This window comes from Lissotriton helveticus, chromosome 4_1 (genome assembly GCF_964261635.1).
Source record: "Lissotriton helveticus chromosome 4_1, aLisHel1.1, whole genome shotgun sequence".
Taxonomy (NCBI): Eukaryota; Metazoa; Chordata; class Amphibia; order Caudata; family Salamandridae; genus Lissotriton; species Lissotriton helveticus.
In genome coordinates this window covers 889,055,327-889,127,415 of record NC_136063.1, presented here as the reverse complement: position 1 = coordinate 889,127,415, position 72,089 = coordinate 889,055,327, and positions in this window count along the sequence as shown.

Here is a 72,089-nt window from a genome sequence, read left to right as displayed (position 1 = left end):
TGGTTCTCTTCCTTTCTCCACAACAGATCTCAAAGAGTTAAAGTGAATCAATCCCTTTCTAAGCCATCTATAGTCTTGATGGGGGTTCCACAAACATCAGCCCTTTCACCCATACTCTTTAATTCATTTTTGGAACCTTTAGTTAATGCCCTGACTGCAGCAAAGATTCTCTTTCACATGTACGCAGATATCACCCAACTTTATTTGATAGTCTGCTCCCCGGAAGACTTCATTTCACTCAACTCCATCTTGATGAACATCCAAAACTTGCTCTCTGAAAACTACCTCATGCTCAACATTTCCAAAACAGAATTCCTTCTCATTGCTCCCCCTAACCACAAACCCAAATATTGACCTCTGGATGCATCATCTGTCAGCCTTCAGCTGCTCCCCCCACAATATCAAGTCTGCTAAATCTCTAGGAATCACCCTTGACAGGCACGTAAACATGCAGAATATTATTAGCAATGCAAACAAGGGTGCGAAACACCAAATGAGGCTACTAAGGAATCTCAAATCATTCCTCCCACAGGAAGACTTCAAATGGGCTCTAGTATTGCCAAGGCTAGACTACGGTAGTTCCACTCTCTTCCCCATACAAAGCTCGGTTCCACTTACGGCTTCATTAATGCTGCAGCCAGATTGATTACTGGTACAAAAAGAAATGATCACATATCACCAGCCTTAAAATCCCTAAACTGGCTACCTTACAAAGCTAGAATACAACTAAAGATCACTTGCTTGACTCACAAAGCACTGCACTTCAAGACCCCATCTATCTGGCTCACAAATTAGAATTATCAGGGGGTGGCCGTCCATCTCGAAGTGCAAACTCACTGCTCCTGAAACCTCAAGTCTTCCATAAAAAAAGAAAGAGTATCAGAGTATTCCTGGGCATGGCCCGAAGATTTGGAACTCCCTTCCACTGTGAGTCTGTTGAATCCCATCCACTGCTTTCTTCAAAAAATAAGTGAAAAAAATCCTACTGTTGAAGTTCCTGCCCTAAAGTCCTTGGTTCAGCTGCCTCAATACCACCCTCCTCCTCTATGCTATGACTGTCCATTACACAATTGTACTCCTGTGATTAACAGTGTGAGCAGGCCACTGCACATTTTTCTATGTTATTTATAGAACGTCTTTCTCCCATTACCTGATTGTTGTCTTTCACATTTGTGTAATAGTGTTATCAGGCTATGAACATACTGGTACTGTGTACATTGCCTACTGCTCTCTATTATTGGATCCGTCCGGTCTTGCTTTTAAATGCACTGAATCATGCTGATATCATGCTCTCGTCTTGAACCTATTTGTAATGATTGCTCTTGTCCCACTTTTGTATCCTACCTACCCCAACTATGAAGCAATCTGAGACCCTCCTGGGTCTTGTTCGCACTATACAAAACTTTATAAATAAATACAATATATAAATAAATGGTAACCACCCCCCCTACTAGAAAACAACAGACTTAGGGGCTAATTATGATTGCGGAAGGACCGCCACCGCCAGCCCTGCGGTGGTGGTCTTTCTGTCATCTGACCGCAATTTTCCCCCAACCAAATTAGGATGACAGGGTGAATCTCACCGCGACCATGGCGGTCCAAAAGACCGTCCGCCACAAGACCGCCATAGGCAATCCTTAAGATTGCCTGACGGAGCAGTCTTCATCAGTAATATGGCGGTGGTGTCTAGCAGGCACCGTCCGCCAAATTAAGATTTTGGCTGTAAACAGCCTTTCCATGGCGGTGGAACAGCCATGAAAAGGCTGGCAGGGATTGGGTTTGGGGGCCTGTCAGGGGAGGTGAGGGTGCACTTGGGGAGTAACCATGGTACCCCCCAACATTTCACAGCACAACACAGCAGGCACCCATGGTAGCTGCCACGTAGTGCTGAGAAATTCCAGACATGTTGTTTTAGCATTGCGGCGTGTGCTGCTGTCAGCAGCACCTGCCGCAATGTTCAATGTCAAGATCCGACCGCCATGGTGGCAGTCGCATCCTGATCAGGTGTCTGGGCCCTCCGCATGCATTGTGGACAGTCCCAGTTTATACCAGGATGGTGGACGGACCTGAGTCTGTCCCCACCCTAATGACCTCCTAAGTTCTAAAAGAGGGCAGACATCGAGGGAGTTCCCTACCTACACCGCCACTTCTTGCAAGGCAGTAACCCCAGAAATATATAATACAAAATTGGTGCACCTGGGGCCACAGCCCACAATCGACAGGTAAACTCTATAGGCACCTGAAGGAAGAGAAAGCATAGTGGCGTTGGGTGGCCTACCAAGATCGCAAGCAAATAACAACCCCCCTGAAGGAAGGTCACGTCACAACAACTTCAGGATACTAGGTGTTCCTGAGCGTGTAGAGGAGGGACTCGCACCTGACCTCTTCGTCAAAGGCCTAATCATGAATCATCTACAACCAAAAAATCTATCCAATTTCTTCTCGGTTGAAAGAGCACATCGAGTCCCTGGAGGAAGATCTAAACCAGGGGCACCCCCAAGACCACTGTTGGCAAGACTCTTTAACTTCAGAGACTGAGACATTGTTTTGCAGACTGCCCTCACTGCCCTGCCAATTAAATTTGAAAATAGTGAGATAACGTTCTTTCCTGACTTCACGGGTAACGACAGAGAAAGAGGGCTGAAGTACTCAATGTTTTTCCCAGCAAAACTATGTGTTGAGTCAGAGGGAAGGACTTGGTTTTTCAATACCCCGGAATCGGTGCAGGAGTGGACGGATGGATGGAGACCGGTCAAGGGAAATGGCTGTCAAGAAAGAAGGGAGAAATCCCCCAGAAGACAAACGGGTTTTGATGTACGAACAAGGCAGAAGGAGATGGGGAAAAAGTTCCATGGTTGCAATTGATCCGCATTGGCTTTTTTCAGTAGGGGTTTTATCACAGCATGCTTCCAGGCTAATTGGACTGTGCCTGTTTCTAATGACTGATTCATGGTCTTCATTAAGATAGATGCAATAATGGGTGCAGCTGCTATAAGATAATGCAGAGTTGCTGGATCCAGGGCGAACCAGACTTCACCGTCTCTAGTAAGGTATCTAGATCCTTCTGTTTCATACTTGGGAAGTAATAGATGTCATTTTCCCACTCTATTGTGTGGTCTCCATCCGTTTTGAAACAACTATAGATATCTGTTACTTTAGAGAGGAAATATGAGGCCAGATTATTACACCGTTCCTCTGATGTTTCGGATGTACTACTGTTAGTGGGTGGATTGGTCAGGGGTTTAAAACTGTGAACAATTCCCTTGCTGAGTTCTGAACCCCACTAATTGTTTCCTCATAGAACTTGGCTTGGCTCATTTAATATTATGATGATAATTTCTGATAGCTGATTTATACTTCATTTTGAGTAGGGGATCATAATTTGTTCTCCACTCCCATTAAATTTTTTTTACAGTTTTTCTTTAACACCAATAACTGAGGGTTAAACCATCCTTCTGCTCTCGTTCTGGTTTTGGGCTTGTGGGCAATCTTAGGAGCCACTACATCTAGGGATTGTGTGATTCAGGATTCCCATTGCGAGTTACCTCCTTCAGCTGATCCTGGCATCTCTAATTTTGAACTTGCGGTGTCTGTTAAGATGTCCCCCCAAGCTCCCATGTTGATCATGTCCTAGCACCTTTTCATGTCATACCTTTAGAAATAGTGCCTCTATGCCCATTTCCAGACTTTCGTACATTGAAAGGGATGAAATGATGGTCAGACCATGGTACCAGTATGGGAGTGGCTACTGTCAGGTCAGGGTCATTAGAGATTACCACATCCAAAGTGTGTCCTTTGACATGTGTGGTTGTTACTACCAGCTGAATCAGTTGTAGGCTTTCTAGGTCTGTTAGAAGTCTTTTTACACTTGGATGGCTTGTATCTTCCATGTGAAGATTTAGGTCCCCAAGTATAGTAATGTGAGAATTCTAGCCATCACTTCGGGCAGTTCTTCTAGGAACTCCCCATATGGACCCGGTGGCTGATAGATTAAGAGGCCTGTTAGAGTGAAGGTGGGAGATAACTGTATTGAAAAAAAAACATTCACATCCTTTCACTGCCAATGGTTCTGTAGTACATTTGTACTCCATCTTTATGAGAATGGCTAATCCCCCTCCTATCTGGCCTATCCTATCCAACAAGTTGTCCCCTGTCTCCGTTGCTCTTTGCATTGACAATGAAACCGATGGCGTTGTGGATCTAGAAAGATCCAATCATAAGCGGACTCAAATGGTTAGAGGGATGGGATGATACTGTTTCCTTAAATGCAGGTGACATACTATCTGGAGTCACCTATAGCTTCCATAAGCAGAGTCATCAATATATTTACAAACTTTGGGAAATATTCTGGATACACAATAAACTGGACTAAGTCAGTTAAATATGTTTTGAGGGGAGAGTTCCCCCTCTACCCAAGGCATTTGTGCTGGGAGAGGTACGCAAAGGATTTAAATTACCTCTGCATATCTGTAACTAAGGATCCAGCGCTGCATTATGAACGTAACCTCTTGCCCCCTTTGCAGCGACTGAGGAGGGATGTGAGACACTGGAAAATCCTTCTTCTACCACTACTAGGCCAAGTCACATTATTTAAGATGATGTCCCTGCCACGTTTTTTATATATTTTGCATAATTCACCAGGTTCATTCCGGACAACCTATTTTAAAGCTATTGAAAGCAAACAAAGAGAGCTCATATAGGTGGGGAAGCCACCCCGTATAGCGACCCAAATGTTGGTAAGATGGAGGTATGATGGTGGCATGGGTCTCTCAGATATCAGAAAATATTACTGGGCAGCAGAGTTAGTAGCCATTAATCAGTGTGTGCACAGGCCCGTGGATGACCCACGATAAAGAATGGACAAGTGGCTTCTGACTGAGGGGAACTATTCCAGAGCACTTATTTCTAAACCTGCAAAACTTCGATTGACAGGCCCTACCGAACACTTAGTCCAGGTGTGGCATTCTGTTAACAAAAGCTTGGTATGGGCAGGAAAGATCACGCAAGCCACCGCTTTATGGGACACAGAAAGATTTGGAACTATGAGAAATACCAAAGGCTTTGATCGCTGGAATATGATAGAAATCTCCTGGGTTGGGGACATGTGGAAGAGAGAGACCTGGTTCCCTTCGTGCAGTTACAAAAAGAGTATGAACTGGCAAATACAGAGAGGTTTAAGTATCTGCAGATAAGACACTCTTACAGTCCGCTATCCCCAGGAGTGAAACACCCCTGGAGTCCTCTCAACTCAAAGATAGAATCCTTGAAGAATACATGCCTTAAAAAATGATTTCCATGACATATCAGAAGCTAGTTAATAACTCATTCCAACCCTCTCCAGCAACTCTGTAACCATTGGGAAAATGATATTGCAGACTTGGAGGATGATGGCTGGCAGGAGGCCCTGGCCTCCCCCACAGAAGTTGCAATCTCCTCAAGACTTAGGCTAGTGCAACTTAAAGTACTACACAAAATATACTTATCAGGCCCGGCACTAGTGAAAATCGGTTATAGTGATGATTGCGGGTACCAGAGGCAGTGTGGCCAGGAAGGAACATTCACCCATATCATCTGGGAATGTGTATACATTAGAAGATACTGGGCAGAAGTGTTCCAATGTATGGCGGAAGTGCTTGGAGTGAATATGGACCCAAACAATGGATTGTGCCTCTTAAACATTTGGGAACCCACAGACCTGAATGGTAAAGAGAAATCCTGGGTGACATTGGGAATGGCAGTAGACAAGCCCAACATTGCAAGAGCATGGCGAGCACAAGAAACACCAATGATCAAGTCTTGGAAGAAGGATATGGACTGGGGCATGTTAATGGAGAAGACAGTATATGAATCTCAGGGCTGTCCCAAAAAAATGGTGGCAAATATGGGGCAAGTGGAATGCATATAGAGGAAACATTTGTGCACCCCTCCACTTGACACATCTCCCCCACCACGATCAGTGAGTGACCAAAACAGAATAGGAGTGGTAAAGCTTATGTAGGGTGCAAGAAAGGATGTGATAAACCATGACTCAGTGTAGATGCATTGCTCGCTGTATGAAACTATGGAATACTATTTGCAATGTTTCATTGTCATTATCAATAAAAATCATTAATTAAATGGAACTAGCCAGTTGCATGAGCCTTGGAAGATCTTCCACAGCCTTGCAGGCTGTAAATCCAATGAGAAAGTATCACCTTCATACGCCTTCTTGATCACCCAGGGCTGCCTGCTCCAGGTAAATCTCTTGAGATCGAAAGCTTAATAGACCCCCTCTTCACTCTCTACAGAGCACGACCTCATCGCCACCAAGACTATGACCACTGGATGGGGAGAAAAGGAATTAATCTTAAAGGACATGCTCACTATGCCCTCTAGCTCACAGACTTAAGGAGTCTCATCGTCCATGGAATTTGACATCATGCCGAATGCCAGTGAAGCTGATGTCCCAGTTACTCATCTGTTCCTGGACGCTCTCTGTGCGTCCCTGCGGGATGACCTCCAGACCCTCAGGAAGGATATTTAAAATTGGGCTGGGCGTAGTTTGCGAAGTAGCGCTGCGCGAAGCTACGCGAAGTACACTTCGCACTACGCGAGCTACGCGTAGCACTACGCGAACTGCGTAGTAGCATGTTCGCACTGTGCAAGATGTCGTTTTCAATGATTGCACATTGTAGACAAGCATCCGGCACTGTGCAATCATTGAAAACGGCATCTTGCACAGTGCGAGCTGTAGTTTTCTGCCGCTGGAGGAGATTTTTCCTCGAGCGGCAGCTTTCTCAACGCGGACTGGTAGTTTCTCATCGCGAGTGGTCGCGAGCATACGCGACCACTTGCAATGAGAAAACAGACCTCCCCGCGTTGAGAATCTTGCAGGGAGGTTAATTTTCCATGCTCGCGATCGGCAACTTGATGTTGCTGATCGCGAACGAGGAAAAAGTCTCGCCAGGATGTCATTTTGCTTGCTCGCGGTCGCCAACTTGACGTTGAGTCCCGTGAGCAAGCAAAAAATGACTGCTGCACTATGCTACGCGTGTTCACACTGTACTACGTGCAGCTCGCGTAGTGCGAAGTTGCACAAACTTCGCAAACTACGCAAGCGTAGCGTAGTGCTTCGCCCAGGCCTATTTAAATTGACCTTAAAGAGGCTCGTCATGAAATTGATAGCTTAGGTGACAGAGTCTCTTCCCTTGAAGACCACGAAACAAATTGTGATGAGGAGATCGAGCAGTTACAGCAGGAAGTTCTCAGAGATCAACATCTAGACTTACATGCCGAAGATTTCGAAAACTAATCACGATGCAACAATATTTGCATCAAAGATATATACCTACCGGAGCTGAGGGGGTCTGAAATCTCACAGTTTGTTACTTAGCTCTTCTCTTCGATCAGAGGTTTCACCAGAGAATTTGCCATCATGCCGAATGCCAGTAAAGCTGATGTCCCGGTCACTCATCTGTTCCTGGACGCTCTCTGTGCGTCCTTGCGGGATGACCTCGAGACCCTCAGGAAGGATGTTTAAAATTGGGCTGGGCGTAGTTTGCGAAGTAGCGCTGCGCGAAGCTACGCGAAGTACACTTCGCAGTACGCGAGCTGCGCGTAGCACTACACGAACTGCGCGTAGCACTACACGATCTGCGCGTAGCACTACACGAACTGCGTAGTAGCATGTTCGCACTGTGCAAGATGCCGTTTTCAATGATTGCACAGAGCAGACAAGCATCCGGCACTGTGCAATCATTGAAAACGGCATCTTGCACAGTGTGAGCTGTAATTTTCAGCCGCTCGAGGAGATTTTTCCTCGAGCGGCAGCTTTCTCCACCCGGACTGGTAGTTTCTCATCGCGAGCGGTCGCAAGCATACGCGACCACTCGCAATGAGAAAACAGACCTCCCTGCGTTGAGAATCTTGCAGGGAGGTTTATTTTCCACACTCGCGATCGGCAACTTGATGTTGCTGATCGCGAACGAGGAAAAAGTCTCGCCAGGATGTCATTTTGCTTGCTCGCGGTCGCCAACTTGACGTTGAGTCACGTGAGCAAGCAAAAAATGACCGCTGCACTACGCTACGCGTGTTCACACTGTGCTACGTGGAGCTTGCATAGTGCGAAGTTGCATAAACTTCGCAAACTACACAAGACAACAAAACAAATTGTGATGAGGAGATCGAGCAGTTACAGCAGGAAGTTCTCAGAGATCAACATCTATACATACATGCCGAAGATTTCAAAAACCAATCACGACGCAACAATATTTGCATCAAAGGTATATACCTACCGGAGCTGAGGGGTCTGAAATCTCACAGTTTGTTACTTGGCTCTTCTCTTCGATCAGAGGTTTCACCAGAGACTGAAATCAAGCTTGACAGAATTGACAGAGTTGGCCCTCAGAGAGCTGACTCTGCGCCTCCAGCAGACATTCTAACATGTGTCCACGAGTTCCGATTACAGGAGTGCATCATTCTAGCAGAATGGGACAGACAACAAATACACTATCAGGGCTTCAAGATGACACTTTATCAAGACCCAGTTTCCTCCAACCTGCAGAAGCGCAGTGCCTTCCGCCTGGTGACCACTCACCTTTGACCTGCAGACATATAATACTCATTGGGGCATACCTTCCGGCTTGTCTTTCGTCTGAATGGTAAACTACACCAGCTTCGATCACTGGAGGAGACTTGTCAGCTTCTAGGCAATGAGAACATCCCTCTTGAACTATCCCAGACCAACCGGCATGAGAGAGGGTCTCGCAGAGAACGCAGACATAGAAGCACCAGAGCATCCCCCACAGAGCTCCACCCTGATCCAGGACCATAGCTAATGAATGCCACTCAGTTTTGTAGACCTTAACCAGGGACTCTGCTGGAGTTGCTGTGTCTTGAACCTGGCCATGATTCTTCATCTTTTTGATTCAGGTTAGTGGTTCGGGCGGTGGGTGGGGAGGCAGGGAGCTCAGACCACTACACACCTTTCCAGTATCTCTATCAGTTGGATCCTTGACCTTGGACATTGACTTTACTGGACAATGTTTTCGTGGTTGCTTAATCTATTTTTGTAGTTTCTTTTTTGGAATCCTATAGATAGCAGTCTAACTTCCCTGCTCCTCATATCCCATATCGGCTTTTCTGCACTCCACAACACAAAATGTGTGCTAAGACCCACTACTTGTTCTGAGTTTATCTTATAGTGACCTATCTCACTCAATCCTATGCAACATAATTTACAGACCCTTACACTTAATGTAAAGGACCTCAACAATCCTACCAAACGTTGGGTCATACTCTACCTTGAACACTCGGCACCCACATCTGTCATTTTCTAGAAAGTCACCAGCTTGCCAGTGAGATCTATAGGCTGCGTTCCAGAGCCTTTCCACACCAATTCTTTTCTTCCAACTCTACTCACCTGCTTGCCAGTGAGATCCATAGGCTGCGTTCCAGAGCCTTTCCACACTAATTCTTTTCTTCCAACGCTACAAAAACTGCAGGATTAGTGATCTTGCTATCTAGCTCCTTTCAAGGGAAAATTGGCCCCAAACAAGCCAAAATTAGGGGGAGGTTGCTTCCCCATTTGGTATCCATAGGTGACTATACCTTTACTTTAGGGACTATCTACACTCCTAATGAGGGTCAAGAACGCTTTACACATTATGCAATGGCTGATGTGATGGCTACTCAGGACTGTCTGGTGCTCCTGGGAAGTGACTTAAACTTGGTTTTTAATAATGACCTTGACAGATCTGTCCAACACCATGGTCAGGCTGGAGCCCCTATCTAGAAAGGTGCACTATGGTTGAAAGACATGGGTCTGAATGATATTTGGTGTGCTCTATATCCACAAACACTGGACTATATGATTTACTCTAATGCACATAAAACATACACCTGAATAGATTAATTAATTCTTAGGCTCGCCCGGCATCCATTCTTTGGTCTCGTCCTCAGAGATAGAACCCCGTTCCCTGTCTGACCATGCCGCGATGTCACTCACCTTAACCGTTCCCCTGCTGCGGCCCCCCACCCAGAACCTGGTGACTAAGAGAAACCCTCTTACATCACCCTGAAGTTGTTAAACAGATTAACTCAGCCTTAGTGGACTTCCCTGCAATCAATTACACGGCAGAGGTCTCTATCTGTACATTGTGGGAAACTCTAAAGGCAGTGATCAGGGGTGAGCTGATAGCGATCTCCACAGTGGACAATAAGCTCCTTAAGGAAAAGAGAGAGCACTTATCCCATCAAGGGCAGGAACTTGAGCACATTAATAAATACACTGGTGTGCCCTTGGAGTCTGGCAACAACTAAAGGCAGCCCATACATAATTGGCGGGTATCAATCTGGATAGAGCAGAATATGCTGCTCTCTGACTCCACCACTCTTATTATGTTGGTGGAGACAAATGTGGACACCTTCTGGCTAATAAACTACAGGTGCAGTGACAGTAAGCTGGAATTCAGGACATTTTTGAAACAGAGGGCTTGGAGCACACTGATGATTCCCACATCTCCACTACCTTTCGAGAGTTCTAAGAGGAGATGAACTTAGTACAAGACCTTCCCATTGACGGACCAGTAGAATATCTCTGATGCACCCATACACAGAATTAATGCTGGAACAGGCCTCCGAGCTAAACCATCCAATCTGGGTTCAGAAAGTCATTTTGATTATTGCTAGGCAGAAACTTCTTAAATCACCAAGCCCTGATGGCTTCCCGGCACTTTTTTTCTAAAGCCATCTGCATGGACTTAGCTCCCATTCTCACTAGACTGTTTAACGCCATTAAAGATCCAGCCTCAATTCCACCTACTATGCTTGTGGCTTCCATTATCGTTATGCCAAAGCCACGCAAGGACAAACGGTACTGCACGTCCTACAGGCCAATTTTTCTTCTGAATGTTGATTTCAAGTCTTTCACCGGCATTCTATTCGCACACTTAGACCCCCTTTTACCAGGCCGCCTCGCCCCGACCACGCAGCTTTTTTTGCCCCACCGCCTGTGTAGTGACAACACAAAGATTATTTTACATTTAATTGATGAGGCCCAACGTTCAAACTGGGATTCAATGCTCCTGGCAGTAGACGCCAAAAAGGTGTTCAATTGAGTCCATTGGCCATACTTGGTAGCCACTCTTAAATGATTTGGACCTGTTGATCGCTTTTGCTCCCGGGTTCACAGTAATTATAGCCATCCAGTCACAACTCTTTAAGTGAATGAACACTTATCCACCCTGTTCCCCATTTGCAGCTGGCACGCCCCAGGGGTGCCCTTTGTCACCTCTGCTGTTTGCCTTGTATATGGAGCCCCTAGACAAGAGAATCCATGATAACGCTGATATTAAACTATTTACGTTTGGCGTACAGGATCATACCATCAGTTTATATGTAGATGATATTTTGGTGGTCTTGGCAGAAGCACCCACTTCCCTCCCATCCTTCCTCACCATACTAGAGGCATTTTGGACAAGTGAACTGCATAAATCCCAAGCCCTCAACCTTTCCCTCACGCTGGAGACGCATAAGGTCCTTATACGTACCCGCATGATAACTTTATTCCGCCCATCGCGCCCTAGCCTCCGTCCCTGGGATCCACAAGACCAGAATTGAAGGAAGTTCTTTCTCCTACCTCTCTACCAAGACATAGAACACCCTGCCCCTCTACCTCAGGCAATCCGCGTACCTAACCCAATTCAAGAAGGACCTCAAGACCTGGCTCTTTGAATGATCCTCCACACCCAGAATGACCAGTATCCCCCCAGGCCTTGAGACCCTCAGGGATAAGTAGTTGCGCTCTATAAACCCCCGATTGATTGATTGAGCTACCTGATACAGTGGACGACATCCTCTATCCCGTAACTGGCAGTACAATTGACCTCTACGGCCCGACGACTGATTCCCTTAATATTAAGATCCTTTGCTAACAGGGTAAAATGGACTTAAATAGTTGGAAACCCTATCGCCTCTCCTGGCTTGGCCGAGTGGTCGCTCTAAAAATGTCAATACTATCTAAAATATTATTTCTCTTTCATGTCTTACCTGTGGAACCATCTGATGGAACCATCTGGGCCTGACAGGGTGAGCTAAACTGCTTTGTGTGGGCCAATGATCGACCCTGTATGCGGAATGACAGGTGTTATATACCCAGTCATCCAGGCCATTGACTTTTCATGGACAGGGCGGTGGCTGGACAGCATCTTTGAAAGATCCCCTTTCTACAGTGACATGAATTACCCAAAAGCATTTATCTCTCTGTCATCACTAAAACTTCATTAGCCGTCTGGGATCGAGTAGCTGAACAATACGTCTTGACATTATTCCCATCACCCTTGATGCCACTGGTCGGTAACGCGAACTTTAGCCCAGGACTGAACACCGATTTTCAGCATTGGCACTGAGCTTGTTGCCGATTTGCAGGCCATTTGTTTGACAGGAGGGCTCCACTCTCTTTTGAACAACTCTGTTCCTATCGCACACTGCGGGAAATAGAGCAGCCGCATTATCTTCAGATTCTTCACTGGTTGATGCATCCCTCAGTTTGCCCTGGGGCATAACGCTTCCTTACCCCCTTTAATGAATGGCTGGTTACCAAAACATCAGACAAATGCCTTATCACTGAACTCTACAGCCTCCTGCACTCCACGAACATACAAGCCAAATCAATGAGTCAGAAGCGGTGTGAACTAGAACTTGGTCGCTCTTTAACTCAGAAAGAATGGGGAGCTATATACTATTGTGCACCACACATGGCACGCAATATGGCCAGCATTGAAACAGCCACCAAATAAGCCATATATTGGTACCTTAAACCTGTTTGCCTACACAGAGGAAACCCCATTTGTAAACATGAGTTCTGGCAGGGGTATGGTTGCACTGGCACTCTTTTACATTTAATCTTATCATAACATAATCTGGTGGTTAAATGAAAAAAGAGGACAACAATATTTCCACAATTAGTCATATATAGAAGAGCGAGAGGCGACCCCCGTGAGGAGAAGTGGGATTTCCATCAACTGCCAAGGGAGGCCAGTGTCATCATTTGGATATCCTGCCACCACCTCTCTTGATAATCGCAAACAAGAAAGAGGTGTAGAAAAAGAATTACAAAAGATAACCCATGTGGTCACTAGATGCAACAGATAAGATATATGTATGGTTCATTGATGGAAAATATATGTGCAGTGCAAAGTGAGTGAACTTTAAAAGGAATTTGGAAGAAAAAACTCCTTTTATTCTAACATCTCTTTCAATCCCATTAAAAACATGTGAAAGCGGATTTTAACAAATAGGCCACTTCTCAGGTGATGGTCAACTAGTTTCAGCCTCTTGAGACGCTCGCCCAGGCTTTCTTCAGCGATACAAAAGAGAATGATGGACGGAGCGTTTGAACAAATCAAACATTCACCCCCAGTCAACTGATCTGGGTTTAATCCATCACCATTCTTTAGTTCACTCAGCCACCCCAGTTCCGACATGGCTATATGCAAATCAGTCTGACCCTGTGCCTTATGGGAACAGTCCAGCCCGAACTGCCAAGCCATGTCTTCCCTGGACCGGAAACAAGCATCCTGGGACCGGTTTCGGATTCATGATCCTCATCAGCCAGGCTATCTTGAATCCAGTGGCCAAGTGAACAAGGGACTCACGTCTGAGCATACCCTGCCAATCTTAGGGCGAACAAAGCGATACAAAAGAGAATGATGGACGGAGCGTTTGAACAAATCAAACATTCACCCCCAGTCAACTGATCTGGGTTTAATCCATCACCATTCTTTAGTTCACTCAGCCACCCCAGTTCAGACATGGCTATATGCAAATCAGTCTGACCCTGTGCCTTATGGGAACAGTCCAGCCCGAACTGCCAAGCCATGTCTTCCCTGGACCGGAAACAAGCATCCTGGGACCGGTTTCGGATTCATGATCCTCATCAGCCAGGCTATCTTGAATCCAGTGGCCAAGTGAACAAGGGACTCACGTCTGAGCATACCCTGCCACACTTAGGGCGAACAAAGCGATACAAAAGAGAATGATGGACGGAGCGTTTGAACAAATCAAACATTCACCCCCAGTCAACTGATCTGGGTTTAATCCATCACCATTCTTTAGTTCACTCAGCCACCCCAGTTCAGACATGGCTATATGCAAATCAGTCTGACCCTGTGCCTTATGGGAACAGTCCAGCCCGAACTGCCAAGCCATGTCTTCCCTGGACCGGAAACAAGCATCCTGGGACCGGTTTCGGATTCATGATCCTCATCAGCCAGGCTATCTTGAATCCAGTGGCCAAGTGAACAAGGGACTCACGTCTGAGCATACCCTGCCACACTTAGGGCGAACAAAGCGATACAAAAGAGAATGATGGACGGAGCGTTTGAACAAATCAAACATTCACCCCCAGTCAACTGATCTGGGTTTAATCCATCACCATTCTTTAGTTCACTCAGCCACCCCAGTTCAGACATGGCTATATGCAAATCAGTCTGACCCTGTGCCTTATGAGAACAGTCCAGCCCGAACTGCCAAGCCATGTCTTTCTTCAGGACCTAAATGTAAATATCTACTGCATAATTATAAGTGAAATGAGTGTGCATACACTTATTCTTATACAAAAATACCTCAATACCAGCAGGGTGATCTTCTCACCTGTAGGAGAAAGTAACATAAATATAGATAATAATGAAATTAAATATTCTCCTCTTCACTCTCACATAGAAACCATCTTAATCTTAAATTGGCTTATTTTATCACAAAACAGTTGCACTCACCTGCTTAGAATGAGGTCTAGGCCTCACCTCACCTGGTAACTACTCAGGAATAGGAGACCCCGCCCTGTAAAAAACGAAGTCACTGATCAAAGGGGGATCTACTAACTAATAATTGTAAGTATTTAGAAACAAATAATTTTCTAAAAATAGTATATGCCAAATACAAATCTACTTGTTATATCTCTTTCAAAAGGACGCATACATTGACCAGTTATTCTTCCCACTTCTGTTAACTATTCAGTTTATGAGGTTTTTTATAGTGTCTTACATATTTGGTATTTGAACCTGGTTGATATTTAGCCAATGTATACAAGGCTTTATCTATGTGTATATTACCTCAAAGTTCACAATAAAAGGCAATTCTTAGCAAAATCCGCCTCCTTTACGGTATGGTGTATATTATGCCTAGCCTACTCCTGTTAGGGTGTAGTATATGATATGCCTGAACCAGCCGCGGGCCGTGGAGGGAGTTACGGTGGGGCAGGGAGGTGGGGAGGGGGAGGGGCAGGGTGGAGGGTGCTAAAAACAGGCATATGGATCATTGCAGGTAAGTACACAATTTAATTAATAAAACGAAATTCGTAGCGCGCACTGCATGGCAAAAAGCAATGCTGTGCGCGCTACGAATTTCGTTTTATTAATTAAATTGTGTACTTACCTGCAATGATCCATATGCCTGTTTTTAGCACCCTCCACCCCGCCCCTTCCCCTCCCCGCCTCCCGGCCCCACCGTAACTCCCTCCACGGCCCGCGGCTGGCCTGAACTAACCACAATCGTATGCTCTTATTACCACTGTTGGTCTCAAATCATAGCATGTGCTCGGAAGCGCTTTTTTTTACAAAAAGATAAGAAAAACTACTGTTTCTGTTGTGTAAAGCATATCTTCGTCAGTCTACAATGGATGTTGTAATCATCTCCATTGTCATTGGAGTGTTTCCCCAAGTGCTCTCAGGCGAAACACATCGGGATACACACACAAAAAGAAAAAAAAACGGTAAAGAAACCAATAAAACATCCATTTGACTTAAAAAGACCAGTGTAAACTGCTACAGCAATGCAGTTTCTTAGTCAAGTATTTCTAGCGGCTAAAACATTTAGTATTGGCAAAGTGTATGCACTCAGTGCTCCTACCAGCTGAAATATTTTGTGCTTGAACGGTGAATGGGCTTACCTCTCTGTCGGTGCCTCGGGCTTTCCCTGAGATCTTGGGAGGTCCCGAGGCACCCGGAAGTCACCATTAAATACTTGTGTATAGAGAGTCTCTACAGAAAACTACAAAATGACGTAATCCGTGTCCAGATTGTAGTTTAAGTTATGTCCGTGGTGATATAAACACAAAAAAGTCTAGCAAGTTGCGGCTCAATTATATTTATCCATGGTCCAAAACATAGGTCCAAAAAATACCTCCTGCCTCTTGAATACCTATAATATCCAGAATTGGGGTTTGTTCTTAGTCGGAGTATTGCGTGTGAGGCGACCTTGTTAATAAAGTTTGTTTTAAACTTCCGGCTCACAGTAGGACTACAAAGTGACGTCATGTGCGTCATGACTTGTAGTTTTAGATGTTTGATCCACATAATCTGCCAATGTTGTACCCAAATGAGGAAACATGTTAAATGAGTGTGTCATATAAAATCAAGAACGTATTTCTCAATTAAATCAACTAAATCACGCACAGAAAAATAGACGCATTTTGCCTGGCATGTGAAACCCAATGACTTCATAGATGGGATAATAGGAAAGATCTGATAATAATGAGTCACCTTCTCAGATGTTAAAAGGAGGACCTTCAGATATGGGCACATGTTGATAAGGTGTGTTATGTAAAATAAAGAACTCTAGTTAGATGTTCACAGACAAAGGTGTTCATCAGATTATGTATGTTGGACATGAACCAGCTAGAAGTATTGATCGTGTGCCTTCTTGAACAACTACTTGTGCCACCTTGATCTAGTGATTTAGGTACACATGCACATCAACCCCACTAAATGGGACCTGTGTATACTCATAACAGGATATAGCCATATGGGCGAGCCTTCTACTAAACCATTCGGTGATCTCATAACAGTACCCATGGTATCGAGTCATTAAGGCCTGTGGTGTCACTTTTCAATCTGAACACCCATTTCTGTTCTTTGTAAAAGAGAAACTTGGTTTTGTCGGTAATTTGTGGTGGTATAAATGGTTTCTCTAAAACCGTCCACATAAATTCATTGGGCTGATGGTTAGCTTCAGCAAAATGTCTTGTATGTTTAGTATTGGTCTTCTTACACCAAAAGTGTGTTCAAGCATCCTCAGTCTCACCTTCCTTTTAGTCATCCCAACATACCGGCTCTGGCAGGGACATTGAATCAAATAGATTAGATGGTCGCCCTTACAATTGGAGAATCGTGGGGCATATTATCAAGGGGGTTTATCTCCGCTTTTTTGGCTTTAAAAGCAAAGAAAGCGGAGATAAAATCATCTCCCTATTACCTAGCTGTCGCTAACACCAGTTAGCGACAGCTAGTAGGAGATAGCAACCATCTTGGGCCCCGCTTTGCATGTCAGTGATATTTATCAATAATGACATGCAAAGTGGGCGTGCCAAGATGTTAGCGACTGGAAACAGTCGCTAACATCGCTATCTCCTATTACCAACTTTTGGAGATATTCGCGCTAAGCGCGAATATCTCCAAAAGCTAACACCTGCCCTGAGCAGTTCTTAGCCATGTTATCCAATGGGAGGTGGATAATATGGCTAAGAGCATTAGCTCGGTAATGCATGAATATCGCTGACTTTTCAGCGATATTCATGCATTGCGGCCGTTTTTAATCGCATTTGCGATAAATCTTGGTAATACCAAGGTTTATCTGCGGTAAAAATCGCCGCAGCTCAGCTGTAAAAATTTGTCTCTAACCAAGCAATAGCGATAATTATCGCTATTGCTTGGTAATATGCCCCCTAGTTTGTCTCCCTGGGGCATTTCTTCGATGGTTTACAGTCTTTGGCTGCTGTTTTTTTAAGAAAGAGGGCCGCTGCTGTCACGTGGATGCTTTAGGAGAGATAGAGGAAAGACATACGACACCTGGCACAGTGGGTGCTTAAGGAGAAGGATAGAGAGAAGAAAGACAAGGAGGGAGGGGGGAGAGAGAGAGAGAGAGAATGGAGCTGGCTGCTTTGAAAGTTTTTATCTGGGCTGTTGTTGGTTCACTCTGGTACTGGCTACATTCCTTATTAAAACACGCAGCACACATTAGCCATATGCTGCAGCCAAGCAGTGCTTAATTTGAGCCTGGGTTTCCCGTTATGCGCACCTACACTTAACTGTCAGCACCGGGACTAATGACAGTCTGCCACATCGTGGTACTCTGTCTAATTTAGAGATGAGCACATCAGTTTTTTTTATTTATTTAATGTATTTTAAAAGTGGCTAATATCGGCTGCCCAATATTCTTTATAACTTTGAATGCCGGGAACTTTCTGAATTGTCACATTTGCAGGAGCGCGATACAAATTAATTGTTTTTGTACTGTCATTGGCAGTGCTGACCGGCGCAATATGTGGTTCAAGCTGCAGTAGCCATCTGACGAGGGTCCTGCCACTTTTTGTTTTATAAATTAAGCACTGCGCGCAAGGTTTCAGTAACAGGAATGGCACCGATAACCTGTAACCGATAACAGCGCGAGACTACACGACCTTCAACAAAGTTGCACCATTCTCTGGCACGTGTGCAGAACGATGACGCAAGGACGAATTAAAACTCCCTCCGGTTTAGGGTAGGAATCATAATTAATGAGTGGAATCTGTAAAGGGAGAGCAGCAAGTGTGCATTTCATATTTGTTATGCTGATGGCGGCTGCTGTGTGTTCCAATTTAGATAAAACGCGCAAACTTTTCAAGACTGATGTTTGTCCTTTTGACTTTTTTTTTTGTTTGGCTCCTGAAGGACTCGGTACCTTTTTGGCTGACACAGTTTAATTTTCTCAGTGGCATTTATGAGAGAAGCAGATATGACATATGCTTTACACGCCCGAAGGATCATTTGTTTTGTCTAAAAAGCAGTTTCTCCCCAACAGCCTCTGTGAAGTCCAACGGCCTCTCAGGGATTAGGCTGCCGTATACAGGTTAATAACTTGAATAAATCAAAGGCAGCGCCTGGCACCGTCCTCCACGCTCAAGCAACGTTTCTGGAATGTCTTTCCAGAATGCTATCTCACAATCAGTGATGGGTATACAATTAAAGTGACTCTCCATTCTGATGGGCCCGGCAGAGTAGTATAATATGTCTATTTTAAGGACGACGTTAACTCCCGGCCGGCATGCTCTGCGTTATTTTCTATGACTAAGGACGAATAAATTAAGAACTGCGTCAGCAATAGACGAAGCAAGATTGTTTTACAAAGTGCTGAGCTTGGTGGACGTCGGATCATCGGAAAACCAGAAGTAGTGGAGGTGGTACATTTTGTTGACCTTTTTTGATATCACGGGGTTGGTCTCTTACCCCACCTGTATCCCCTCAATGGTCTTGGATGAGCTGGGAGTGACTAGGGCAGAGGTCTTCAAACTTTTTGATGCTGAGACCCCTCTGTAAAACATGTTCAGGCGTAAGGACCCCCTCCCGACAAAAATTTCTAGAACTTGGTACTCCTCATCATTGACAACTATCTACAACCATAAATACCTCCAATTCCCACCGCAAATAATTTTTACAGTGGGGAAATAATATCAAATAGTGTTTATCAAACCAAAGGTCAGTGAGCATGGGAGCGTGCTCAAAGGTGTGGCGAAAAACAAAGGGTCTCATTTATGAAGAGTTGGTGTAGGGCAGAGCCGCAAGACTTCTTGCTGCGCTGTTCTACGCCTGAGTGAAAGGGCAGAAATGCACATTATTTATGAAATATGGTGCATTCTTGACCTTTCATACTGCGTTGGTGCACAAATTTCAGCTTAGCGCCAATGTAGGCAGGATTGTTTTTGCAGGAAGGGGCAACTTCCTGTGCAAAAACATTCCAGAGAGTGGTTTTCCTAGTTCTATGTGAGCACACATGGAAAGAGGAGAAAAACAGGAAGAAATTAAAACATTTCTCCTTGTTACACCTGCCGTGGGTAGGCATAAGGTTTTGGCGCTGCCCCAGGTTTAAATGGTTTTGTAAATATGGGGCAGCTTTAAAATCCATGGGTGTTGCAGGGGAACACCCACAGCAATGCCCATGGAACGCCTACTTGACAGATTAAGACAACACAGTGACTTGCGCTGCTTTGTCTTACTCCAAATCTATAAAGGCCATGCAAAGCCATGCAGCGTGATGTTGTGTCATCTCATAGATATGATTGAGACGCTTGGGCCGCCGGAGGAACAAAAAAACTGACGCTCCGGCAGCGCAAGCCTCTCATAAATCAGTCCCAAAATATTTTGTTAGTTTTTTAGGTCTTTACGATCATATAACATATAAAAGAATGGGTAGCTTAAAAGAAAAATGTGTTTAAAAAAGTTGTTACTCAGTGAGAAATACACTGTAGTACATTAGGAAAACTCAGTTAAAGCACTGCAATTAGACTGTGTGTAACCAGAGAGCCACAGAATTAAATTTGGTTGGTGCATTGGAGAATAGTGAATTGCGTATTTTTAGTGCTACAAGGTCACAGCCTGTGACAGAAAGCACTGTGAATGTGCAAGTCATTATTTTATATTTGCATTACACACATAATAAGATAGACTGATACAAACTGTGCAAATAGTTTTAGGATAAAATGAACCTTCCAAAATTGAGTTTTTAATCCCAGACCACAGGTAATGCAAATTCTTTTTTTGCATACCTGTCCCTTCAACACCTCCTCAGGGGTGTTAAGCACTGTGTAAATGTAATTACGATTAAAAGCATGCACTTCACAGCCCACTTGTTAACTTTTCCTTTTACCACTAAAAAACACATATCTTTGCCATCACAATGCTTGAAATGATTCGAGCAATTAAAGCAAGAACCGCACCCTGGCAATCTTTATCTTTACAGATTAACTCACACATTTGCATTTTATTCAGGCAAGCAGGCACAATGGCATGAAGGATTGTTTTACCTGTCTGCAGCACAGGAACTCCATTAACTTCGGCTGAACCATTGAAGTGTCCCTGACGGTTGTCTTTTTTTTCCTTTTTTACATGTTTTAGATTCCAGACAGAAGACCTGGAAATGCGCAACCCCCTTCCCAGGACTCCACGGCCCCCTTGGGGGTGTTGCCCCGCATATTGAAGACCCCTGGATTAGGGGATGGGTAAGGAGGCAAAACTATAAAAAGTAAAAGTCTTTTAGAGTACCATTTATGTTTTTGCTCTGTGATCATGGCCTCTGAGACTAAGTGTAACAAGGGAAGTGGCAGTGGTAATAAACGGAGATGACAAAATGAATTTGCATATTTTTATATATATATATATATATATATATATTTGGTCGTTTTACACAGCAGAGCTGGGCCAAGGGCATTGGAGCGATTTATATCGGCACCAGTTTACCTTGTATTTTCTTAAGCACGTAGAAATTGTGTGATTTGCTTAGAATCCCAGTATGTTGGGCCCACACTAGGACTCGAACCTGGTACCCCAGTTCCAAAGCTGGCAGCTCTGGCCATAACACTGCACCTTCTCTCTTTCGATTTAAAAGGTAGTGGCACAGTCCGGAATGCAAACTTTGATATTTACAATACACCTCACATTGACATTTATGAGTTGCTATGTACTCCTGGTAAGGATAAAAGTAACATATTATCCAGGTTAGACAGTCCTCCACTCGAACTGTTAGGGACACAAACTAGTTCAAATTAGGCTGTCTTGTTTTTTATGTGTGTCCATGCCATTTATCTCCCCATCTGTCCAACTCTTCAACCGTGCTAATTAAGTTAACCATAAATATTAGCTTTTCCTGAGTGTTCTCTGGGGAAACCTCATTGCAACTCTCCAAACCAACTTTGGAAGGTCTTCTTTTCAAGATTCTGTGTTTTTTAAACCTTCATTAGAAGCAAACCCTGACAAACATTCTCCGAGTCACCTTCAAAAAGCTCCAACGAGACACCTGTTCTAAGTAATCAAAAAATTCTTGCCCAAGAAACCATTCCAGTAGTGTGATCAATATGTATCAATTATATGAATCCTCTGAAATCACATTCACAGTGGAAACTTGTGTGGTTTTTCAGACACCTAACTCAGCCTCATTTGAACATTATGATCCACTGCCCTTCTCCACGGTAAAGGCTCAGTAGGCACTGTAGTATACAAATGGTAGAGTACGTTATGTGGTCTACTGTTCCAAGATTGATGCAATTCATTCCTGCACGACAGCATTGAGATGCGAGGGCTGACAAAAGTATCTAAAGAATGGGTGCTACCTAAAATAAGGAATTTAGGGCCAGATGTAGGTAAATGTCATTTACTGATTCTTAAATAGCGAATTTTACTGATTCGGTAATCAAAAATCGGTAAATGATATGTAGGGAAAAAATCGGTATTTTTTACCGAATCGGTAAAATTCGGTATCGGACTTTCAGAAATTACCGAATCTGTATTTCCCATTCATCCCTATGGGCCAAATGGCCCATAGGAATGCATTGGAAATACCGATTCGGTAAATACCGTTTCGGTAAATACCGATTCGGTAAATACCGAATCGGAAAAAAAGCAAAAGGGAAACTTAAGACAACAGCCAATCAGGTGCAACCATCCTCCCCCTTCCTACCAGGAAGTGGCTACACAGGCAGCTGCAACTAATTAGAAGGTTCTAGAGAGGCAGTTGGAGCAGAGAGACTGGGAGCAGCAGCAGACAGAGTGTGTGCACTTTTAAACCTTAAACATGGCAAGCAGCAAGGACACAGAGCAGACAGAAAGAAAAAGAAAGCTCAAATTCAGCAGCATGGAGCTCCAGGTCCTTGTGGAGGAGGTGGTAAAGGTGCACCACAAACTTTTTAGAAGGCAGTCCCTGACTGTGCCTGAATCTGCAAAAAGGAAGATTTGGCATGATATCCTTGATAAAGTCAATGCAGTGGGAGTGACCACCAGAGTCACAGAAGATTTAAAAAAGAGGTTTTATGACCTAAGGAGCCTCACAAAAAAAAAATTGCTGACCACCACAAACAGGCCTCGCAAACAGGTGGAGGAAAGAACACAGCACCCCCCTGACTGACCTGGAGGAGATGGTGGCCACAACCTTGGAGCCAGAAAGCATCCACGGAGTGGGAGAAGTGGATAGCTCGGCGAAAGCTGCAAGTAGAAAAGGTAAGATGCATGCACAGCAATCCCCTTCACACCCTCATCCATCCCTCACCCCTTGAAGCTTAGTTACCCCAGTCCCAGTGTGTCTGTGCAAAACAGTAGCAATGCATCATGGTACATGTAGTCAGTTAATGAAAGACCATGTCATACAGCACAGTAGCAACCAAGTTAGGAAAATGATTGCAGACATAATGAAGGGCAGGAAACATGTACATTGTGCAATTTGAAAAGATTTAATTGTAGTGGCTGTGAGACATTTGCACCTAGCTGATATGCGCTCATATGTCCACAGGTCACACATCCAGAAGGCAGTCACAGGAGGCAGAAGGCACGGCACCCTGAGAGGGATGAAAGTCATGAGCCACGTCCCAGTAAAACACATGACACAGGTGTACCAAGTGGGCAGCCACCCTCCCAAGAACCTGACATCACTGAAGAAATGCAGGCATCCCCAAGACCTTCACAGTCCCCACCAGACATGCCAGCATCACTGGATATTCAAACACCTGCAGTACAACCTAGCAGGAGGCATGTAGTTTCCCCACTGATGGAAATGGAGACAGCTGCTGGTGAAATGGTGGGTGAAGACTCACACAACTTGCCTGGAGCTGACATGTCTGCCACACTGCTGCCCAGCGCAGAGCCTGTACCTAGTACCACTAGACACCGCACAGTACAAGGAAGGAGTATAGGTGCACGTGGGGAGGGGTCCAGTGTCTTCCAAGGCCTGGAGGGATCCATGGTCAGGATTCAGAGGATGCAGGGTAAGGGCATCATGTCCTGTCAAAGACAAACGCGCAACCTCAATATCAACATGCAGGAAATTGGTAAGGGCATCAGGGAACTGGTGGAAGTAAATAAGAACATGGCTACAGGGATACATGACATGACCCAATCCATGCAGCAACTGTGCACAAAACGGGACTCTGAAATAACATCAAGGCGCAGGGAGAAGCAGCGTGCACAGAGAAATGAGAAAGCTATTCACCGCCTGGCAACAGCCACATCCCTGCTATGCAGGCGTAGCAACAGTCAGGAAGTCTTGACTCAAAACAGCAATCACCTGACAAGGGGCATAGCCGGAATGACCGGTGCGCTAGAGGCTCTACTTAATGCTCAAACTGCACAAACTGCTGCTATTGACGTGCCGGAGAGTGAAGGTAGCACCAGTAGGAGCAGCATGGCAAGTCCCCTTGTTGTAGACACAAGGAGGAGCAGCAGGTGACAGGGTGAGGCTACAGGCCAAATGCCCAGTGAACAGAGTGAGCCACATACACCTGCCAGTGCAAAGCGTGGCCGCAAATGAACAGTTAATACTATGGGCTACTGCCATTGGACATACAATTTAGAAATTAAACAGTTTGTGTTGCACATTTGTGCCATTTAAACCTGCGTAGTGACAATATACAACTACGGTGGGTGCATTCAACACCTGTCTGTGTGTGTTTACTCACTGTGAGCATTGCAGTGAAATGCTTACTGGTGCACTTTTGTACTTTAACATACCTAGATATATAGTACATTAAACAAAATTTCGTGCTTTCAACATAGGTCTCAGTCTCATTACTTACTCAGAAATAGTTGCGTGTAATCTCCTCACGTCTTTATCTGCCATCACTTGGTGTTGACACTCCAGCAGGTTGTGTTTCAGGCACAGCAATGTCGTCGTCATGATCCTCATAGTCTGACAACTCCACCTCAGTACCCTTCTTCACAGCAAGGTTGTGCAACATTGCACAGGCAGCAATGATCTTACAGCAGGTGATGGGGGTATACTGCCTTGCACCTCCGCTCTTGTGCAAGCATCTGAACCTGCTTTTCCAGATACCAAAGGTCCGCTCGACGACATTCCTTGTGCTCTTGTGGGCCCGGTTATATCTCCTTTGGCTGGGTGTTGAGGGGTTGAGGTAGGGGGTGAGTATGAAGGAGCGGAGGGCATATGCACTGTCTCCTAAAAGGAAATGGGAATACAATACTCACATGCATACATGTACTACTTAGTGCAATAGGTGTTATGGGGGTCGGACACTGTGTCTTACCTAGGAGGTATCCTTCACCAAATTCCCCTGCAGTCAGCCGTGCATAGATGGCGCTGTTTTGAAATATATAGGAGTCATGGGTACTCCCAGGGAATTTTGCCACAAGGTCAGTGATGGCGCACTTTGCATTGCAAATCACCTGCACATTGATGGTGTGGGTGGACTTCCTATTCCTGTATATATATTTTCGGTGGCAGCAGGGGGACAAATGGGAATGTGCGTGCCATCTATGCAGCCAATTATATTGGGGAATCGAGCCATCTGGTAAAAGTAAGATTTTGTTTGGACCAGTTCAGCATGGGTTGCAGGAACAGATATGTAATGGTCCATCCTCTGTAACATGGCATCAAGGAATTTGCGGAAAAACCTTGACAGGCTGCTCTTGGTCACCCCACCTACCGCAGCAACCACGCTCTGGTAGCTCCCAGACGCAAGCAGGTGTAGGCTGCACAGCACCTGCATGTGGGGTGGAATAGCATGTGCCCTTGGGGTAGTGTGCTCCAACAGTGGTTGGAGGTCCCTGATGAGGTCCAAGATGGTGTCTGGGGCCAACCTGTACCGCTGGAGTATCTCTGCCTCTGTGAGCATGAACAAGGTGACCCTCTGTCTGTAGACCTGCTCCTCTCTCTGCCATTCCCTCTCTCCTTCTTCCTGTAGCCGTAGCCGTCTTGCAATGCCATGAAATGCCGCCATTGTGCAAGAAGAATTGCATTTTGGGTCCTTTTTTATAGGCTGCACCTGGTTACCACCTGATTTTAATCCATGGTAAATACCGACACTTAAATACCGCATTTCAAGCAAATTCGGTATTTAAGAGCTTTACATCTCAATATTCAATTTTACCACTTCTTATTTACCGAATCGGTATTTTACTGATTAAGTAACTTTACCGATTCGGTAAATTTACCGATTCGGCAAACCGTTGCGATTCGGTAAATTTACCGATTCGGTATATTATCCAATTCGGTATTTTACCGAATCAGTAACTTTACCGATTCGGACAATTTTCAGTCTCCTACATCCCAAATGCTCAATACCGGTCAGTAACGGCCGAAAATACTGATTTTCGGCCGTTACCGACCGGTAAAGGGCTACCTACATCTGGCTCTTAGCTGCTTTTTGACTGATTTCAAAAATAAAAAAGCCAATAGCACATTCCATTGGAGGCAAAACACACCCGAAGAGCTAACAGCAAAACAGTGAGGCTAAATTATTTCTGTGAAGATAAGTTTTGTTACGTGTATTTGTATAGGGTACAACTTACCTTGGAGGATATCCTGGCTCTAAATTAACTGACTGTTGAATTTTTCCTGCCCTTGGAACAGTTATATCTTAATAGGGGGTCCCTATTTCTGCAGACTTGCTAAATTAACTGACACCATATTCAAATGTTGCCTCTTTCGGGTACCATATGAATCCCATGTCTCTAGAGGGACAGATTATTTGGTAATGTAATCAATTTTTGCCTGCCTCTGGTTTCACTATGAGTCCTATGGAGCCTGTGTGGACACCAGGTTCATGTAGCAGTTCCTGACTTGAAGTAGTGTCCTCTCTAACAAAAACTGTTATTTTATATGTGGGTATATTATTGTTCTGATGATGATGGTTTGTGTTGCATTGATGGAAATGGCTGTCTCACTATCTTCTTTCATTTTCTTTTACCTGCAAGAGCACAAGATGAGATGGAGAGAAGCTGGTGAAATTACTGACACACAGCCCAAAGGTCTATCTGCTACATAATACTAACTGTGTTGCCGACAATCAGTGGTGTAACAATAACCCCCGCATGGTGCGAGTGGGGGGGCAAACTCCAAGGGGCCCCTCCTGCACTGTGCACAGTCCGGCCTGCGGGCTCCTGACTGGGTCTGAACCAAGGGGGCCCCCCTCCATGTACTTTGGAGGGAGGCCCCCTCATGTTTCGTTACGCCACTGTAAACAATACAAAAAGTAAAGATGGCCCCAAATAAGGAGGCTCCTTCCGAGAAAACAGCCAGAGAGGAGAATACGTTTGTTTCCACCAATGGCATCGAACCCTCCTAATTTTTCAGGTGATAGGCTCAACACAGTACACCTGCTACATCCAATTCTGGACAGAAAGAAGCTTGGAGGAGCATGACCCCTAATGAACAGTACTGCCAACACCAAAACTGAAGAAGCAGTCAAGTCAAGTTTATTTTCAGTTAACTAAAACCATAAAATACACTTTCTGACGACCAGTCTGTGCCATTAGAACTGAGGGGCATGTTTATCAATGTGTTGCATCACCCTTGTGCCATGGGCACATGGGTGACGCAACTATAAATTAAGATTTATCAAGCCATGCAAGGACACCTTGTGTGCCCTGCGTTGCTTGATAAATCTGGAGTAATGCAATGCATCGGAAATTGCTGCGTTACATTACTCTGCCCCAGGGAGGCATTCCATGGGTGGAGCATGGGTGTTCCTACGCATCCACCTATGGATTTTGGCACATTCTCAGATTTACCAACACTGGTACACCTGGGAAGGCATCAAAATGCTACGTGCAATTGTTTCCTCTTTCTAAGTTTGCTGCTTTCAGAAAGAGGAAAATCCCTCTCAGGATTGTTTTTATGCAGGAAGGTGCCCCTTCCTGCCCAAAAACAATCCTGCGTACAATACAAAGCACCCTTGTACCATGGTGCAAGGGTGCCTGCAATGGTGCTAAGCAGCCAAAAGAGATAGAGTGCAAGGAAAGGATAGGAATGTGCTATATAATGTTAAATACCATGGATTTCTGTCCTCTGCTGGACTCTGCTGGACCATGAAGCATTAGGTGCCCATTTTGTGTGTTAGATCCCTCACAAATTTACTAGTACTGGGTAATACTATTTCTACAAGCATAATTGAAATTTGTAGTAACAGAAGGAATGTGAAATGGGATGTAGTAGCCATGTCAGACTGTTGTCACAAATGTATAATCTCTTTGTGAAGGAAATGCCCCCCTCTGAAAGACAAGATCGAAAGTGCAATTAATTTTGTAGAACTTCATTGTGTAAATGTATGGGGCAATTAAAACTGCTTGTTACTAAAGAAAGGTGGAGGGGTGACTGGCAATCAAACCATCCTGATTGGTATACAGGTGAAGGCAGACACGCCAAAGCGGCAATAATTGAAGCCATAACATCGGGTAGCCGTATGGAGATCTCTAACACCAGAAAGCACACCTTTTAAAGGCAAAAAGGGGGTGTCCGGTAGAGCAATGGGAGAAACTTACTGAATACCTGTACAATAAGAACACCAATGTGTTTTGGAAACTCATAGCATCTGGGACCTGTACTATAGAAAATCATCTTGATACAGTGGTTCAACCTGCTGTTTGGGAAGCCCATTTCACTGAGCTATACAAGACATGGCCAAACAATGATGTTCAACATCATGAGGTTGGTTTTGTAGCCCAGACAGGGCAAAAGGCTAGGACAATGGCTAGAGTGACCGCAGAACTAGGGATGGTAAAAAATGCATAGGCACTGTACCTATTATAAAGGGAAAAGGCACCTGATCCCAATGGCATTCCAGGTGATCTATATTTGTCTCACCCTGAGATTTGGGTACCTTATTTGAATGCCCTCAGTAATACCCTTCTAAAAACCGAGGATATCCCCCCTCCTGCCGTGGAGAAAATGTTTATTCCTATTTCCAAGAAGGGGAGGAGGGATGTTGCATCCAACTATAGATCCATTAGTTTAATTGATATCAGCGAAACTGTTTTTGCCAGGCAGATTTTAATTACACTCCAAACGTGCGTAACAGAGCATAATATTCTAGTGCACGGCAAGCCAAGCAGGATTTAGGGCACAGGTTAGTACCTTGCACAGGATACTTCACTTCAGGATGCTATGCTGTAAGTATACAGGATCCTCTGTATGTTGCCTTTATAGATCTGGGGGCGGCATTTGACCTGGTTCCTAGGGGAAACCTATGGGCTGTGTTGGAGTTATATGGCATCCCAGAGGACCTCATTGGAATTCTGAATATCCTACACTTGGAATCATTTGCCCCGGTCAGGTGGAATGCAGGTGGGTGTCTCACTTCTAGGATAAAAGTCAAGTGTGGTGTCATGTAAGGATGTGTGCTGGCCTCTACACTATTTGGCTTATATATAAATGGAGCAGTATAATGGTTAGCAAAATTTAATGACAATGCAATAAAATCTGCGGGCATGAATGTCCCTATTGTAATGTTTGCTAACAACACACTTTTAATATCCTGAATACCACGTGGTTTGCAGTCAGTATCAGACCATTTAGCATCCTTTTGCCGTGCAAGGGGTCTTGAGATAAACTCGGCAAAGTCAAAAATTCATGGCACTGAATTACCCATCGCCCCTTTAGAAGCTAGTTCAGCTTGTTTCCGGTCCAGGGAAGGCATGGCTTGGCAGTTCGGGCTGGACTGTTCCCATGAGGCACAGGGTAAGGCTGATTTGCATATGACCATGTCTGAACTGGGGTGGCAGAGTGGGCTAAAGAATGGTGATGGATTAAACCCAGATCATTTGACTGGGGGTGTGTGGTGTATTGTCAACGCTCCGTCCATCATTTCCTTTGGTTTTGCTTTATATCAGAAATAGTGGCAGTGGCTCTGCAGTCTGGCGCTTCCTTTAATCTGGTGCATCCGGCACAGTTGGTGAGCACAGCATGCTCCTCTTGGCTCCTACCACATTGAAGGGCCTGGCAAGTGAGGCATTCTGCTGACAGGTTGAAAGGTGACACTTTCTGAACGCGCACAAATAAATTTAAAATGAGCATAATTTTGAGAGCGGTTACTTTACACTTCAGCACCAGTGCTGGCAGGCATATGGGGCCCTGTGAGCCAACAGCATGACAGAGCCTTTCCACGCTCTGGGACCTCTCTCCCGTATAAACACTCTCACAAACTAACTCTGACCCTTCATTTTCCTTCCTTTCTTTTACTGTTTGCTTTAATTCAGCTTCGAATAACAATCACACCGCAGAAGACCTACAATGGACTATTCTAGAAGCAAATGATCGCTGGGATCAGCGACTACTGTTCACTAAGGAACATCGTTGGATCTTTCCACTAAAGAGTCAATCAATCAATATAAGCTTTATTTCGATAGAGATGTCATAAAAGCTACGATTACAATAACAACACATTGCTATCCTTTAAATGAGCAGAATACAGATTTGCAGCATCATTAATTTTGCATGGATGATACAACAGCAAAAATAATCAATTGAGCTTGTAAAGCAATGATACGAATATGATAATCAAAAAGTTCAGAGATTAAAACTTTAAAACAGGGAAACAGTTAATATATACACAATTTAGTTCAGATTATTTGGTACATATCATTGTTAAAACTAGAAAAAAATCATGCAACATTTGGTAGTTGCAATGGGATATTAAAAAAGTAAAAAAAAACATCAGTTTTCCTTGGCTAATAACAAAAAACATTTTAACAAATAAAGTGCTTGTGCAAACTGGGTCCAGCAGCTTATATAATAGGGCTTTAAGGTCCCCGCTAATCTGCTTTCGATTAAGGCTAATTCTTTCTTGCAAGCTCCTTACACCTTGTGAGCCATGCTTGTTTTAGAAACTTTGCTACACAGCATGCGTAAAACGGCCTAGGATCAGATCTAAGAATACGTATTGCTGTATGGTAGCTTTGTGTGCCCAGTTGTCGACAGAGCAGTTTCAGCCATTTTGCCCGCGATGATTTGTACGCCGGGCAAGCAAACATTAAATGGGCAGTGCTTTCAATCGGGGCATTTCAACATGGGCAGTTTTTCTCCTTGCTTGGGCTCCACTTCACTGTCACCTCACGGACAGGGAAAGTTCTGAGCCTAAAGTGGATGTAGAGTGTTCTATCTCTTGGTACTTTAATAGTGTCCAGAAAGGGCTCAAGATATTTAATCTGCTTGTGGGAATAGAATTCTAGTGTTAGTCTGTCCATGTTGGGATTACGGTTCTCTCGTAGGTCCACCCATTCCCAGTATAGGTGCTAAAGAGTCATCTACAGGAATTACATGACAACATTCCATGGTTAGAATGCATCAGATGAACCCATGACTGCATTAAACACCCTTAACCTCTCTGACTGCGAACCACCAGCCCATAAGACCACGTTACAATCACACAACGGATAAATATCTCCATCCTTCTCTTCATTTTCCTAATGGACTTTATGTCAGATGAGGTTCCACTTGATAGTACTAAATAGGAACATCCCAGTCTCCTATGTACTTGAGCACCAGACCTGACAGTACTGGTATCCCTCTATTTAAACATGTATATAAGGGTCTTTCATGTATAATGACCTCTCATCTACTCCTTCAAGGTGACCAGTATTCCATCCACCAGTCGTAATTCAATTGAGCACAACAACTTGGTACCCAATACTTAATATATGACATGGGCTCTACACCCACCCTATTCCTTTAATAGAGCCGGTTACTCATCCACTGGTTACCACAGTATTTAAAATAACAACCGGTTACTCTACACTTAAGAAATTATTTGGGCACTAGACCTACTCTAGTTCCCACCAAGATAGCACTTGATTGCACTCCAAAGGGGAACCACTTCTCAATGGTCCAGATAACACCAGTTGATTAGATCATTGAGTCATCCTTTATCCATACATGTACCCTACTTCAAGTTGACCCCATCTTCTCCGCAAGCCCCCACGTAGCCTTCAACCATACCACCGAACTCCACTGGACCGACCACCGCTGCATCCACTTCACCTTCAAGAAACCCACCATGCACCACCGCAGCCAACAGATGCCTCACCACTGCTGGAGCAAAGTCACCGAAGACCAGCTAACCACCATCCTCACCCAGAGCCCACCCGCCGACCATACCAACCCCGACACCGCCGCCCGCAACCTCAGATAGTGGATGAACGACTGCGCCAACACCCTCGCCCCGATCACGAAACCTGCCAACAATCATACCAACAAGAAAGCCAGCTGGTTCACTGAAAACCTCCGGGCCTCCAAGCAAACCTGCCGAAAGTTGGAGAAGATCTGGCTCCATGAACGAACACCGGACAGCCACGCCGCCCACAAGAATGCCACCCGCAGACACCATCACCTCATCAGATCCGCCAAAAGGGCCTTCTTCAAAGACCGCCTAGACAACAACGCGCACAACAGCAAAGAGCTCTTCAACATCGTGAAGGAACTCTCCAACCCCAGCTCCAACACCAACGACGACCCACCCTCGCAAGACCTGTGCGACTCGCTGGCCACCTTCTTCCTCCGCAAGATCACAGACATCCACGACAGTTTCAATGCCACGACCGCCCCGACAACCACTGAGACCTCTGCCCCCACGACCACCATCCGCACCAACCGCCTGCTCTACTGGACCAACATCAACGACGATGACACCATCAAGATCATGAACACCATCCACTCCGGATCTCCGTCAGATCCATGCCCACACCACATCTTCAACAAAGCCAGCACATCCATCGCACCCCATCTCCGGAAAGTCATCAACACCTCCTTCGAGACAGCAACCTTCCCAGAGAGCTGGAAGCACGCCGAGATCAACCCCTTACTCAAGAAACCCAAGGCGGACCCAAGGACCTCAAGAACTTCCGGCTCTTCTCCCTGCTCCCGTTCCCGGCAAAGGTCATCGAGAAGACCGTCAACGAACAACTGACCCGCTACCTCGAGGAGAACAACATCCTGGACCCTTCCCAGTCCGGGTTCCGCAGCAACCACAGCACCGAGACTGCCCTCATCGCCGCCACCAATGACATCAAGTCCCTGCTGGACAACGGAGAAACGGCGGCCCTCATCGTCCTGGACCTGTCAGCCGCCTTCGACGCGGTCTGTCACCACACACTATGAACACGCATCCCCAACGCTGGGATCTAAGAGAAGGCCCTGGACTGGACCACCTCCTTCCTCTCCAGGGGAACACAGAGCGTCCGCCTTCCCCCCTTCCGCTCCGACGCCACCGAGATCATCTGCGGCGTACCCCAGGGCTCATCCCTCAGCCCAACCCTGTTTAACATCTACATGGCACCGCTCGCCAACGTCGCACGTCAGCACGACCTCAACATCCTCTCCTATGCCGATGACACCCAGCTGATACTCTCCCTCACCAAGGACCCCCACACCGCCAAAACCAACCTTCACGAAGGAATGAAGGCCATTGCTGAATGGATGAGGAACAGCCGACTGAAGCTGAACTCGGACAAGACAGAGGTCCTCATCCTCGGATCCAACCCTTCAGTCTGGGACGACTTCTGGTGGCCGACCGCACTGGGAACCGCTCCAACACCCACCGACCACGCACGTAACCTAGGGGGTCATCCTCGACTCCACCCTCTCCATGACTAAACAGGTCAACGCCGTCTCCTCTTCCTGCTTCAACACCCTCCGCATGCTCCGTAGGATCTATACGTGGATCCCCACTGAAACGAGAAGAACAGCTACCCAGGCCCTTGTCAGCAGCAGGTTGGACTGTGGAATTGCCCTCTACAACAGGAGCCTCAGCCAAACTGCTGAGACGGCTCCAACGCATCCAGAACGCCTCTGCACGCCTGATCCTCGACATCCCTTGCCACAGCCACATCACTCCCCACCTGAGAGACCTGCACTGACTCCTGGTCAACAAGAGGATAACCTTCAAGCTCCTCACCCACGCACACAAGGCACTCCTTAACACCGGACCAACATACCTCAACAGACGACGCAGCTTCTACACCCCCACTCGCCAGCTCCGCTCTGCCGACCTCGCCCTCGCTACAGTCCCCCGCTTCGCAAAAGCGACCTCAGGTGGCAGGTTGTTCTCCCACCTCGACGCCAAGACCTGGAACACCCTCCCCATCCACCTACGGCAGACCCAAGACCTGCTGACCTTCAGAAAACTTCTCAAGACCTGGCTTTTCGAGCAGTAGCAGCATTCCCCACCCCTGCGCCTTGAGACTCTCAGGGGTGAGTAGTGCGCTTTACAAATGATATGATTGATTGATTGATTGATTGATGGCCACCCCACAGAGTCACTATGGACTCCAGCACTCGGATTTGTATCAACTTTCCCCTAGGCTGGACCACTTCCGGGTCACAGAACACGCCCAAAGAAACTGAATTGCCACAACAAAGAGACTTTAAACAACATGCGTACCATGGATCCCTCACTTCCAGGAAGGCAGGCTGATGGGTAGGTTGGATGAAAGCCATGCGCACCAGATTGTGAGTGCAACCGTGCTGTTCCCATACCAGTAATGTGTGTATGATGCACCTGTGGAGTCCTTAACAGCAGGCCTGTTTCTTTACTATTCTAGGTACACCCCAGTGCATGTGGGCCTCTGCCTAGACCTAAGGTGCATGTAGGCTGTACCGTGGGGATAAGATCAGAGGGCTACCCTACCTGCATAATTATCTCCATTGAGAGGTCATACATGGTATAAACACGAGGACTTATATTTGTTGTGCTCTCCCATCCTAAATGCCAATACTTGTATGTATGATTTATGTTATATGTTGTTTGTGGGAATATGCCAATCCAAGCATGTTGATATTCACAGATGTGAGATCCCTACCCAACATTTAACGATGTATAGTACTCACTTATGAAAACACACCTTGCACGTAACAATGTTAAAGAAAGATGGTTTCTCCTTATGAGCACCCTCATCAGCAATTTGTGTTTCATTTGCTCTATTGCTCTCCCTTTCTCCATTTTCTTTCTCCTTCTCTCCAGGTTGGATTACATTATATTTCACAAAAAGTATTCTCTAGGTACTTTCTTAAGTTCAACTCCTGTGCACACGTTGCAGAGTGATATGTTCTGGTGTCAGAACCCAACAATTAAGACAATGTTCATGAGATCAGAAGTAAAGAAGGTCAAAACTCCAAATTTGCGTGAAGATAAGATTTATAAGTCAAATTTGATCAGTACATTTGACATGAACCAGCCAACACGTGTTTCGTCACACCGTGTGCAAGATGTGACTCTTCAGGGCTGGGAAGGACATAAAGGGGAAAGGAATAAATAATAATAAGGGGCAAACTGAAAAAAACGATCTACAAACATTTAAATGGGTGATGTGGTGAAATAAAAGCCACCTATTTGACCGTGGAGACCCTATGGTGTGTAGAGGCATGTTATAGTGACATCATAAAACATAGATAAAGACCACAATGTTTGGTGAGGTAATGTTTTATACACACCATAGGGTGTTTTGACTTTCTTTACTTCTGTTCTCATGAACATTGTCTTAATTGTTGAGTTCTGACACCAGAACCTATCACTCTGCAACGTGTGCACAGTATTTAAACTTATCTGTTTGGTGTAGGCTTGTCCCACACTTCGGCAGGGGTTGTTTTTGCTGTCTGGGTTTGTTTCCCCATACCTGTTTGCACCGTGTAACTTTGAATCAGAAATTTCACTCAGAATCGCACACGCTTGAGCGCCAGATCTTCCTGTCCATTAACCCAAACCCATCCTCTTACTCATACTCTAGGTACTTTCTTACCTGATGTTGTTCCACTAGAATAAGCAATGTCTCTACACCACTTTCTTAGGACTCACACTAGGGTCTTCACTCCACTCACTGGTCCTGAAAAAACACCTCAGGTCCACTTGGACAACCAGGGCATGAAACATATTGACATGACCAAGCATCAACCACACTGCGTTTACGCTCCATTCACAAGACAGTCGTGCCTCCTTAACTGGCACCGACTGCTAAGTGTTTATTGACCTTCTTTTGAATTTAACCAAAGGAACCCCATATAAAGTCACCATAGGATACCCTTCAGGTAATTTTGAACTCACACTCACACTCCGTGGTTTCACATACCCACATGCACCATCACAGCTTTTGCTTTAAAAAGATCTTTTGCCAAAGAGCCCTCTTGTGGGCCAATGGGGCATTGCAGTGCTGGCCCCACGAGGAGCAACAAGCCCGATAATGAAGCATGACACCATATGGGTGTGTGAGAGCATCAATTCCAAGTTTAGAAGATCCCCTCCACATTATCCCCCATCCACCCATCTTCTCACTAGCAGTCCTATTTTCCTCTCTTCTCAAAAGGAAAACATACCCCATCTATGTGATTAAGAATATATTACTAAATTAAATTGTCGATTTGACTATTCTGGTCAAAATTATTTTTGAGAACTGCTTAGAAGAAAGTCCCTCTTGTTCCTTAGCTCTTCTTTAGTGTTGTTTTCCTTCCTTTCTTATGGAACCCTTTCCTTTTTATGTTCTCTTATTTACCATAAAATGTCTTCCTCTATTAAATTTTCATTATTACTCTTCTCTTCTTTTGCTCAGATTTCAAAAGGATACATTTCTACTTTCACCTGTTTTACCTGATTAATTATTAGTAAATTGTCATGTTTTTTAACTCATCTCTTAATATTTCAACCATGAAACAGTTGTTAATAATGTTTATGGATTCTATAAAATGTACTAGATTTGTGCAATTTTGCTGGGTGTATTCATTACGTTTGTTTTTGATTTCGGACCTCCGCCTCGCACCCGTGATGGATCCCCGGCTTGCCTCAGTTCTGGGGCTTGACTTTGCTGCTCCACTCTCTGCTGCCCTTATAGTCATTGTCTCCACGCTGGGTCTGGCACCCCTGCTTGTCACTGCTTCTGCCGTCTGGGGCTGCCTGCTGCTGCCGGCCAGCACACTCGGGGCCTGACATGCTTGCTGAACCCTGCGTTTGTAGGGAGGATGCCCGCCTGTGAACCTTGCCCATTCCTGGACCAGCGGGCCTCTGGATTTTCTCTCTCTTCTCTGGTGGGTCTCCGGGCCTCCACAGGGTTGCTGCATTCCATCCACGCTTGGTAGCCCCTCTTCCTTCAGTTCTAGCTCCTACCGTTGGTCGTTCCAGCTCCCCATATCGCTGGTCATGGGCAGAACCGACCTCAAGCAGCCAAAGATAGTGTTTGACCAACGCCGTCAGACTCGCCTGGAGGGTGCCTTGACGGACGGTGTTGTGCCCCGGCCACAACAGACATGGCGCAATCTCGAGACGATGACCTAAAAGCCATTATGATGGAGGTCAAGTCCACGGTCACCACCATAGCGACGCAGCTGGACCAGTTGTCGGCTCGCCTGGATACGGTGAAGAACAGGGTTGACTCCCATGATATCCGGCTGCATGTCGAGACCAGGGTGTCAGACGTGGAGTACGCCGCCGTCCAGGACCGCCAAAAACTTCTGCAGATGGACATGTTACTCGCCATCATTCGCGATAAGAATGAGGACCTGGAGGCGCGTTCCTTCAGCAGTAACCTCCACATCACGGGGGTACCCGAATCCGCCAACATCTCTCGCATGGAGGACTTCGTTGAACAGCTGGTCCGGGAGCTCTTTGCCGACGTGCTCTCACCCGTCTTTATTGTGGAGTGGGCCTACCATTCACTGAGCCCCGGCCGGCCCCCGGGTTGCCGGCACATCCCATCATTGCCAAGGTCTTAAACTTCAGAGACCGAGATGCCATTCTTCGAGCTGCTCGAGAAAAGGGGGACATTCGCCATCAGGGAAACAAACTCTCATTCTACCTGGACTACACCGTCACAGTTCAGGCAGCACGTCATGAGTTCTTATCGGCCAAACCGATCCTGCAGAAACACGAGATCCACTACTCATTTGCATACGCGGCCAAACTACGCGTTAAGCAGGGTGCCAAAACTCTCACTTTCCTGGATCCCAGAGATGCACTGGCGTTTGCTAAGAAACTCGACAAATCCCACCGCTCTTCACCTGCGAACTCCCAGGGGGCCGCTACTGAGAACCTCAGTGACAATGACTGACTTTGCATTTGCCTTTTATGATGGTCTCCATAGGTTCTTTTGTATCCCATTTGTTCTCCACTAAAGACTAATCCCAGTGTTTGCATGCTCCTGCTGCTTGGCCTACTTGCTTAAGTGCAGGGGTGTCCGCCAAGCCCTGCCATGCCCTACAGGGATAATTCCCTATCTTAATAAGGTTTTCCCTCCTCCAAGTTGTGGGTTCCTGGGGTGGGATTGGGTGGCTACTCAGCCTGATTGGGCGGTTGGAGGGGGTGTGGGGGTGGTGGGTTTTCCAGGGATTGCTTTGGGGGTGGGAGTGAGGGTAGGGCTCGGGGTCCTCTCATTGCTACTGTTTGTTCTGTTGGGATGGGGAGGATGGGTGGAGGTTCAGACATTGAAAAGCTTCTGGGATTGGTTTTCGTATTGCTATCTCGGGAGGGTATGCTGGTTGGGGGGGTTTTGGGACGTTTCCTTTCAATTGGTCTTGATTGGGCCTCTGAGGTCCGATTGTATCACCACATTGTGCTTCTTGTTCCCTTCTGCAGCAATTCCATGTATGACATTTTCCCTTGTTCAAATTGTACTGCTCTTCCCTCCCCCTTTTGTGTGGCTCGCCCACCGGGTCCCTGCGCATTGGGGGCTTCCTCTAACACTTGGGTTGCCCAGGCGACTGACTTGTTGGGGGTGTCTGTTTTGGGTACCTGCCGATGGGGGGTGTCGTGCTGTTCCACGCCATGTTGGTCTTTCTGAGGTCTGTCCCTCTTGCTCTGCACCACATTTCACTCGGACATAGTACAACATGACTGACACTATTTGCTGGTCCTGGAATATACGCGTCTCAATGACCACCGGAAGGCCAGGCTCATTCACTCTCACTTGCAGCGACACAGGGTTGAAATATGCCTCTTACAGGAGATGCACCTCTTGCCTGGGTTTTGCTCCAGACTCCAGTCGCGTTACTGGGGAGAATCACACTCTTCGTTTTATTCCTCTTACGCAAGGGGGGGGTCTCCATTCTGATACGCAGAGGTCTCCCCTGGCAAACTATTCAGGCACTCACGGATCACGAAGGTAGATATGTAACTCTGCATGGCTCCTTGTTGACTCAACCCATGACGATCGCCGCTGTATAGTGCCCCAATTCGGACAACCCGAATATTTTCAATCACGTATGGCATCTTATTTCTTCCTTTCGCCTGGCACCTACTCTCTGGTGGGATGATTTTAATGTTCTCCTTTCAGTTGTACTGGATCTCTCTGGTCCTCATTCTTCCCATCCAAGCGCTACCACATCACTCCAGTCCATACTTACTGACAACTCGCTTTGCGATGCCTGGCGTCATGTGTGGCCTGATGCCTGTGAGGGCACTTTTGTCACCGGTGCTCGGGGCTGCTGGTCACGCATTGATCTTTGGCTCACCTCCCCTGACGCCCTCACCTGGCTCATTTCTGGGACCCATATAGCGTGTACCTTTTCGGACCATGCATCGGTTCAAATCAGCCTTTGTCTCCCTAACTCACTACACTGACCATTCAAATGGCGACTCCCCCCGAACGCGCTCCGCGGCACAGGTTTTGCGACGAGATCCAAACAGCAATCACCAATTATTTTGATCTAAATGTGGGCTCCTTAGAATCTCCTTCCGTTCTCTGGGAAGGCTCCAAAACAGTAATACGAGGCGAGTGCATTTCCAAACGGGCAGGGGTCCTCTGTTCTATCCGTACCACCCTGGAAAAGCTGGAATCTGAAATCAAGGCTCTTGATGCTGCCCAGGCTGTGCGGCCTAGGCATGAGACCCTCGCACTATTAAGATGAAAGCACACAGAATTTTCTGAAGAGGCTGATAGAGGACTTGCCTTTCTTGGCAGAAAGGCCCGAGCGCGTCATTTCGGTGTAGGCGATCAGCCTGGGAAGATCTTAGCCAACCTCCTACGCCCTCCCCATGCGGCGTTGTATATGACGGCTCTCAGTGATGGGGGCCACACTAGAACCACCTCTCCTGATGAAATTCAGGCCTGTTTCATGGATTTTTACTAGCAGCTCTACAAGGCTGGCTTTCCCCCTCGCGTGCGGCCTTCGAACAATATTTCGAGACTATTGCGTTGGTATGGCTGGAGGATCATCATCGGAAATTCTTAGACAAGCCTTTTACTAGGGAGGAGGTACTCGCTGCCATCAGCAGCCTGCCTGGTGACAAGGCAAACGGTCTGGATGGTCTTCCCGCCTCTTTTTATAAAACTTATGCATCGCTTTTAGAACCACATCTGGCTGCTATGTACAACTACTCTTTTGGTAACGGCCTTTTTCCTCCGTTCCTCCGAGAGGCAATGATAACGCTGTTACTCAAACCCGACAAGCCAACCGACTGTCGCAATTCATATCGCCCCCTCTCTCTTCTTTATATTGATAGTAAAATCTTTGCTAAATTAATCGCTTCTCGACATCTTCTACTCATGCCTCTTTTTGCCCTCCCCGACCAGTCTGGTTTCATTCCCGGCCGGGGCACCTCGCACAACCTCCGGACCATTTTTTCGGTTCTTCACCAGATCAAACCCAGTCTCCGAAGTGGCCGCTCTTCTAGACGCCACTTATTTTTTCTTCTATCACGCATCGGTTGTAGCACCATGTTTATATCAAAAATATCTCTTCTATACACCCGCCCCACGGCTCTTCTCCGAATCAATGGGCAAATATCATTGCCCATTCGTATTTAATGCGGCACTCGGTAGGGATGCCCTCTGTCACCTATGCTTTTCGCCATCACGATGGAGCTTCTTGCGGCCAGACTCCGGCAGCATCACACTCAGAGGGGTATAGGATTCTCAGCCCGCTCCCTTCTGGTCTCCATGTATGCAGACAACATCACTCTGTATGTTCACCACCCCCAAGACAGTCTTAGCCCTCTTGTTCGGGAGATAATACTCTTGGGTGGACTGTCTGGCATACAGGTGAACTGGAGCAAGTCCATTTTATTTCCCCTTACGGATGCACCCAGTCCATTTACGCCTGACTTTCCCTTTATATAGGCCTCTGCCCCACCCGCTAACTGGGTATTTGGCTGAGTAGGGTCCTTGATGACCTCTGGAGATCTAATTTCAGGCATGCTGTGGATTGGCTGAAATACAAAATTCTCGAATTGGAGGCGGCTCCCTTTGTCTCTTGCCGGCCGTATAGCCATCGATAAGATGGTGGTTCTGCCGAAATTCCTTTACCTTTATCTAAACATCACGATCCTCCTCACTGCTCATTTCTTTCGCAAACTATGTTCCTTGATCATCTCTCTTTTTTGGGCCGGTAGACAACCTAGAGTCGCGTATGATATCCTCACTCTCCCTATGTCGGTAGGGGTTATGGGTGCTCCTAATTTTAAGATTTATGCTCTTTACGCTTAGGTGAGCCTTCTGCATTTCTGTATTCAGCCCTCCCCTTATCAACCACACATGGCTGCAGAGACGGATATTGCATCCCCCTGGCCGCTGGCCACGGCCCTATTTCCCCCAGCGAGTCGCCCGCAAGCCGAGGTAGACGCGGTTGAGCCATGCGTTGGGCCTTGTCTGGTGTACGCCGTATCTTCAATCTCCCATTGCTGTCGGCAAATGCCATGCCGATTGTGCATCATCCTGATTTTCTGCCTCTCCAGCCCTCTGGCATGTCCACACATGCATCACGTCTGGGTCTGTCGACATTGGCAGATTTATATCCCGGCGACACATGCTATTCTCTTCCAGCCTCTTCTTGTCCTCTGGACACACTCTTGTTTTATCAGTTACACGCTGTATGCCGGGAGTTACATCCAACGTTCCTCCGCCCACGATGCCAGCTCTCGATTTCATATACACATCCCCGACTCCACACAAAATAGTTACTAAATTATGCGCCCTCACGTTGTCGTCCACTTCCATCTCCGCTGATTGGGCGCGCGTGGCGTGGGGCGTGGACCTGGGCATGGACATCACCCAGGCCGACTGGGTCTATTGCTGCAATCAGACAAAGAAACTGTCACCCAACTTCCGGCTTCGTCTTATTAATTTCAAGTATCTTCATAGGCTATACCGCACTCCTGTCCAGCTTCACAAATTAAGACTCATACCCATGGATTGTTGCATGCGTTGCGCTGACCCTGCTGTGGACTTTTCTCATCTAGCATGGCTATGCCCCAAGGTGTCGGAATTTTGGCAAGCTGTATGCGTCGCTATCTTCGAGATTACCTCCACGACGGTGCAGCCTGATCCCCAGCTGTGTCTGCGAGGCTTTGTAAAATTGTGCCCGGATGCTTCTTGCCACTTGATCGCAATGTTGCTCATGCTGCCCGGGCGTAGGGTGGCCATGTGCTGGGGTCGCAGGCCAGCGCCTAAATTTGCTCATTGGCTTGAGGATGCCGCGAGATGCCAGACCTTGTTATCGGAATTCTGAGATCTGCTACCGGCGAGATCTCGTCCAATCGACATAATGGGACCTTTGGTGGCATAGCTTCATTCCTGAATTCCTTCGAGCCGTGCTGCCTCTCCCACGCTCCCCTCCGGCACCCCGCCCGCGGTAGCCGCCGGTGCTGGTCAGTGACTGCCTCTCTCTATCCCTCTGCCTCCCCTGTTCGCTGCACCTGCCACCCTTATTGCAGTTGAGCCCACATCTCCTCTTGAGAGGGGATACATCTGTTCATTTTGTTGCCACAATAGTATCACACGGAATTTGTCTTTTGCATTTGGGGATGTCTTTACATATACGACATTTGATTCGAAATTCAGTGTGTCTGTTGATCTGATCTGATGTAATCTGCACTCTGACTGTTTTGAAATTGTCAATAAAGGTTTTGAAAAAAAAGTTTGTTTTTGATTTAATAAATTTTGTTAACTAAAAAATTACACTGTAAAAGTTGTTTAAAAACGTTGAACATTTTAACTGAAAAAAAATTGTCCTTTCAACTCAACACCTGTTGGTTTGTAAAAGGAAATAACCAGGCCCTGTTCCCAATTCCTCAGTGCCCAATCCCTGATGAGCACAGCCAAAGGCCATATGTAGTGATGGTGGGCCTTAGGGATGGGCTGGAAAGGTCCTGCCCTTAACCCATCTGCATGACCTGGACCATGTAGTTTTTTTTCAGTTTTAGACAGGTATGTAGACTTTGAAGTGGGTTTGCGGGATTTTGAGTCCACAACCTTGCCAACCTAGCAATAAATATACAATTGTTTCTGTCACATTGCTTACGTCCCTGAACCTTGTTTCAGGTCTATTAAGCGTCATTGGATGACAGGAGAAAATGTTAACTTGTCCAAGGAGATTTGTTTATTTTCAAAATGTCAACATTTTCATATCTCGAATCCTTCTTGGACTTTGAAGGCCTCAGTTCTTTAACTGTCTATCAAGTATCAGTTAAGAAATACTAAATCCCATATCTGATTAACTCTTGAAAAAACACCAACTCTTTTTTTGTGATACAAAAATCTTAGTTTGAGAGCCAGATTAGGGTCCTGTAGGTTATTTTGGATCCACACCCCACAAATGCTTCTGATATTGCTGCCCAGTTATCATGGCAGGGAAGATGCAAGGTATTTCGATGTTCAATTCAAAATATGCTCAGAAAATAAAATACTCTGATTTGTTATATGTTATATCGAACTTAGCCATTACAGGCAGGCATTGTTTTAGACATTGCCTTCCATATTTTATATGCGGAGGGCTTGGCGAAGGATGCTCAAACTGAGACAAACTAGAAGGTGACTTTTATAAGGAAGGACTTGGGAAGGGGTTAATAAACGGGATTTACTAGACATCTGATGGGGGTTACGTCAGCGCTTCTATATGAGCTGGGAGAAGGCCTAGAGTGGGTTACTTTGTATAGACATGCATTGACAGTATGAAGTGATATTGTGAATATAGGAATTGATCTGATATTCATATTGTATGATTTTTTTTCTATGCAGCTTTATCTAATTAAAAAAAGACTGAGGATATAATGACAAGCACAATATTAAAGGGAACAGTAAAGAAGAAAAAACATGGAAACTTCATAATAAGTGCTGTAAGAGGTCATTCTTGTCGTTTTGTGCGGGTTGCAATACAATTACATCCTGCACAGAGACAGCTTAAAGTTCCAATGCAGTGAAGAAAAGGAGCTCTAAAAGCAAAATTCAACTTACAGATCATATTATAATTCCACTTTAGAATGCGTTTAAATACTGTATAAATGTTTGCACCTAGAAAATGGCACATATTAAAAATGAGCTTGTTTTAAACATGTAACAGAATCACTTTAGAATGCATTTCAGCTTTGAAAAAAGAAAGGTTTTCACATAGAAAATGACTAGTATTAAAATGTGTTTGCCAGGTAACGATTAGGAATTCATTAGAACGCATTTAATTTGCTAAAAGAATAATTTAGGAAATCATAGGTAGGACAAATGTGCTTGAAAAACTGTATATGAGAGTAACATGAAGAAATTTTTTTGTACCCGACTGAAGAACCGGGTTTTAGAACCCAGCGGCGCCAGGGGCACGCCCAAAGTCTTCGGGTTCCACCTGTCTTGGTATACAGAGACACGGAATACTTCTGGGTGGCGTCAAAGATCAAATGTATTAGTTGCAGCTAGTAACAGTAATCCCAGCAATACAACACGGTGTACAACTCAGGAAACTGCCCAACTTTCGTAGAGCAAGACATCTCTTTTTATCTACATTTTGCTCATTATAAATGCACACCCACTGCGACAAATACTGACGAATGAAATACATTTTCCCACGCATTATCACATCATAAAAGCTCGATTTACATTATACCAACCCACAAGTTAATTATTAGGAATGTCCCAAATTCGATTTCTACAAGCCGGACAAACGCATAATTGAAAGCACTATCCATGTAATGAAAAGTCATAAGAAAAGGAAACAGTTTATATGCTGAATAGGATAAGATATGTACAAGAGCACTAAAGTTAACGATATCCTGAACATTGATTGGCAATCTCAGACAATGACCAGCCAGAGAAATTGGCTTCGCAAAGGGTCAGTTTCAGGTGACGGGGTCAGCGTCCTGCAGTTCACTCACAAGTCAAAGAAAGGCCTAGTTAATATGCACATGAACAACGAAGCCCATGCAACTTGTTTGTTCGGTTACCTCCATAGGCCTACGTGAGGGCAACACAAAATGGCGTCACAAACAACTCAAACAAAATGGAGTCCGGTTCGAGAATCACAGAACCTCAGACCCTCCTTTTGCCATTATGTAGGCAATAACCTAAACTCATGTCAATCTGAATCCAGGTCTATATCTATTCTCATCAGGTCATCAAGGTGTTGCTGTAGCATCATCTTATTATCCTTCACTTCTCTCGGGACAGGTCTTCTCACACAGATCGTAGCACAAAGACTACAAATGGCGGGACCACACTGGATGCACAACCAACACGAGAAAAGGATAGCTAAAGCCATACCAAGGAACATCAGAATCTTCCATCCTTATTTAGACAACAGTCCCCAAATTCATCCAGTTAATGACCAGTTCCCTTCGTCTACATGTATAGACTCAGCGGACTTATATAACTTCATGATGGCTTGGTACACTGTCGGGGCATTATCTGGTATGAAAACACAGCAACTAGACCCGATCAATTTACATACCCCACCTCTATCTGCTAATATGATATCTAAAACCATACGGTTTTGTAACGTCATAAGACGATCCGCCTGAAGCTCAGCTGTAATATTGCTAAGAGCACCTGCAGTTTCATTTATAGTGGCCTCAACCACTCTCGTAAGCTGTCGAATATTCTTCTTGTGCGAAAACAGCAGTGTATGTAGGTGGAAGCAAGAATGCCACATAACATGTACCTGAAAAATCAGGTGGCAACCATGTATAGGCTCTGTCGTGACAAACAAAATATATGCCTTTAGCTGGCACGAACGGTGGAGAACTCTGGGATGCATAGACATAGGTGTGAACACACACACTCTGACCAAGCTGAGCTCTCGGATTCTGACCATTACCTTGCAGACAAAGGTGACCTCGGTGGGGTACAATCCAAATAGGGGGAGACCTTTTTCGTCTCTCCTTCTCTGTCAGGCTAATGCTATATCCAGTCTTGTTCCAACCAGTATATGCTCGTACTGCATCCTTAGGGATAGCATTATACGCATCAATATCTCTGATCATATCTACTATTCCCTGTATGAAGGCATTGTTACTCGCATTATTTTTGACGGAACGTAAAGGAGATGCTTCATTCGCATAAATAAATATTGCTTGGAGTGCCCACACTGACCCATTAGGCGAAAAAGGCGAAACCAAATATGGCATTCCCTTATCTGTCGTATCCGGCATAAGACCACATACCCAGCAGTTCGTTGTATTTACTACTAGCTGATGCTGATGCAACAACTGTATAAATAAATTGTTAACAAATTCTGATCTTCGTGTATGCTCATGTTCAGGCAAAGTGTGAAACTCATACGAAGGGACAGTAGCAAAAGAAAGAGTAGGTTGGGACGTAGGTACAGGCGTCTGTTGTCCAATATAGACAATCCAACCCACACTAGCCAATGTAATATTCAAAAGCATCAAGAAACACAACATTAAAAAACATTTGCTACGAACCAATGTACACATTTTCATTTTAAAAGCAATTCTCTCAACACTTTTCTCAGATACAAAATACTCCATCCTCTAACATGCTGCTCGCGGCTATTACCTTCTTCACTTAAGTGTGCATCAAGATCGTACTAACGACCAAGAACCACAGACCTTTCGTCAATTCGCGGCTCACCCCTTAAGGCTGTACCGCGACCCTGCAGCTGAGTCTGGATGGTGACTCAAAAAAGAAAAAGAAAAATAGTCTCTTGTCTGAAAAAGGTGTAGCTCACAACAAAAATTCAAATTTTATTTGTCCATTTATTTGTCCTTTCTCGGCTTTAGGTTGTAGCGCTCTCTACCAGGCACAGTTTGCTCTTGAAAGAGTGTTTCTGGATCCGTTGTATCCAGTCTTAGATGTGGGGGCACAGAAGCTTGCAGAATATCGTCGTCCGCACGTTCTGACTGAGTCCATTCCAAATGTGCGTCACTAAAAGGTACGAATCTAGGAATTCTTTCACATTCAGAATTAGCTATACCTCCCCGCACCCACTTGTCATACGGTAAGCGCAATGGAACCTTTTTACAATGGGCACCATGTACCCAATTCTTTTTACCAGCTACTCTAACTGCAGTCCAAGTTGACAGTAGAACTAAATACGGTCCAGTCCACCTTGGCTCCAAGTTCTTAGTTCGTTGGAAGTTTTTCGTAAGGACAAAGTCACCAGGTTGAATTGTGTGGCCTGGATCCGTAGTCGCTGTCGGTAAGCTGTCATAGACCTGTTGGTGGAGAACACGTAATTTAGCGGTCAAGTCATGTAAGTAATCCACCAACATAGGGTACTCAATGTCGCTATACTTCTTAGGCCTTGGCACACCCCAAACATTGGCCGGACGACCAAAAACAATTTCATATGGGCTAAGTCCCACACGAGAATGTACTGTCGTCCTTGTTAACAAAAGGGCCAATGGCAAGGCATCTGGCCATGTAAGACCAGTGCTCGCTTGTATTTTAGCTAATTTCAATTTCAGAGTGCCAATATAGCATTCAACAAGTCCAGCGGACTGGGGGTGATTCGCAGCATGAAATTTCTGATTGATACCCAAACCCGCACACACTTTCTTCATGATCTGGCCCACGAATTCACTCCCATTGTCGCTCCATACAATTCTCGGCAAACCATACCTAGGGAAGTACTCTTTGAGCAAAACCTTGGCTGTAGACAAGGCAGTATTATCCTTTAGGGGGTAGGCCTCTATCCATCTGGAAAAGGCACAAACAACCACAAGGACATACTTTAAGTTATTGTGTAGTGTAGTTCCTATCATCCCAATAGGCTCTGCGCATTGGAATAATACCTACAGCAGTAAAGGCCTAGACCAGACGTTAACTAGGTCTACTACTGTCGATACTAGACTTAAAGTTTTTGGGTTTGCCAGCTTAGCTCAGAGTTCACTAGAAACTTTCTCGAATGTTCAAGGAGGACTTAACTTCCCTGATTAGACAAGAAGGGATTTAGTTTCTGACAACCATAGAACATGACAACTTTGCTCTCCCCTAATCAAGAGTATATCTCGAGAGTCGTGTGAACAAAAGGCAATTTATTTTACTCAGTCAGTACGTGCATTCTTAGTCTCATCAGATTGTAGAGAAAAGGAAGAGACGGGCGTGTTCAATAAAAAGGTGTTATTTATTGATCAGTCTCTTTTCTCATACAAGAGAAATGGATCGATATTATTGCAATACTTATAGTTAAGTAAAGTGCATACATTAAAAGCAATAGTATAAAATAATACTGTAAAAACATTGATATGGTTTCTAAGCCATAAGATGTTTTAAAATGAATAAAATATATTATATACACATATACATTTGACTAAACGTACTCAACTGGTGTTTCTAAATACGCCTACCCCGTGTACCTGACCTAAGCCTAATACGTGGGCGGGAATAGAAAGTTACAGTTTAAGTTAAGTTTGTTTTTGCCAAGTGAATAACTAAAGAATTCTCTGTGAGGGGTTATTCAGTTCTGTACCTGGAATCTAGGTTGAATGGGGGATGGTATCTCTCGTCTCTGGTCTCGATATTCCAGGCTGCCTGCGAGGGCTACCCAGAAACGCCGGTGCTGGATTTCTCGGCAGGAGAAAGCAGCTTCTCTCAGCGCGTCAGGAAGGCGGGGCTGCTCCAGCGGGGTCTGCTCTGCTCTTCGCTTCGACAAGTATGGCTGCTCCGTCTCGTCACCACGCGTGTGTTTGCATAGGGCAATATCGGTAATATTTATTCCTTTAAAGTGCCGAGATTGACGTAAGGATGGACATAGATACGTCAATAAGGATGTCATACGACTTGCTCGTTAGCACATTCTTTTACTGAAGTTCTCGGTGAAATCAAAACAATGGCCGCAGGGTTTTGCCCAGGTTGTCATAGGTTTGATTTGTTATGAGAACTCCGTATGCCTAATCAGGGGCTGGAGGAATATCGCTTGTCTAATTAGATCGCAAGCGTTATGACCTAATCAGATAACACGTTCCTGTGCCGTAGTGTGACTGCGTCAGATAACGGTATCTGCATCATGGGGGTTTTCTGCCTCATGGGCTGACTGCTAGTTAACTTGTTGGTTTGTTTAACCAGAATAGGGTCAGGAATAGGGGGATCGATTCAGAACCTATAGGAATACATCACACCCACTCCACGCTAACTATGGTCATATTTACTAATCTATGCATAGTATAACATAGTACAACATACTATAGAGTATAGTGTATACCTTACCACCCCAAAATACATAAATGCATTTTGAAATTTTCAAATATACGGAAAAATTGCAGTCATATGTATTGTATGCACTCAAGCTGTAGAATAATGCCAAAGTAATCACGCATTTGTATACATTATTGCTATTTGGTATATGAGAATTTACACATGAAATGGCTCTTAATACAGAAAAAAGTTCGAGACCATTCCATCACAGAATAAAATATATATATGAACATACCAGCGGGCAGCTAATGTCTATAAGCTATCTAAAATTTAGAAACCTTAGTTCTCTAAGAATAGTTCTTACTTTAAGCAGAAGATAGTGTCCCGAAAAATATGCAAAAAGATTTTGGGGCTACTGAAAAATTGCTGTCCGTGAACTGGAGGGAAAATTGTTCATGTGACTTTATTTTTAAAGTTGAAGGCCGAATTCAGGGAACGCCGTGTGCGAGCTTGCTCAAAAGTCTCTATTTCTGCTCTGGTGAGAACATCATATCATTTAGGCTTTCGAAAAAGCTGTCAACAGCTTCCTGGGAAAGTTCCACTAACTCGGAAATAGGTGTAATCATGCATTCGTGCGCATGATTGTCTCCATTGACATTCTGATTTGCATTGCTGACAGAAGGTCGTACCTGATCGATGCTGCTTTCATCTTGAACTTCACTACCCATCAATCGTAGTGGTGAAGCTTCCACGAATGCCGTCATCAGGATTGGTAGCCTTTGAGGGCAGCACAAAGCATGAACCTTGATCGGGCTCAACAATGTTTCTGCATCCATTGGCGCATCCGATTGTAGCGTCAGACAGGTGTCTAACACGCATTCTTCTCCGCATAGCAGACACCTTAATACAGGTAAAACACATCTTTGCCACATTGGTCGAAATGATAGAAACCAAGTCATGTTCAGGTCTCTAAGCCGGGAGAGTCCCAGATTTTTGATATCCGGTCCCGGTATCCAATGGCTAGGATTGTTTCTTCCCTTGTCGCAAGAGTTTTGTCTGTGACATGGGTTGCCATAACGAAAAATAAGGACTAAGAATAGGATTCCTGCAATTAGTCCCAAGATCAGGGGAAGTCCGCCAAAAATCGAATGGACGAAATCTGGAAAAATACCCAGTATGGCTTTGAATGGTGTTAGTGCCATCGAAAATACTGTCTTAAATACCTTTGAGACCCCATTGGTATCAGAAATATTTAAGATTTCATTCAGGATTTCTGCGAAATGTATGGGGGAATTAGTTGATAACAATGAATGTATCTCTGCAGTCGTCCTTGCGACTTGTAGATCATACGTTTCTTTTGATGACGTGAGCCTTGTAGGCGTCTGAAGAAGCACTGTTTTCATTCTGCTTAAAGTATCTATTCGAATAGAAGTAATTTTCAAATTGGGCCATGCCCTTGCCTCCCTGTCTGGAAAGGAGCTGGGGAACAACGAGCGTCCACAGCACTTGACCTTCGCAGTCGTAGTTACGAGATAAGGAGTCCCGGGCATAAGACTAAAACATCTGCGGTCTACAATTAGAATGTAACTCCCATTATAGAGTCTTTGAAAGAATGGTTCTATTTCTGTTGCAGGTGCGCCTTGCTGGTGACATGAAAGGTTGTATGAATTCCCTTCACAGGCTCCATGCAAACTAATTCCGTTACACAGAAGTGTGCCACTTAGTGACATCGCACAATTGTTGCCACTAAGAAACACTTTCTGTCCTTTATTACTGACACATGCATGTGAATAGGGCAGGTTCCATGTTGTTTTAAGGTACCCCTTTCCCAATTTCTCGTACATGCCAGCCTGTATATATTTTTGGCAGTATTGAAACCTGAAGGTTGAGATTGGAATATTTATTATCCCATGTATTATCCATTCACTGACAGGTCGTTCTGACATTGTCACTGGTAATCTTTCGAGTTTCTCAATGCTCAGGATTGTATAATCAGCACCCTTTTGTGCCATACTAATTTGTCTATCAGTAAGGTTAAAGATTTGGAATAGTGACGTTGTGTTGATTAAACGCCAAGGCACATAGCCTGAACGCAGATTTTGTAACGTCCAGCCAAGCTGTACAATAGAGCGCAATTGTGACTGACCGTGTTGTAATAACAGTAAGTCTTGCGACAATATGTCGATTGCTGAAGACACAATGCTGTCCAAAGAAAAAATTCTGGAGGACAGAGTCATTAACCCATTGTCCACTACAGAAAGTGATTTTTCCAAATTAATACGGTCAATTTCCCGTATTCTCTCTGCTGTTTCAATTTGAGTAACCTTCCAGGCCTCATTGTATGCTGCATATACAGAGGCTGCTATGAAACGTTTTTGACGCTGTTTGCGTGGTCCCATTATGAAATCACGCAAGTCAGCACCATCAGTAAGTAAAGTTAGGTGTTGTTTAATTTCTGCCAGTGTGGAAGTTTGTAGCCATTGAAGGCATAATTTGCCCACACTGTAGGTGGTTATTATCCCTGGGTGATGTCTTTGGGGATATCTAGGGTCTGGCCTGGTCATTTTGAACCCCTGTGTTTTATTCAGGAATCTGTCTTGACAGTTATTAGTATCTGTGGGCCAGATCAACCATTGTTTCCAATCAGGATGTGTTCTGTTTTGGTTTAATACATAATTTACGTCTATCTCTTCATCTATAGAGCTATTGCTGTACATTGTTGGTTTTGGAATAGACGGTTTATTTAAGTCTTTGATTTTGGCTAAGCCAAGACAGGTAGTTTGTTGAACAGTGTCATTTAAAAATATCATTTGTTCTGGGATCATGCAGGCTCTAAACAAAGATTCTATACCCTGCACTTGCCATTCTTTTGTACCCCAAACACTTTTCAATTCAACATTTTTGTCCCAATAATCAAAACCAAAAGTATTCATTTGTTCAAAGAATGAGTCTGAATATATCAATTTTGTGTTGGTTATCATGGTCTTTGTCCCTGTCTTGTTTGACAATTTAAAATAGAATTGTTGGAAATGGGGGTTGCCCAAGTCTCAAAGGGGGTAGCATGGCATCAAGCGGGCAGGCCAAACTTGGAGGACAAGTGAAGCAGTACGGCAGGCTCATTAACAAGGGCATAAACAGGGACCTGGAATAACTCATCAGGCGGGGCCTACTCAGGCCTTCATCCTTGGGAGGTTGGCTGAAATTGTAAGTTGCATATTAGCATAACTACACCTCATGCGTGGCAACGCCAACCCAACCCCTGTAAGGGAAAAACATCATATAATACCAGTCAGGAACATGAATCCTCAGCCCCCCTTGCAACCTGCAACACAAACATTAAGCAGTGCATTGGTATCACAACATCTAAACCAGGCTTGAATCCCACTGCACCTGGGCATCACTTTAGTGTAGGCATAATATTAGCAAGATAAACAGCCTACAATTCAAACTAGGCACGGAAGCGCACCACACTTTAGTAGATCACATGGAACTGCTGCGTTACCTTAGGGCCACCAGTATCCTAATTAGGATTAAACATGGCAATTAACCATTGCAGGACCCAGGGATAAACAAGCCACTAACAATCAGGCTAAGTTACCCAGCCCTTCACTCTGCAGGGCCCAACACCTAGCTAGGGGTTACCTTGTCCCTGTACCAATCCTTGGGGGCCTCAGTAATGTCCCGGCCCAGTCTAGAAGTCTCAAAGGGGACCAAAAGGGCCAGCGAGGCTCAGAGCAGTTTCCAGGGGCGAGCCCTAGTCCTGGGGTGAGCACCGACCCTGTGCCCCGACTTCCACACGGGATAATCAAAACCCCACTCACCGGGCTCTCCTCGTTGGCTCCTGCGGGATTCAGTAGGTCCTGCGGGGCCTCCTCTGCAGGGGGGGGAAAACCAGGCACCGACAATGTGCCTCGAGTTGCAGGATTCCTTTCTAGAGGAGGGGGCAGGCACCGGCAATGTGCCTCGAGGCCCCTCCTCTCTGTGGCAACCCTCGTGCCCCTCCTCCTCTCGAGGGCCTGGGGGGCCGCTACATTCGCCTCACCCGGGCCTCCTTTCCTTACAGGGGCCCGGGGTTTTGATCCACCCTCAGGGAGGCGTCAGGGGACACACGCAGTGTCTCAGCACACGTGGGGGGAAGCCTGCCTGGCTTTCCTCCCACCTCGCACGGCTCCCTTCTCTGGTCGGGAGGCGGGGCTGGCACCGACAGAGTGCCCCGGCCCCGCCTTCTTCACCGGCCCCTCGCGTGGGGCTCAGACCGGCGGGGTGGCCTCCCGCTCCGGTCGCTTCTCTCGGGGCTCCCACCTTGGCACGGGGGCCCCGCAACAAAGCTTCACCCGGGTCCCCCCTCCTACCTCACGGGGACCCGGGGCTCCGATTCCGCTTCTTCTGGCCTTCCCGGCCTACCACCAATCCCTGCGCGGCCTTCTCGGGGGCTCGGCCGCGCAGCCAAACCGTGCGCAGCGTTGGCGGGGGCGGGCCGATGACGCGGCCGGGCGCCCCCATCACGTGACGCGAGTCCGCAGCCTCAGGGCCTAGCGCGGCCCACTTCACATCGGCGGCCCTCTCCTGGCACCGGGGGCCGCCGCGACGATGCACACCACCGCGGGGGGGGCTCCCTGGCAGCTACCAGGCAGCGCGAGGCAGCGCCAACACTCCCCGGGCCGCGACGGTGATAAGGGGTAGGCTCCCTTTATTTAATTATTTATATGGCGGACAGCGCCAAAACGAGGGTAGGCTCCTCACACTCGATCCTCCTCACAGCGCCCTCAGGCCACAGCGCGATTCTCCTCAGCAGATGTCGCTATTTACAGCGCACTGCTCCTCCCTCTTAGCCCAACAGAATAGAGGCAGTTCAGGGCTTCTAGGGACACGCAGCTCCTCACAGTCCTTCTCTAGCGCTTCCAAATTATAGCGCTTCCCAGGCAGGACAGTTCAGGTCAGGGCAGCAACAGTCTTGGAGTTTACAGCGCTTAGGTAGGCAAACCAGGGCTTCCAAGTAGGCTCCTCACGGAGGGGGGGCGAACAGTTCCACAGCCAGCCCCAGGGGCACACTCCTCACCTCCTGGGGGGTTCAAGCCCACAGCATTCCTCCTCTTCTGGGTACCTTTTTCCCTCAGCGCTGGCGTAGTCCAAGGTCCCACAGCGTCAGGGACCTATGAAGAGTCCTCCCTTGTCAGGGGCCCATGGGGACAGCAGCGGGGGGTTTATAGGGGTGCAGGGCCCAGCTCACAGGTCCATGTGGCGGTAGCACCTCACAGCAGGTCCCCCTCCCTTCCTTGTCCCAGCGCTGACTGACTCTCTGGTGACACTTCACCCTATTTATACCCTCCTCCCAGGCAGTGCCAGGACCTTCTAGAATGTTGGCACATCTAGCCTAAACTGGTTCTAGGGGAGGGGGTGAGCACCCTGGGTGCCAGGCTTTCCCTCCAAAACTAGGGGTAGCTGGGTAATATTATCTAGACCGCTGACCTATGTCAGTCCAGTGGCAAAACCCATGGCCATGGCATCCATTTTAAAAACAATACATTTCAGTCAGGTACATTTCCAAAATGGGGGTGCAGTTTTAAAATGGGGGATTTTACAAGTGCTCACATTAGGTCCGGTAATTACATTTTCACAAGGTGTCTCACACCACTCATGGCCTATACAGGTTTAATCCCATGGGGGAGACATTCAAGTTAGGGGGTCAAAAGCGAAAAATTTTGGGGGGAAAAGGCCAAGTCCAACACGACTCCCCCCCAGCCAAAAGCCAGGGTAGACATATCAATGCCTTGATGGGCTTCCCTGCTTGGGGCGGAAAAAGGTGGACGCAGGCCTGCAACTACAGGAGCACCTGCAGTCTCTCCTCCACTCTGGAACCCAATGGTTCTTTTTCGCATCCCTCCTTTCACCAACATCACCACCCCACTGGTGTTCCCTAGTGGGATGTCTCTCCTTCCTAGAGTGGGAGGCTCTAGCCTCAGGCTTGTAATTCCCTTGGACCACTCTCTTCTCTCCAAACTGCCACTGGTCCACCCATCTGGGGTCTACACCCTCAGACTGACCAGCCCTTAGGGGCGAGGCTCTCCTCCCCCTACTTCTCCTCCTAGGGTTCCTCCATCTCCTACGCTGGGGGACACCCTCACACAACTCTCTCCCCAACCTGGAGCCGAAACCCACAGGCTGAACCGGTGACAGGGGCGAGTCCTCCCTCTCCCTGCACCCCCTCCCAGAGTCCCGCACCCTCCTAACTGGAGTAGTACCCCTGGGAGTCACTTCCGGGGGGACTCTGGTTACAGAGGTCCCTCCCACCAGAGCAGGCAAACCCTGTCCCTGGCCACCCAACCCAGGATCTGCGCCCTGTGGCTGAGCTGGTGACAGAGAAGAGACCTTCCTCCCTCTGCACCCCCTCCCAGAGTTCCGCACCCTCCCACTGGGAGTAGTACCCCTAGGAGTCAAATTGGTAGGGACCTGAATTACAGGTACCCCACCCTCCAGGTCAGGCAACCCCTTAACCTGGAACCCCAGTCCAGGATCTAAACCCTGTGACTGGTCAAACCCCCGAACCACTGGAGCTCCAATTAATGATGCTCCGGGTCCTCCTGACATGAGGGGATCCTTTCCACGAGAAGGCACACCGGGACAGCCTAGACTCCCAACCTGGGGTTCCCTAAAAGAACTCTCCAGTCCCTGTGACTGCAGTTGGGGCATCTCGGGACACCTCCCCGTCTCACTCCCTCCTTTAGATGGGATGTGAGGCCCTACAACCCGCCCACTATCCTGGGACCTAGCTGGGCTTCTCACCTCTCCCGCCACGCTGGGTCGGAAGATCCCTGCACCTCTCCTTTCTGGATCACTCCCCAATGTCTTCCCAGACGCTCTGGCACTTACCCAGAGGTCTGCCTCCCGTGCAAGTTCCCTGGGGTCTGAGAACCCGCACTGCAACAGATGGTGACGCAGTCTTGGGAAACAACTCCTCAGCATGTGCTCCCGGATAACGGCATGGCACAGCCCTTCCCAATCCTCCACTGCTCTCCTCACCACCCAATCCTCCAGTACAGTCCAACACTCCTCCTCAAACTCTCCCCAGGACTGATGGAACAGCTTACCCCTGCCCCTAAACACAAACCCGTCCTCCTCTTCCGGGGAATCAGGCACAGTCTCTTGGGCTTCGGGAGTGGGACTCCTTGCACTGGACCTACACTCGCTGCCACCACTGGATCCCACCCTCTTCGGTGAATCCAGACTCCTAAAACCACTCTCAGGGGACAACCTACCCACCTGAGCTGATCTCTCTCTGGCGAAGGCCCTCTCCGCCTCCGCCATCCTCTCCAGCGCTAGGACTTTTTCAGTCTCTAGTCGCTGCTCTTCTACCCTCAGCTGCGCTAAGCCCTCGGCATGCCTGAGCTTTGCCAGCGACAGCTGATACTCCCTTTCCTCCCTCCTATCTACCCACTCTTCTGGGGACAGGGAAAGGGATGGGGCAGTGCCCCCGGGACTGGACCCAGTGCGAGACTCCCTATCTTCGGTGTCCTCCACAGCTACTGGCGTCTCTGCCCTGCTAGACTCTTCCTCCTCCTCATCGGAGCATTTACCTCCCAGGGTTCTGGATGGGGAGCCCTCACTCTGGTCTCTAACCCACTGACCCTTCAAAACTTCGGGGGGGTAGTCAGACAAGTCCCCATTAATCTCTAAGGGCTCTCCCCTCTTGAGGGCCTCATAGAGAAACAAATTCCTCCTAATGTTCCCTACTGGGGGTATCCCTCTCTCCAGGAGGAAGTCTATCACCTCCTGTTCGGTGTATTCCATCAGTTCCACTTCCTGGTAAATCAACCCCATCGTGGCGAGGTACACCCGGGACACACCCTCCCAGTGGAACAAGGGGACAATTCAGAATACTCTTCAGGAGGAAGCAATCAAAAAACAATATTCAGCCAAACAGCAATAATCCCCACCACAAGGCTCTACCTGTGGTGTAACCTGTGGCCGCTGTGGTACTGCGCAAACACAAGTCCTATCCCACCGCTCTGCCACCAAATGTTGGAAATGGGGGTTGCCCAAGTCTCAAAGGGGGTAGCATGGCATCAAGCGGGCAGGCCAAACTTGGAGGACATGTGAAGCACTCACGCAGTACCCTCGGTCAACACACCAGGCACACCACAAAAGAGGCAGGACACCAGTTTGAGTTGGAAAAAGATACGTCATTTAGTAGGGTTTCCAACCTGCAAGGCAAAAGATTGCAAAACAGTAGTGTCACACAGGACGCCAAATGGCGCCAGAGCCAAGTGAATAAAGGGGGGAATTATTTACATAGGAAGTAGTCCATGCTGAAATAAAGAACAATTGTGATTAAATAACAGTAGTCCTGGGGCCAATCTGGCGGGGCCAACTCAGGCTCTCATCCTTAGGGGGTTGTAAATGCAGAATACCACATTAGCATAGGTATATATATCATGCACAATCACGCCAACCCACCCCTGTAAGGGAAAAACAGAGCATTACAGCACATACTAGTCAGGAGCACCTGTAAGAAATCAGTACGGCAGGCTCATTAACAAGGGCATAAACAGGGACCTGGAATAACTCATCAGGCGGGGCCTACTCAGGCCTTCATCCTTGGGAGGTTGGCTGAAATTGTAAGTTGCATATTAGCATAACTACACCTCATGCGTGGCAACGCCAACCCAACCCCTGTAAGGGAAAAACATCATATAATACCAGTCAGGAACATGAATCCTCAGCCCCCCTTGCAACCTGCAACACAAACATTAAGCAGTGCATTGGTATCACAACATCTAAACCAGGCTTGAATCCCACTGCACCTGGGCATCACTTTAGTGTAGGCATAATATTAGCAAGATAAACAGCCTACAATTCAAACTAGGCACGGAAGCGCACCACACTTTAGTAGATCACATGGAACTGCTGCGTTACCTTAGGGCCACCAGTATCCTAATTAGGATTAAACATGGCAATTAACCATTGCAGGACCCAGGGATAAACAAGCCACTAACAATCAGGCTAAGTTACCCAGCCCTTCACTCTGCAGGGCCCAACACCTAGCTAGGGGTTACCTTGTCCCTGTACCAATCCTGGGGGGCCTCAGTAATGTCCCGGCCCAGTCTAGAAGTCTCAAAGGGGACCAAAAGGGCCAGCGAGGCTCAGAGCAGTTTCCAGGGGCGAGCCCTAGTCCTGGGGTGAGCACCGACCCTGTGCCCCGACTTCCACACGGGATAATCAAAACCCCACTCACCGGGCTCTCCTCGTTGGCTCCTGCGGGATTCAGTAGGTCCTGCGGGGCCTCCTCTGCAGGGGGGGGAAAACCAGGCACCGACAATGTGCCTCGAGTTGCAGGATTCCTTTCTAGAGGAGGGGGCAGGCACCGGCAATGTGCCTCGAGGCCCCTCCTCTCTGTGGCAACCCTCGTGCCCCTCCTCCTCTCGAGGGCCTGGGGGGCCGCTACATTCGCCTCACCCGGGCCTCCTTTCCTTACAGGGGCCCGGGGTTTTGATCCACCCTCAGGGAGGCGTCAGGGGACACACGCAGTGTCTCAGCACACGTGGGGGGAAGCCTGCCTGGCTTTCCTCCCACCTCGCACGGCTCCCTTCTCTGGTCGGGAGGCGGGGCTGGCACCGACAGAGTGCCCCGGCCCCGCCTTCTTCACCGGCCCCTCGCGTGGGGCTCAGACCGGCGGGGTGGCCTCCCGCTCCGGTCGCTTCTCTCGGGGCTCCCACCTTGGCACGGGGGCCCCGCAACAAAGCTTCACCCGGGTCCCCCCTCCTACCTCACGGGGACCCGGGGCTCCGATTCCGCTTCTTCTGGCCTTCCCGGCCTTCCACCAATCCCTGCGCGGCCTTCTCGGGGGCTCGGCCGCGCAGCCAAACCGTGCGCAGCGTTGGCGGGGGCGGGCCGATGACGCGGCCGGGCGCCCCCGTCACGTGACGCGAGTCCGCAGCCTCATGGCCTAGCGCGGCCCACTTCACATCGGCGGCCCTCTCCTGGCACCGGGGGCCGCCGCGACGATGCACACCACCGCGGGGGGGGCTCCCTGGCAGCTACCAGGCAGCGCGAGGCAGCGCCAACACTCCCCGGGCCGCGACGGTGATAAGGGGTAGGCTCCCTTTATTTAATTATTTATATGGCGGACAGCGCCAAAACGAGGGTAGGCTCCTCACACTCGATCCTCCTCACAGCGCCCTCAGGCCACAGCGCGATTCTCCTCAGCAGATGTCGCTATTTACAGCGCACTGCTCCTCCCTCTTAGCCCAACAGAATAGAGGCAGTTCAGGGCTTCTAGGGACACGCAGCTCCTCACAGTCCTTCTCTAGCGCTTCCAAATTATAGCGCTTCCCAGGCAGGACAGTTCAGGTCAGGGCAGCAACAGTCTTGGAGTTTACAGCGCTTAGGTAGGCAAACCAGGGCTTCCAAGTAGGCTCCTCACGGAGGGGGGGCGAACAGTTCCACAGCCAGCCCCAGGGGCACACTCCTCACCTCCTGGGGGGTTCAAGCCCACAGCATTCCTCCTCTTCTGGGTACCTTTTTCCCTCAGCGCTGGCGTAGTCCAAGGTCCCACAGCGTCAGGGACCTATGAAGAGTCCTCCCTTGTCAGGGGCCCATGGGGACAGCAGCGGGGGGTTTATAGGGGTGCAGGGCCCAGCTCACAGGTCCATGTGGCGGTAGCACCTCACAGCAGGTCCCCCTCCCTTCCTTGTCCCAGCGCTGACTGACTCTCTGGTGACACTTCACCCTATTTATACCCTCCTCCCAGGCAGTGCCAGGACCTTCTAGAATGTTGGCACATCTAGCCTAAACTGGTTCTAGGGGAGGGGGTGAGCACCCTGGGTGCCAGGCTTTCCCTCCAAAACTAGGGGTAGCTGGGTAATATTATCTAGACCGCTGACCTATGTCAGTCCAGTGGCAAAACCCATGGCCATGGCATCCATTTTAAAAACAATACATTTCAGTCAGGTACATTTCCAAAATGGGGGTGCAGTTTTAAAATGGGGGATTTTACAAGTGCTCACATTAGGTCAGGTAATTACATTTTCACAAAGTGTCTCACACCACTCATGGCCTATACAGGTTTAATCCCATGGGGGAGACATTCAAGTTAGGGGGTCAAAAGCGAAAAATTTTGGGGGGAAAAGGCCAAGTCCAACAAGAATGCTTCAGCATTACTTGTGTTAAAACCTGAAAAGTATGAATATTTGTCATAGAAGGTCCTTGAGCTTCCTTTTGGAGGGGTTGCACAATGTTCCCATTGATTATAATTTAAAACATTTCTAGGTTGTGCAGATCTATGTAAAAAAATGCTTACCATAGTGGTTATAACAGTACATACTATCATAATTTGTAGAACCCTGCAAATAATCATGTTTGGTAAATTTAGCAGACATTACTAAGTCAGACATCATATTATCAATGCTTTCGAAGTCCCAATCATCAGCAAATGAGCTTGGTTTTACAAAGTCACTCAAGGAGATCTTAATTTGGTGTGGATATTTCAGGATTTCGACCGGACCATAAATTTCATAGTCAGTGTTGTCCCATGCTACCCCACCCGGTATCGGATTGGCTGTGAAGTTGACTGAAGAAAGTTCTCTTTTCTCGATGTGTGAAGATGTGTGTGGTTCGAGGATCAAGTTGATTTTCTGACTTGCTGTGTCCATTTTAGCATATTTTCCCTCAATGAAGCGTCCCAAAGTTAGTATCATGATGAGCCAAAGTATGAGGATAAATGCACCAAAACCCACCCAAAATTCAATCCATGGGGAAATCAGATATGTTTCTTTCAGTTGTTTCAAAAGTTATTTAGCTTTATCTTTAAAGGTTTTTGATGATGGCTGTGTCTTTGATTCACTGAAGCCTTCAGAGGAATCATCGAAGTTTATGAAGTAGCCGGATGCAGTTCTGTCAATTGTTCCAATTGGTTCAGGATTTCTGTTTCTTGCATTTTCACTTGGTACTTCATTATAGATTGGTGTGTCTCTGCTAAATGTTTTTATTTGGGTTTTCAGAGGTCTGAGTTCTATTGCATTGTTGCATAGTCCTTGTTGTTCTTCTGTAGGCGTTTCGAATGTGATGAGCCTCTTCGTTAGGACCTCTGTACTGGTAGCAAACCTTGGTGTTCTGCTACTTATTGGGAGTCCACTTGGCCTACTGTTTGTTATCGGCCACATGTTGTGGTTTTACCAGGTCGATGGATACAACTCGGTTCTCCTTTTTTCCAGCAAGTGGCGGTAGCACAACTGATCTTGTCCCGTTGACAGACAAGACAGGAACTGCTTTTCTGTAAGAAGGCCCAAATTCCTTCTTTACCGCGATCTTTTCCCTGACTAGATACCCGACTTTTGGAATCCAGACAGGTCTTGCTGGGACAGGTGGTGGTTCTTCAGTGGTTGTTGGCTGTTGTTTCAACTTTATGTTGCTCAGGTCTTTTCTTGTTTTGTTTAAGTCCTGCAAAATAGCCAAACGGTCTTTGATATCAAAGCTTTTTTCTTCTACCACTGAAGTCTGACTATCAATGTCAGAGATCAACATCCTAGTTCCAAATAATAATTCGTACGCACTGAATCCCTTCAGAGAATTTCTTGGCAAGTTATTTAGACTACGTTGGACACTTATTAGATGTTTGACCCACCCAGCTCCCGAACCTAATACCTTTGCCGTTATAGATTGCTTTATGTCACGGTTTTTTCTTTCAACAATTCCGTTCCCCTCAGGGTGAAATGGACAAGAGTACCGCAATGCCACGCCCATGCTGACCATGGCCTCCTTATAAGCTCTAGAGCTAAAAGCAGGACCGTGGTCCTAATGCAGTATGCCAATTGCGTATGTGCCGATAAAGACTCGCAAATCTTTTATAACAGTTCTGGCGTCAGCCGTTCGCTGGGGCCACATCCATATGAATCTCGTGCATGAATCCACTGCGACCAAGATATATTTATAGTTACCGTCCCTTTGTAAGGGACCGCAGTGATCTAGATAAACACAGGCTAATGGTTTATCCGAGATTAGAAGGGGCGTCTGCGCTGGACGTCTCACCGTTGATACTTTCATTTTTTGACATATTTCACATTCTAGAACATAGTTCCTTGTTTGTCTTCTCATTTGTGGCCACCAGTATCTCTGTTTTAATAATGATACTGTGGCTGAGACGCCAGCATGGATAGAAGCAAGCCCTTCGTGTGCCGCTATTATTAGTCCTAACCTATGTTCCATGTTTGGAATTGCCCTATCCCCCACTCCAGGGATTCGAGCAAAAGGAACATTGTTTGCATCAGTTATGTATGAGTATTTGAGTGGATAGTTGATCGGTAACGCTGAGCAGTCGCCTTTTGATGACGTTTTCACTGCCAGCACTGTTTCACCGTCAATGTATTTTAATGTACGCTTTTTTCGAACTACGGGAGCCGATTTAGTGGCTGCCGCTGTGGCTGTTTCAGCCAATGAATTCCCTGCAACGTGAACGCCATCACGCTGATGACTCAGGGAGTGTGTCACGTGAGTCTTTGGTAGTTCTTTTTGTAAAAGAGCTATTTGTTCCCAGAGCAGTTTATGCTTGATTGTGCCACCTTTCGCATCCTTGAAACCATTCTGAAGCCAGATCTGCAAGTATTCATTGTAAGACTGAACGCAATAATACGAATCGCACACTATGAGTGTGGGGAATTCTCGATCGGTATTTTCAAGCGCCATCTTGAACGCCAGTAGTTCAGCTCGCTGAGCTGTACAATCTCCTAAAAATTGTGTTTTAGTGATTGCTGGTTTAAATTTTCCTTCGTGCCAGTGACCTTTAACGATCGCGCACGCAGCACTGTAAGCTTGCTTACCCCCCACTGCGGGTTGTGCTGATCCGTCTGTATATATTATACAGCCGTAGTGGTCTAGAGGCAGAATTTCGGTCGGCGGAGGACATTCAAATTCATATTGGAGAAATTCTTGTGTTTTTAAGTAAGGATCAAATTCGTACGCCACGTCTGTTGCAGCAAGAGAATTAGCCCATTGTATCCATCTCGGATGGAGTGCTTTAGCATTTGGAATGCTTGCCTTTGTTACCGCCTCTAGGGCTGGTATTGGTGTCACGATTATTATTTGTTTACCTTGTGCCAGGGCTCGTTCTTTTGCTATAGCTGTCTGTGTTGCGGTAAGAATTTTTTCCGTTGGGCTGAATTTCATTTCAGCCTTAGTGTACAAGTGTGATTTGAATGCAATTGGTACCTTTTCTCCCTCATTAGAGGTTAGGTATGTGAATCCGCATCTCCCTGGGATGACTCGAATCACAAGATTGCGTGTGTTATCACGTGTTTCTAATTTTGTTTTAATTAGCATGTCTGTTTGTAGGGATCTCAACATTTCTGTGTGTATTTGAGTCCAATTGGATCTTTTAAAATCTGGTTTTATCAGATCATAAAGGGGTTTGACCCTTTCTGCGTAATTTGCAATGTATGTTCTTCCGAAATTTAGGAAGCCTAGAATCGACTGTAGGTTTTTTAGTGTTCTAGGTGCTTGGATTACGGCACATTTCTCTAGGAAATTGTCAGCCAGGCTTTTGCCTTCACTTGATAATTCATATCCTACGAACAGGACTGTCAGATGGGCAATTCTGGATTTTTTAAAGTTGAATTTGTAACCCTCTGCAGCGAACCCAAGTATTATGGTGTTCACTCTTTTCAAGTGAGTCTCCAAGTCATCATCTGTTAAGTAAATGTCATCGACATAAGATAATGCTTCATCATCATATATTTGTAGTAATTCTGTTACTCTCGCTGAGAATACTCCCGGGCTGTTTTTGTACCCCTGGGCTAACCGACAGAATTGTTTTTGAGTGCCATTTATTGAGAATGCAGTTAAATATCTGCTCTCTGGTGCTATGTTTTGACAAAAGAATCCATTAGAGATGTCTAATGTTGTTTTGTATTTTTTGCGCACTATGTTATTCATTAGTGCAGCACTATGTGAGTTTTGCACTGCAAAGGTTTTGCAACATGTGTTAAGGTGTCGGTAATCCAAAACTAGACGATATGAATTGTCTGGTTTGGAGACCGGAAACAAAGGGTTGTTCATTTGTGAGGTGCAAGTTTCAATCACCCCCTGGTATTCTAGCTGATCTAGTATTTCATTTACCTGTTTTTTAGCTTCTTGCTTAATTGGGTACTGCCTTTGTGCAGTTGGTTGTGATTTTAACTGGATTTTGTGAGGAGGAGAGTCCTCATCCCATCCCACGTGATTTTTATATAAAGCAGGAGCTAGAGCTACTGCCCACTTTCTGGCAAGTGTGTATTTTTTATGAATTGGGATTTGATTTGAGAAGGCAGGCATAATTACTTCTTCGCCATGAGGGCACTCCCTGACAAACTCTGGTGGCCAGTCTTTTTCAGCTAGAAGGATATCATAGCCCTTGGAGAGATTATCCCAAAATAGTCCCCTTATTTTCCTAGTCTTATCTCCCTCTATACGCAATGTTATTTCGTATATTTTGTGAGGTTTGCTAACTCTGGTGTCCGCAGTTTCCACTTGAAGATATTCATTCGTGTCCACTGTCTCCAGATGATTCATAAGGACTTTGCGAGCTATGCTCACTTCTGCTGCGCTGTCTAGCATTGTCTGAGCCCATTCTCTGTTTTTCAGTTGTGTCCTCAGTATTCTCGGCATTGTTAACTACCTTGATACTGGCTACCTTCTTTTTTGGAAATTGTAATTTCTTTTTTAGCTGAGCAGGTTCCTTGTCTTTGGACTTGGTGTGCTCTTCTCTTTGTTCTGATCGTCCTCTTCTTTCCGATTTCTGCGAGGAAGTCTGAAAAGATTGAGAGGGACGTGTATCAATGTTTTGATATCTATCAGGCTTTTTAATATTATCCCTATTTCTAAGGTTATATCTTTTCCCAGAGGGGTCACTCTGCGGTGACCTGTGTCTTTGGTTCGGAGATTTCTCTCTTCGCCTAGGAGACCTTCCTCTGGCCTGGAATTTCTTTTCTTTGGGATTGGATTGTTTGTTTCCATCCCAGCTCTTTTTCTGTGATGTTGAATTATTAGTAAAAAATATTTTTTCAGGACTTTCAATCAGTTGTGGTTTTACTGGTATTCCACCTAAACTATCTCTACCTAGTTCCTCATAGGATTTTTCTATGATTCTGGCAATTTCAGCTGGTTGGTCTGCTATATCTGTCTCTTTTAACCTCTGGCGGATCGCCACGTTTGCTGCTTCTCCTTTTATGTTGGCTAATAGTATAGCCGAGACCTGCTTGAAGTCTTTTAGTAATTTCATACCAAGAGTTAAAGCGGGTTCAGGACCATATTCATCTTGAATTTGTTTTAGCACATCTGGTATTACCGAAATGGATGGAACACCGTGCGTTTTTGTGTAGATGGAAGCAAAGACTGTACCCCAAGTGTCACAGTCCTCTATGTGTGGTGCGATTCCCATTGGGAGACAGATAGTCAGAATCCTGTGTTTTTCTAGCGGGGTGGTGTCTGGAAACACCGCCTCTATTTGGGTGATTTTCTGCGCTAGCCAGAATGGTATTTGTTCCCGTTTAGTCGGTACTTTACCTAGGCAGGATTGGATGTTCTGTGGTGTAATTTTATTTGTGTTTCCCTGGTGAGGGGTCAGCTGTGGGAGTTTAATCGCTGGCTGAATTGTTGAAGTCCGCATCACATATTGGACTAATTGTCTGTGTATTTTTATTAGTTGTTTTAGCTGTGTTAAAAGGTTTGGTGCAGACATCCCATCGATGTCTGGATGTGGTGTGTATCCGGCTAGGACCGGCCACGTTGCTCCTGGTCTACCTAAAGGACCGAGCCTGGTGATGTGATTATTGTGTTTTAGGGCGCCATCAAATAAGAGCAAATGCTCTTGAAATTTGAGTGGTACTTCCACCTCCTCGAAAGGAGTGTACGTTTCAGGAGGTTCCTCTATTTTGTAATAGTGGAAGTACTTTGTTACAGGATTTGCTGCTGGAAAATTTATCCATGAATAGTATACCTCTGTCTGCCGATATTCGTGTGCCTCAATTACGAATATGACTGTGCCACCTCTAGGTGTCAGTCCATTTTCTATAAGTTTTATGGTTATAGATGTCCTTTTGATGACCGGGATGAGTATTATATCCGGGTCTGCGTCTTGCATGGTAGCATCAGCTGCTGCGAGTTCAGTTGCTAATCTAACTGCCTCTCTTCCATCCTCATTGTCTGACATTTTACTGTCCAAAAGGTTTTTTCTTTTGTTTGCAGATCAGGTTTCTTATGGAAACAAAGATTAGATGCACAATATTTTGGAACCGTGTATCCTTCAACGTTGACTTGTACCTAGAACCATACATAGGAGTTCCCTCCTGCGAGGTCTGGCGGATATAACCTTTCACCCACTCCAGACGTCTTTGGAGTATTTGGGAAAAGGGGTCTGAATGAGAAAGCACGACTGAGTTACTCTATATGTCTTACGTTAGTTTTATCGCCCTTTCCAAACGCGTTGGGCGCCATGTAGTGTAGTTCCTATCATCCCAATAGGCTCTGCGCATTGGAATAATACCTACAGCAGTAAAGGCCTAGACCAGACGTTAACTAGGTCTACTACTGTCGATACTAGACTTAAAGTTTTGGGTTTGCCAGCTTAGCTCAGAGTTCACTAGAAACTTTCTCGAATGTTCAAGGAGGACTTAACTTCCCTGATTAGACAAGAAGGGATTTAGTTTCTGACAACCATAGAACATGACAACTTTGCTCTCCCCTAATCAAGAGTATATCTCGAGAGTCGTGTGAACAAAAGGCAATTTATTTTACTCAGTCAGTACGTGCATTCTTAGTCTCATCAGATTGTAGAGAAAAGGAAGAGACGGGCGTGTTCAATAAAAAGGTGTTATTTATTGATCCGTCTCTTTTCTCATACAAGAGAAATGGATCGATATTATTGCAATACTTATAGTTAAGTAAAGTGCATACATTAAAAGCAATAGTATAAAATAATACTGTAAAAACATTGATATGGTTTCTAAGCCATAAGATGTTTTAAAATGAATAAAATATATTATATACACATATACATTTGACTAAACGTACTCAACTGGTGTTTCTAAATACGCCTACCCCGTGTACCTGACCTAAGCCTAATACGTGGGCGGGAATAGAAAGTTACAGTTTAAGTTAAGTTTGTTTTTGCCAAGTGAATAACTAAAGTATTCTCTGTGAGGGGTTATTCAGTTCTGTACCTGGAATCTAGGTTGAATGAGGGATGGTATCTCTTGTCTCTGGTCTCGATATTCCAGGCTGCCTGCGAGGGCTACCCAGAAACGCCGGTGCTGGATTTCTCGGCAGGAGAAAGCAGCTTCTCTCAGCGTGTCAGGAAGGCGGGGCTGCGCCAGCGGGGTCTGCTCTGCTCTTCGCTTCGGCAAGTATGGCTGCTCCGTCTCGTCACCACGCGTGTGTTTGCATAGGGCAATATCGGTAATATTTATACCTTTAAGGTGCCGAGATTGACGTAAGGATGGACATAGATACGTCAATAAGGATGTCATACGACTTGCTCGTTAGCACATTCTTTTACTGAAGTTCTCGGTGAAATCAAAACAATGGCCGCAGGGTTTTGCCCAGGTTGTCATAGGTTTGATTTGTTATGAGAACTCCGTATGCCTTATCAGGGGCTGGAGGAATATCGCTTGTCTAATTACATCGCAAGCGTTATGACCTAATCAGATAACACGTTCCTGTGCCGTAGTGTGACTGCGTCAGATAACGGTATCTGCATCATGGGGGTTTTCTGCCTCATGGGCTGACTGCTAGTTAACTTGTTGGTTTGTTTAACCAGAATAGGGTCAGGAATAGGGGGATCGATTCAGAACCTATAGGAATACATCACAATTGCATCTCTCCATGTGAATGTAATCTAGCTGTATCACTTCAAATGGATACGTTGGGGGAGCAAAATGACCAGCTGGAGTTGGAGTTCCCTTGCCAGGATTATGCATCAAGCAAATCATACAATGCTTCACCAAATTCTCAACACATTTAGGAATTCCAGCATTCTGCCATACTGGAGCCAACAACTTGCATATCCCTTTCGAACTAATGTGAGCCATTCCATGAGCCAATATTACCACTGGGAGCACATACGCATCAGGCAACAACCATCGCTGGTGCTCCGACAACTCAACCCAACAACCTGTCGAATCCAGCATACCCGTAGTTTCTCTCCACACACTTACTTCTTTTTCCGTAGCTTCAGCCTGAATCAACTTCACACTTTCTATTGTGTCTTCACACATTCCACCAACCATAACCCATCTAGCAGGGCCCGCAACATACATTCGACTCGTCACATCCTTCGCCATTTCTTTCGCAACTTCATCTGCAAACGCATTCCCTCGACCCACATGGTCCACAACTTTTCTATGCGCACTACACTTCACAATTGCAATCTGCTTTGGCAGAGTTAGTGATTCAAGAAGTTCATTCACCAATTGTCCATGCTGAATTTTCGTACCATGAGAAGTAAGAAATCCTCTCTCTCTCCACAAACGGCCGAAACTATGGGCCACACCAAACGCATACTGGCTATCAGTATAAACATTCACTCGCTTTCCTTCTGACAATACACACGCTCTAGTCAAGGCTATCAATTCTGCTGCCTGAGCTGAATTCTGCGCTATACGTGCAGTTTCAAAAACTGTATGTAAAGTTGTGACAGCATATGCTGCAGTCGACTCTCCATTCGAAAGCTTAAAACATGAACCATCTACCCATAGGGTACCATCAACATTCGAAAGAGGAGTATCTTTTAAATCAACTCTAGCCTTTGTTTCCTCCTCTGTCCAGAGAACACAATCATGCTGTTCTTGAACATCTGTCTCTACACAAATCAGTAACAGCGTAGCTGGATTCAACACATTGCACCTTTTGATGTGCACATGGCTAGCCAAAAGCGTCAACTCATAACCTGACAGACGCGCACTAGTAAGGTGCTGAGTCTTTGTCCTATTCAATAAAGTATCCACTGCATGTGGGACCATCACAATCAAGGTATTATCCAATACCAAACCAGCAGACTGTTGGATAGAAACAGCCGCTGCCACTTTAGCTCTCAGGCAACTCGGCGACGCTCTAGCTAACGGCTCTAATGTCGCAGAAAAATATGCACATGGGCGTTGCTTGTCTCCAAATTGTTGTGTCAACACTGACAATGCATAACCTTCTCTCTCGTGTACATACAATGTGAAAGGTTTACTGTAGTCCGGGGTACCCAATACCGGAGCAGAACACAATGCATCACGTAATTCAGAAAAACTTTTCTGACAATCATCAGACCAAGGGAGGGGATACGGAGTATCTTTAAGAGTCAGTGCCAACAGAGGTTTCGCTAGCAAGGAAAAATTGGGGATCCATTGCCTACAATACGAGGTGATACCTAAGAAGGCACGCACTTCTCTCTGTGTGGATGGTACAGTCATTTGGGCAATCGCTTGAATTCGTTCTGGGGTCAATCGTCTTCCCTCCTTCGACAAGAGATGACCTAAGTAGGTTACTTCTTGTCGGCAATTCTGTAACTTTGAAGGTGACACTTTATGATGAAGGTCAGACAAATGTCGTAACAAAGAATGAGTAGCTTCTTTACAAATCTCTTCGTCATCAGCAGCGACCAGTAGATCATCAACATACTGTATAAGAGTAGCACCAGAAGGCAACACAAAACTATCAAGCTGAGTTTTCAACGCCTGACTATAGATGGAGGGACTTTCACAATAACCTTGAATAGCTCTCTTAAACCGGAAGCTGCGGCCTCTTAAAGAGAAGCCGAAAATATCTCTACTTTCCTCAGCGATCGGAATGCTAAAGAAAGCATTCTTCAGATCAATAACTGAAAACCAAGCAGCTGAACCAGGGATCAGAGTCAACAAAGCAGTTATATCCGGGACAACAGGAAACTGTGGCACAACAATCTTATTCACTTCTCGAAGATCGATCACAAACCGGTACACAGGTGGCTGAGAAGCATCAGTACGCTTAAGGACAGGCAGAACAGGACTGTTACACACATTACCTCTCGTTTCTTCAACTACGCCCTTCTAAACCAAATCATGAATAATCGCTAGAAGAGCTCTCTCGCCATCACTAGATATTTTATATTGGGGAATACGAGGTAGCCTAGCATTTGACTTAAGGGTGACAATATAGGGTGGAATCTGCAAGAGACCAACATAATTGGGACCTGTAGGCCAAAGTGTATCAGGAAAGGAGCGCAATTCCAGTGGAAGACAATCTTTAGACAAATACATCGGGGAAATCACTTTCTTACCCATCGTAAGATGTACTCCCGAAGGAGAGCAATGTAATGTCGCGTGCAATCTTTTCAGCAAGTCCAAACCCAACAGATTCTCACCACAACCAGTCGTTAGAATAAGAGTAGCTTCCAATTCACAAGGACCAATAGAAAGGGGCAAAGGATTAGAAACCGGGTTACAAACTGGGGCGCCAGAAAATCCTACTGAAACGTTGGTCAAGCCAGACAAAGGTGCGCCAGGAAGTTTAGTGTGCATAATAGAACTCTTTGTCGCACCAGTATCCAAAAGAAAAGGTTCTGCCACACCTAATGTAATCACTTCAACATAAGGTCTACTCTGGTCTAATGGAACTGACACTACTCCCTCTCCTTGCCCATGGCTGTCCTAACTATCATTATAACCAGCACTCTCACTCTCGACATAATAATCATCAACGTAGTACTGTGCAGACTGAACAGTCGGAACATTCTGTCCGTCAAAACAATTCGTAGAATTCTGAGGGGGAAAGGAACGCTCATTCCGGGGAAACACACCACGTCCCCTACCCCTAGGAGCTTGTTGAAAACCACCACGACCTCTCTGACCAGGTACACCATTTGCACGCTGTAACAGATTCGGACAACTACTCTTGAAGTGACCTTCTTCTCTGCAATAGGCACACTGATTAGGTCCTAGCGGCAATCGCGGAGCGAAAAACTCGGGCTTCTGTAATAATCTCTGAAACTGTGGGGGTTGCTGAAACTGAGGTTGATTCAAACGAGGCGGATAAGCTTGCTGCAAAAGAACTTTCATTTTTAATTCTTTAGTCTTCCTCTCTACTTTATCCTTCTCAGATTTATCCCTATTCTCATAATATTGTGCAATAGCCAATATCTGAGCCGACGAAGAAACAGCCCATGAACTCTCAGAGTCCTTTAACTTATTAGAAAGTTCGGGAAGTAAATTAAAGACAAATTTGTCCACGAACAACTGTTGACCACCTTCAGTGCTCATGTCCTGACCATTATGATCGATAAACGTTTCTTCAAACCTCGTGAAGAAATCAGACACACTCTCATCTTTCTTTTGTTTGCATGCTGCCAACTTGTCCCAATTCACTCGCAAAGGAGGCATCATAGTTTTCATTAAATTAATAATTCTACCAGGTAATTCTGCAACCAAGGGCTCAGGTTTGGCACCTCCTACCTGCCGACCATCTGCAGCAACAATATTAACTAACGTATCTCCTAATTCTTGCACATGATTCTCATGACGAATCTTCGCCCACAAAGGTTGAGGAACTACATTACCCATCAACATATCTATGTCAGCTAAATTCATAACACACGCATCAACTGTCTGGTACAACTCCTTGTAATAACCGGCAGGATTCTTACGGGGGTCAGGCAAGGTCTGCTTAAGAGCCAAGACCTCTGCTCTTTTCCAAGGAACATGTACCCATACTCGCTGAAAATGAGCAGGCTCAGCCTGAATAGCCTGATTAACATTAGCAGCAACTGCCCCTCTCCATACAGGGGAAACCTCTCTCATAGGATACTGCTTCGCTTTCCTCCTAACAGAAGAATCAGGTTCGTACAATGTCTGAGGCGGTAATCTAGACCTAAAAACAAGTATTGTCTCTACGGCTTCCTCAACATCAGACTCCACTATCGTCCCTTTAGCAAATTCGAACTGAACGTCAAGCACTTCCTGCGGAATCGGACCCAACTCATTATCTTCCCATTCCTGACGGAGAAATGTACACATTACATCAAAAACATACCTTTGCTTAGGCAGCTCCCACTGTAAG